Genomic DNA, 72,089 nt, shown 5'->3' with positions numbered 1-72,089 from the left:
GGAGCATCCTCCCGTGTCCTGCTGCCAGAGATGGCCCGGGGGCAGCCCAAAGACATCCCAGAGGAAATCCTTGAGGAGCCCGTGGAATTACTTAGAGGGGTCTGAGGGAAGAAGACCGAAGGCTGGACGAGGCTGCCGGAGGTTCTCCGCTGCAAGGCCAGCTCCCGGCAGCGCCACCTTCAAAGCTCATCTCAGGTTCGGATAGCCTTTTCAGCTGGATAGCCGCGGCAAGACCAAGGGAACGCCTTCTTGAGGAGCACTGCAGAGCTCGCCGTCCTCATCCCCTGCGCAGCCAGGGGCAGCAGCCGTAAGAAACGGAATGCAGAGATGTTGCAAGGGGTCCCAGTGCTTCGGAGCAGCCACTGGTGTCCTACCAGGCACGGGAAGGATTCTTGCCCCCAAGGCCCATCCGGCCGGGGCATATCGCCCCTCTCGCAAGCCCCTGAGGTGGCTCCAGGTTGAGGGAGAATAGGGCTTGGGCATCTCCTGGGAGGCGTGACCAGCCTGTGGGAGGAGGAAGCGGGTCTTGCTCACATGCTCAGGGAGTAGCCGATCGCCAGCGCTGGGGTCAGGAAGGAATTTTCCCCCGGGGCAGATTGGCACGGGTCCCCGGGGGTTTTTTGCCTTCCTCTGCAGCATTGAGCATGACCACTTGTCAGGGCTCCTCTGCTCCCTTTTGGCTAGGTTACTGCCTGCTGCTCATGCACCACGAAGATGGCCTCTCGTGCCCTGCAGCTGGGGGGAGCAAGGCTTTTTTTCCCCCACGGTGGGCTAGCAAGTGTCCCCGGGGGGTTTTTGCCTGCCTCTGTGGCACTGAGCACGGCCCCTTGCCAGGGCTCCTTTGGGCCATCTGGGCTAGGTGCCTGCTGCTCGTGCTCCACGAAGATGGCCCTCGTGCCCCGCATCCGGGGGGAGGAAGCTTTCTAGACTCCCGGGGTGGGCCCCCACGGTGGCCCCCGCGGGTTGCTTCTTGTCCTCCGTAGCATTGAGCACAGCCCCTTGCCAGGGCTCCTCCGGGCCCTTTCGGCTCGCTTCTTGCCCGCTGCTCTTGCACCTCCAAGGCACCGCTCGTGCCCTGGCTCTCTCGGGCTCTCTTGCGCGTTGCAAGTTTGGAGCGGGAGCGAGCTCTGCTCTTCCCTTGGCTCCATTTCCCCAGGGCTTCTCGCTTGTGCAAAACAGCCTGCGCTTGGAAGGGCTGCAGGCTTGCTGCACCGTCCGGAGCTGCCTCTTTGCAGCTCTCCCTGCATGCAGTAAAAGCGCTGGGCAGGCACGAAAGCGCTTTTCGTGCATCACCGGCCAAGAAGCGCAGCGACGCAGCAAGTTTTTGGAAGGCAAGAAGTGTGCTTGTCATCGACCTGTGTCCTACTTTGGAAAATAGCCCACGGTACCACACACCTCTTCTTCTTCTTCTTCTTCTTTTGTGTGTGGTCGGTGCAGATCCTCATTCTTCGAGTTGTCACCCTTGAGGAAACAGGGACTGCTCGTCCTGTATTCCTGCTGCTACTTTCTGTGGCTCTGTGGCTTTCCTTTGCCACACTGCAAGGGAATTTTTTTCAAGCTAAACTGAAGAATGCATCCGCCTGCTCCTGGCTACACATGTGCATTGTGTTCATGCTTGTGAGCATCGGCTCTGAAACAGATTCAGAAAAATCAAATCAAATCAAATAATATAAAATAACATAAAATAATATAAAATAAAGTAAAAGGAAATAATAGAAAACAAAACTAAACAAAACAAAATAAAATAAAATGAAAAGCTATAAAACAAAACTAAACAAAAGAAAAGAGAAAAGAAAAGAAAAGAAAAGAAAAGAAAAGAAAAGAAAAGAAAAGAAAAGAAAAGAAAAGAAAAGAAAAGAAAAGAAAAGAAAAGAAAAGAAAAGAAAAGAAAAGAAAAGAAAAGAAAAGAAAAAAGAAAAGAAATCAAAATAAAATAAAATTAATAAAATAAAATAAAATAGTATAAAATAAAATAAAATAAATAAAATCCTGTTTCCACATATAACCTTTGTGATTTGTGTTCTTGAAAGTAGTTTTGGATCTGAAGAACCCCTGGCTTTTCAGGTAAATAACTGTCTCATGGTTATTTGACTCATGGTGAGCACAGGGAACAGAATAGAATAGAATAGAACAGAACGGAATGGAATGGAATGAATGGAATGGAATGGAATGGAATGGAATGGAATGGAATGGAATGGAATGGAGGAGTTGAGTTGGAAGGGACCTACAATGACCATCTAGTCCAACTGCCTGACCACTGCAGGGCTGACCAAAAGTTAAAGCATGACCAAACGCCTCTTAAACACTGACAGGCATGGGGCATCAACCACGCCCTGTTCCAGGGTTTGACCGCCTTCTCGGTAAAGAAATGTCTCCTCATGTCAAGTCCGACCTCCCCCGACGGACGCAGCTTTGAGCCATTCCCACGCGTCCTGGCACTGGGTACCGGGGAGAAGAGATCAGCACCTCCCTCTCCACTTGCCCTCCTCAGGAAGCTGCGGAGAGCAGTGAGGTCGCCCCGCAGCCTCCTGCTCTCCAAACTAGTCAAACCCAGCGTCCTCAGCCGCGCCTCAGAGGACACGCCTTCCAGCCCCTTCCCCACCTTTGTGGCACTCCTCTGCACGCATGCGAGTCCCTTAACATCCTTCTTAAATGGTGAGGCCCAGAACTGCACACAGTGCCCCAGGTGAGGCCACACCAACGCTGCGTACAGCGAGACAATCACCTGTTTTGACCGGCTGGTTATGCTGTGTTTGATGCACCCCAGGATGCGGTTTGCCCCTTTGGCTGCCAGGGCACACTGCTGACTCCTCTTGAGCCTCCTGTCAACCAGCAGCCCCAGACCCCTTCCTGCAGGGCTGCTCACCAGCCACTCTTCCCTGCAATTTATACTTGTGTCCGGTATTACTCCACCCCAGGTGCAGAATCTGGTATTTGTTCTCGTTCAATTTCATGTCATTGATGATTGCCCCATGCTGCAATATATCCAGATCCCTCTGCAAGGCCTTTTGTCCCTCAAGAGAGTCAGCAGCACCTCCCAGTTTAGTATCATCACCGAAATTCCTAAGGGTGCATTTAACAACTCCTGCATCCAGGTCACAGATTGAACAGAAGTGGTCCTAGAATTGAGCCCTGAGGAATAGCACTGGTGACCGGTCACCAGCCAAATGTAGCCCTGTTCACTGCGACCCTTTGAGCCCTGCCCTTCAGCCAGGTCTTCACCCAGCGCGCCGTGTACCTGTTCATCTCACAGTTGGGAAACTTGTCCAGAAGGATGCTGTGAGGGACAGTACCAAAAGCCTTAGTACACCCGCGAGAAACTACATCCACCACCATCCCTTCACCCACTAGGGGGGTGACCTTATTGTAGAAGGGTATCAAATTAGTTAGACAGGACTCTCCCTTTGTGTTTTGCAGACTGAAAGACAACCTTGTTTATGGTTCTCATTATTTTTATTTTGAGTATCAGCTAACCTGCTGCTAATGAAGCATAACTATAAGCTTCGTTGATGCTTAGTGAAAGATGCATTCTTTTTTTTTTTGGTTTCTGCAGTGGTTAGGTATTTTGTGATGGTGTATATAGAGGTAGCTGTTCACACACACAACACGTATATTGAAGCAAATTGATGTGGCCCCATCACCGTGTGACTACTGCATGAAGTTCTTTAAGTAGTGACATCCAGTGCATCTGACTGAGCTTTTAAAGGAGCATGCAGAGGCTGTAGTGAGGCTTGGCCAGTTCCTCGGTTGGGATGTCGTCCTCTAGGGTAATATCAGATTAGGTCCATGATGCCTGATTCCTGGATATTAGCACAGAACAAGCTCAAAACGTAGCTTCTCAACACACAGGAAAACAAGAAAATAACTGAGTATTTTCGTATATTAGTTTCGGTCTAAATCTTTTCAATCCTATATTGTTTTAAATAACAAAACCTAAAAAGCTTCTTTTTTTAAAAAAAATCTTTGCACAGTAGAGGGAGATGAAATTTAAAAAAATATATTCAGTGTGCTGTTTCCTGTAAAGATGAGAAATGTACGTGGAATAATGCATGAGGTTTGAACATTGCAGTTCAGGAAGATGGTGGACATTTATTCCTAGCTATTAAGTGAAATGAGTCAGAGGGTTTTAAGTCAGTGGTGTTAATGGTCTTACCTGGGAGCACCACCATGCAGAATGTAAGGCAGCAGAATAGAGGCAACATGCTGCTCAACCATATGCTTTGCAGCTGATTTTATTAAACTACAGCTTACCTTGATGCTGTTTATGTTCAGAAATACTCATTTAATGGAACAATTTAAACAAGATATATATCTATAAGCAAAAATTTTCAGTTACTGTTTTATGCTTCGAGAATTAAATAATCTTTCCAGATTCTTTAAGTGTTGGGTTTTTTTTCTTCATCTGTGTGTTTTAGCTGCTGTCAGACTGGTTTCAGTCGAGCCTGAGATTCAGTCCATTGGAGCTGCCAGTATAAAAGCCCCTGAGCCTGTTTCTGTGAAAACGATCCAGGTTAACCACTCATTCTTCCACCTCCATAGGATTAAACTATTTATGCTAAGCCAATTTTGATAAAACCGGGCAAAGGAGAGGCTGCATGGCCTGGTAGATCTGGAAGAAAATATAAACCAGTCCTATCTCTTGCCTTCCTAGAGCTACCTATGCTACCATACCAGAGGCACCATGCACACTCTAATGAAAAGTCCCTCGATCGGTTTTTATTTCCAACACACGTGGGAATGATCAGGAAACCCTCCAAAGAACAAAACGCCCTGTTTTCTTCGCTGTCCTTTGGCTGTGTTAAAAAAATGACCTACCTGGCAGCAGCCCTACCTGATCCTGCCGTTTCGGAGGCATCTCTGAACATGTGCAGAGGAGCACGGGGTGGCTTCTCTTCTCTGCTGAGGGCAGAACTTCTTTCGAGCAATTCGGCTGGGGCCCAGCTGTTTTCCTAATTGCAGAGAGGGGCCAGCTTAACCTGCCGCCTTTCGGGGCATGTCTGCTGCGTGGCCTCCCCTGGGTGGGAGCAACAGAGCAGGGCAGAGGAGGAGAGGAGACCTCCTCACGCAGCTTGGGCACATCATGATACCACGTCTGACCAAAGCCACGGTGACCTCCGTGGCTGTGAGTCTTTGTGGCTCTTACAGTTGGGGGGGCTCGTTTTCCTTCATATCCTTTATTTGTTTGGGGATTAGAGAGGTCTAGGGGTAATGTAAGCATACAAAGGTGTCGGCAAAAGGCAGAGGAGGGGAGGGCTTTGAAGGACCTTGTAAATGAAGACAAGAAGTTTGAAAAAAGAACAAATTTAAGCAGTAGCATTTTCTTCATGTGATGAGGTGGTGGGAGCACGTGAACTGATGGCAAAAGGGGTTATTGTGAATTGAATCAATAGGGGATGTGATAGACAGAAGGAGAGCTCTAGCTGCATGGAGAGTCACACCTCAGGCAGGGGGAGAGGAAGGCACAAAAAAGATCAGCACTTTGATTTGTGAGCTTAAAGATGAGCTTAAATTTGTGAGCAGTGTTCTGGAAACAGAAATTGCCACTTTTACATCAGATCTATGCTGTTGCTACGTGTATTATTAAAAGAGATGGCTTTATAATCTATTATTTAATCATCGTAAATCACTCCTTCTTCTGCTGTTTCTTTGCAGGCGACTGCAAGAGTGACAGTTTAGGCTGTTACCACAGGGTGTCTCTCACTGGTAGAGTTTGGCATCCTATCTGTTATGACCCACATCATCTCCGGGACAATAATTACTTTCTCTTATTTGGTCAAGATAATTCACTTCAAAGGATTTCTTTGATTAAGCAAATCCACTAATATGATCTCTAGATAATATTAATGCTTCTTTGCTTGAGTCTTCTCAGTTACTGTTTGGACAGGACATTTTTCTATAGTCCAATAAGGAAGATCAGCACCTTTTGAAGTTTACTTTAATGTAAGCTCTTCTATCAATTAATTAATATTTGCTAGGTTCCAGAATGAATTAATTAAGAAAAGTAAATCTATATGATATTATTGCAGGAAACATCTGTGCCCGTCTCTTACACAGACCAATCTAATGTAAATCCATGGAAGTGTTCACCTGAGGAACAGTCTCACGCTCGGGCTTTCTGAGCCCATCCCACAAACTGTCACAATGCTACCCAAAATGCTGATTTCTTACTCAGCAAAACAGACAAATGAAAGAAATGTTGTTCAGGAAGTTATGATCTTTTTGATCTTTTTATTTATTTCTTCCAGGAAAGGAAAAATGTTACAAGTAATCTGTAAAAGGAAATTTATTCCTTTAAGAGATGGAATTGCTGTTTCAACCCATGAAAACAGCTTTCCTCACAAGCGCAATTGTCGACATGTATTTTATTCAGAATTAGAATAGCAATGTTCTGAAGAGCAGTCAAAAAATAAACAGAGATTGTTCCGATAGAGGAACAGTTGGGGCACATGTGCAGAAGACAGAGCAAGTGAAAAATATTTGGAGGTAATACTGTCTTTTAAAAGTAGTTCCCTAATTTATGGTGTGCACAGGTGTATGTTTTTGGTTAAATATTTATGCTTTTTTTTTTTTTCACCCCAACATGCACTTTAGGCACTTTTGGGGAAGTATAATTATATTTTTGTTCCGGGTTATTTTGTTTGGGGTTGATTTTGAAACTCCCATTTATTTGAACCTCTGATGGATGATTGAGGCAAACGACACACTTGCAACACCAGTGGAAAAAAACCTCCTTGCGCGCGTTCAACACGGCTTGACTTCACTACGAACTTTAAATCTTGGTTTGGGTTTTTGGCCGGGGGAGATTTCATATTATCTGATACCTCTCGCTTCCCCTAGTGCAGCACTGTACTTTTTACACTGAGCTTTGCTTCAAGTATTCCTGTACCCTTGCCAACATCAAGCAGTAAATTCCACCTGAAATCATTGAGCTGCAGCTAATTAATCAACCGGTTGATATAGTAGGTGGAGAGGGTGAGCGTGCGTGCGTGCCGGTGGTACACCACCTGCTGTGCCTGTCATCCACTTACTCACATCCTTCCTCTGATTTAGAAATCTCAGGAGACAATGGTAAAGATAGCTCGCCTTTGGAGTATTTTACATCTGTGTCTACCAACAAAATAGCTGCCTATCTCAGTTAATCTAAGTTATTTAAAGTATTCATGCTCATCTATATTAGTTGTTCACTTCCTTTCCGTGGAACAATTCAATGTCTGGTAAATTTAACTTGTTATGGGGACTATTGCTATCTCATTTTGTCGTTTCTGATCTTTTCTGAGTTGAAAACAAAAAGAAACAATGGTAAAAAGAGATCCCATGTAAGATTGCATGAGATGCAGAAACATTGTACTTCTAGAGTTAAAAACAGTGAGAGATTTTTACAGCAAATCAATTAAATATGAAGGGCTAGATGTTCTGTTAAAGGTTATTATGAAGAATAAAACCTTCATAAACAGTGAACATTTGAAAAGAGAACCTTCTTTCCTTTCTTCTGAATTTTATACTTTTATTTGAGGATAGATATTATTTCATGTTAACTAATCCATAATAACACACTTTACTTTTCTTAATAATAGCTGGAATTTCCTTAAAATGTAGGTTAATTCTCAGTGAATCAGAGATTGAGTACAGCCGTTTCGGCAGCATACGCTGTTGTTTGATGTAGAGTGAAGACAGCAAGCACTACTAAGATAAATCTTCAACTCACTGTTCCCACCCATGTCCTGTTCTTATTTTTGTGCTGCTCCAGATGTTTGAGACACGTCATTTTCTCAAATGAAAGTTAGGGTCACTTGGCACACTGAGCTACTCTCTGTCGTTTGGGGTCAGCAGAACCCAAGCAGATGCCGTCTTTTCTGTAAGTGCAATAAACTCTCTTAAACCTTTAGTTGATGCACTCATAAATGCAAACAGTAGTTTCATTGCTATGTGAGGAAAATAATTGGTCTCCTTTACTGAAGTTGTTTGGAGGGAATCCCAAGGCTTACGAAAGTATGTGCTCAAAGGGTGAAAAAACCCTCGTGAATGGATACATTTGAGATCCCTGGAAAGATCTATGACAGTGATGGAAAACACAAGCAATGATGTCTCTGACACATCATCTTTCTTTCCTCCCTTCCCCTTTTTCAATGGCAGTGATGATCAGTGATATGCTTTAGGCACACTGCCAACGAATTTTCTCCGAATTTCCCATTAAGAAGCAAAAGTATTTACTGTGCATGGCTTCTCAATCAGGGGAAAGGGAGGCAGTACTTGTAAAGCGAATGTATGACACTGGGGAAGCTCTATGGGTCTTGTCCTCGAGTAATGGAAGCTGCAGCTCTGCACCATTGCACCGCAAGGGAAACTGGACAAGTAAAACACCATGAGGCAACTTTTGTGCCTGGGTTCACCTTTCATGCAATTTGTAGCAAATGCTGTGAGATGTCTCTGTGGAAAGAGTTGTAAGTGATCTGTACATGAACTGTGGTTGCCTTGGGGCTGTAAAGATGGCAAGATTAAAATAGGATGATTTGTTAAGATAGAAATCTAACGGTGTGAATGTAATAGCAAGTTGAACACAGCCTTAATGAAACCATGTTTTTTTTTAATTTTCTATTTTATTTTAGAAGGAGAACTAGAGTAGGAATTAGGACTGGAGAAAATTAGAAATGTTACATATTGCACTCATTTTGTGCCTCCAAATAACCTTTTATTTACTGTGACAGTATTTTCCATTTTACATAGTGCTGCATTTTTCCATGGAATGGAAATTTATGGAATTTCCCACCTAAGAAGTGTCCTAGGATCTGTCTTGCTCAGCCCTAAAGCCAGCCCTTCATGCGCCTAAGAAGGACAATTAGTCTGTTTTCATGCTAAGGAGATGCTGGCTGGTTCATAATTGCACTGATCAGAGTCCACGTGTGGAGTCAGAAATCCTGGGCTCAGACTGAACTTGAATAGACTTTGCTGCTTTCTGTTGCAGGTAGGTTTATGTTGGTACCGTGTGCTGCTTCACCAATCTCTGCAGAGTCAGCTGAATATCAAGGGTTATAAAATGATCCTTGAATATTCCCTCAGATGACTGCAAGAGTATTGATGACCCAATCCTGTAAGATTTCAGACTTCAGTTCTGTAAGATTTTATATCAAGAGAAATTGTAACAGCATTGTTATTTCTAAAAAGAAAAATATGTATGTGTGTGTTTCCATCTCTCTTCTTGTACCTTTCTCCCTGATTTTCCAAGCTGAGTTATTTCTCAGAGACACAACCATGTATGGAGACAGTCTACATATTCCCTTGCTGGCATTTCCCAAGCTGCTCAGCCAGCCTGTCATGAAAAAATAAATGCATTTTCTCAGTAAAAATTCAGGGCCTCTAGAACATAACTGACAGTGAAGTGTTTAAAACCCCATAAATTAATTTCGGCTTTATTTAGTCTAGAAGGAATAGAGCGTTGATCGCGTTTTGCTAATGTTTACATTAAAAATGAAGGCATGATTTGTTTCCCATGCCTGAGCCAAATTACAAAGACTTTCTGTTATGCTAAAGCTTCTGCCTGATGTGCAAAAAGAAGAATAGCCGTGCGCAACAGGAAGAGAAGATCACGACATGCATGACATGCAGTCACCAGCAGCCTTGGGGTGCTCCTTTTGATAAGAGGAAAACAGCTGGGAATCAGTGAGACATCTCAGCTCTTACAGATTCGTGCTCACGTCCCTTATCAAGTTTTCCATCCTGGAAACTAGTATAGGAGCAAAGTAATTGCATGTTCTGGTTCCTTCAAAGAAAGACCACATGTCGTGCCAGTGGAAAGGCTGTCATGTCATAGCTGGGTATGCAAAATAAAATGGTCTTAGAGATGCTGAACACTCACAGCTCGGCACCTCTGAAAGCGAGCGCAGTTTGAAACATGTACACACTGCTTAGATGCTTTGCTCTGAACACGGGAACCCTGCTGAAATCACAGAGCACATTCACATGTGGCTTAAAAATGCAGTTTTAGAAGAAATAGAAGTATTTATATAATAGAAATATAGAAAATATTTGTCCATGTCTGCGCTTATGTAAAAAAATGAAGATCTTTACATACAAAAATGTCCTTTTTTTCTCCCCCTTCAGTTCAGGTAATATAGGCATAAAGAGTTTCAGCTCATCAAATTTGACTAACTTAAAATCAATTTGGCTTTTATGTGCAGTCAATATACCACAGTGTGGCCTTTGAGGCACAGGAAGAAGTCATTTTTTTAACTATGTTTTTTTTAGCATGTTTGTACATTTCCTATATTGATGGTAAAAAGACAAGAGAAAAGATTTGTGTGGAATTGCGCAAGCAGAATATAAAGGAGGAAATTAGTTTAATGACCTGCAGATGCCTTTTAGTATTTTAAACTTCTGGAGCAGGAAAGGCATGCTCCTAGAAGCACTGAATGGGAAAGGTGACCTACTTTCGTTTAAAACCACAGATTAACAGAACCTACTTTTTCAAACCTCACTCCAGCATGCAATCCCATTAAAACGTGGTCTTAAAATCTTAATGTATCTTTCATACAAAATTGCTGCGCTAGGAAGAGGAGAAGAAAACTTTCCATCCAACACTGGGAAAGGTCTCTCCACGCAGGCAAGTGGCTGCTCTATCCGGGCTGATACTTGAGGCAACAAGGAAAGGCAATGTTACTTCCCATAGTGTAATGTCTTCAGCTTCTTTTTTTCTATTTCATTACTTTTTAAAATTTTTTTTTAGTTTCTGTTGGGTGAATTTAACCTCTGGAGCAGGAGAGTGTATCACCTTATCCCGCACTGCCCTGAACACTCTAGTGCTCATGATAAGAGACTCAAGATGGCTTGACTCCTTCCATCTTTTCTCATCTCAGACTCCTTGGGAACTTTCCATACTGAAACAACTACCTACCTGTCCGTTGCTATCATTATTTTTTAGTCAGTGGCTTATTAGCAGATTTAAGTATTTTAAAACAACACCTGAAGTAATGTGATTGCAGGACCGTCTGCAGGGGACTTGAAAAGGGGTTCGTGTGACCTCTGGAGGTTGCATGTTTGGAAATTACAACAGACTATGGTTTTGAGCTTATCGTTACAGCACGTTGTCAGGGTTGGAATTCAGAGCTCTGCACAGCAAAGGGAATTTATAGCATTTCTTATCTGAAGGTGAATTGGATTTCTACTGCTGGTGTAGAGGCATGATGCTACTAAGGCAGATGTGCAGTATAAAAAGGTTTGCAGCCTTTCTGAAGTAAATTTGTTGGCATTACTGCAATGGAGGGGGAGAGACAGCCTTAAGGAAAACCTTCAAACAGCCCAAGTTGCCTCTTGCTGATGGTTCTAACGCTAGGAGAGTTTTGTTCAGATACACCTGTGAATCAGACTTATTCATTTTAGATCACGTTGCTGAAGATATGACGTAGCATAGTTGGCTTGTGATTCAATGCAGCACTCTAAATTAGTGCATTTGCCTATAAACTTTAGCTATTGTTCTACCTCAAAGATACTATTTGCACCTTCATACTATCTGCTGCAAGCATAAAATGGGAAGTGCTTGCTGAATCTTGCTAGTTGAAAGCAGTAATGTTCACTTATAAAATTTGCCAGTTTCTTGTCTGAAACAGCTCAAGAAAACAAATACAAAAGATGGAAAGGAAAATTAGCAGCATTATTTCCATACCCTATGTGACAAAAATGTTGCCTGTGTACTGTGTATTGTATAATATGTTGTATGTTTTTTAATGTGTAATATTGCATAGAAAGCACGATATGTCCTAACCCTCCTGAAGATCAGTCCAAATTCTTGAAAATACTACTTGTTACTTCAGATATTGCCAGTAACAGATTTTATGAGGGAAATCAAGATCTTACTGTCAGGAAGGATGTTACAGCAAGTCTGCAGCGTACGCACCTTCACGCTTGTCACTTCACTGTAGTTCCTTCTGGCAGGGGCAGCTTGCAAATGCTCCTTGCAAAGCAGAAGTGGCAGCCCCTCTGCTGAAGAATGATCTCCCTGAGCTATGGTTTATTTATGGTTTATGGTATTTTACAAGATTTGCTTTCAGCTAAAATGAAAAAGTGGCACACAAACGATAGGAGGTTCATTATAACTGACACACTTAAATGTCTGCAGAGCTATTTCAACACCATGGATTCCCAGCCTTCTCTGTGGTTTCCCAAGTTTTACATTTCCTTCAGCCTAGATAACAGCATAAATCAGACAGAGTTTGTGTATTGAGTAGTTTGCTTTTGGAGGCATGTGCAATGGGTAGTTCTGCTGCTGCATTGGGGTCCCACTCTCCAGAAGTGAAAGCACTGGGCTATGCAAGTATACAAAGTCAATGGGAACAACATGACTGATACATGTAAGTACCCTATGTTCTTGTGTATGGCATGAAAATCTTTTTGAAATTTAAAGTTTTATGGTACATTTGACCTTGAACAATGGCAGTGATTTAATGTTCTACTGAAAGGCAGTTACTGAGGTGGCATGTCCATATACCTAGAAACACAGTCTGGCTCTTTATTACTGAGCAGTACAATTATTTTTAGCTAAGAAAAGGCTTATTTAGCAGCTTCTCAGTCTAATGTTTCTTGCTGAAGATGCTGATTTCCTAGAGAGAGAGCTCCAGGAACACAGCCTTTAAATATTGATGAAAATGAGGAGCCGTACCATTCTCTGAACAGAGCCACGCAGAGATGAAATGGCAACATAAAAATACATTAAGCATTTTCTTAGAGCTCCTGGCTGCTCTGCTCTGGCGCTCTGTGGGGTTAGGCTAGCTCACTGCCCATGTTCAGCTGTAAATATTAAGCGTGCTAACATGTCGGTGCCATGCAAGCCAAACTGAAAGGGCTGCAGGTGGGCTAGCACAGGTGGCCCTCCAGCCCCTCATGCCTTCACCCCCACTGCCACGATGTTGTGGCAGGATGGGAGAGGCTGCTCTGGCTCCGGGGGCAGGGGGTGAGGGGTCTCCCAACCCCTCGGAGACTTGGGACCAGAATCTTCCCCATGGCGGGGAGGGTCCTTACCCCCGAACACCCACCCGGCCCCGTGGGTTTGGAGAGGCATCCCTCTTGCTGTGGCTGCTGGAGGACCTGGAGGCATGGCTGCCCTTGAATGCACACACATGCACACTCCCGCGCACACACATGCACGCTCACATGCACATACGCGCGCACTCGCACACATGCACACGCAAGCACTCAGAGGCACGCGCACACACGCACACTCGCCCCCACGCACAAATGCACACTGCCTGTGCCTACCCCCCCGCCCCTCCGCGGCAGCCGCCCCCTGCTGCAGCCCCCCCGCCGCCCGCCCCCGCTCGCCCCGCCCGGCCGCGGGGGCCGCCCCCCCGGCGCTCCGAGCACCCGGGGGCGGGGGAGCTGCTCCGCTCCCCCCCGCCCCCGCCGCTGCCGCCGCCGCTGCCGCCCGGGGCTGGACGCCGAGGCATGAAGAGGAGCCTCCCCGGCGGGGGGGCTGAGGCGGGCCCGGGACCCTGCGTGGCTGCGGACCGGCCGCCCCATGCGGGCTCCGTCCCCCGCGGCCCCTCGCTGCCGCCCGCGCCGGGATGGAGGCGCCCGGCTGCCGCCGGCGGCAGCTCCCCGTCCTGCTCCTGTGGGGTAAGTGGCGGGGGGCTGGGCGGGGGCGTCCCGGCAGCGTGGGGGGCTCGCCGCTGCCTTCCCGGGGACGCCGGCGGCTGCATCCTCGGGACCGGCCGAGCATCCTCGCGGCGTGTGCGCGGCCCCCACGGGCAGCGGTTTCTGCCGGGGCGTGGGGGTGAAGTTCGGGAGAGGCGTGAGCTCCCCCCCTCCCTTTGCAAGAGCATCCCTTGGGGAGGGGGATTTCCTCCGGGGGTCCCTCGCGGGGGCCGCCTGGAGAGCAGGCAGGCAGGGCCTTGCGCGGGTCTGCCGGGGGGCTGCTTTCCCTCCGGAGCTCTCCCTCCCGAGCAGAGCGGCGGCTTCGCGGCGGGAGCGTCTCGGCGGGGCGGGCTGCGGGGCCAGGCGCGGCATCTGCCCGCCGGTCCCGTCCGGCATCCCGCCCCAGCGAGCCACCGGCGGGAGGGAGCCCCGAAACACGGCACAGGGCGCGCCGGCAAAAACGATCTCACCAACTTCTGGTGTTCGTCAGGTTTTCCGACTGGGGTCCCAGCTCTGGGGATTCGGGCAGGCGGGTTGGGCCGTTGGGAATGGCTTTTGCTGCAGGCGGGGAGTTGATTCCCGTTGGAGTGGTTGAGTTACAAACAGGCAGTTGTAAAAGGGCAGATATCCGTCAGATCTTTCACTTAATATAAGTAACTCTACTGGTAGAAAAACTATGATTTTTTCCTTGTCAGGTAGCTTGTTTTAGGACTCCCAGATTTAATACGTTGCAGTCAGGTCAAAAGTTGCTGAGAGAAGTCAGTTCTGATCTTCACTCAACAGTAAATGCAGAGATGTAATTAATTCCCCACGAGTCACAGATAGGGGAGAAGGAAATCAGGCCTCGTACGTTTAGAAGGTTTATCTGAGCACTTTATAGCTTTGTTTGCTAACTTTATGCCCCTTCCAAAGTACAAAGTTGCTAAACACTGGACATCTTCCTATGAAAAGACCCACAAATAGGTGGATAGTTGTATTGACAGTGTTCAGTAGCATTGTCTCGATCTAGTCTGTCAAAAGAATGACATGTTAGATGCATACATTTTCTGATTCTCTGTGGCTTGAGGACTGCTAAAATCTTACCTTGATCACTCAAATTTTTTTGTTATTTCCCAGGTGAAAAGGAATAAAAAAATAGCCAACACCTCTCTTGACACGTGAAGGATTTATGCAGTCTTGAACTTAGCGAACCAGATAGTAATCTTTTTGTATGGGGAGGCATCCTGATGTTACTGTGACTTTTACAAAGCAAAATTGCTCACTGGAGATTTATTTTCAGAGAGTGAGTGGAGTGAGGGACAATGTCCCTGAGGCTCAGAAAGCTACAGAAAGACATTTTTCACCAGAGAGACACAGGTAAATCGATTGTGCTAGACATTTTTGACTGTGCTAGTTGCTTTCTTAATAGAGTAACACCAAAAAATGATTTTAAGGTTATCTGTTCATGATAATGCATTACTTTTTCTTGGAATTGGAAAGGATAGATATAATCAAGAACTAATGAAATCAGACTAATTTCCTAGTAGAAAAACCCTGAAAGTTTTATGATGTGAAATTGAGGTTTTTGATAAGGAAAGTGGTAGAAAGTGGTAGAAAACTAAAGTTGTTCTTCGAGTAATACAAGTAACTTTTAATATCAGTTATTTCGGAAGGATTTTTACTTGAATTGAATGTGCTGTCCTCCCTCTGATTAACCAGAGACCTGTGACCTCTTTCATGAAGGTAAAACTCTTGCCAGGATTCCTCCGTGTTAGCTCTCACTGAATTCAGTGTGAAGCCTGTCTGACTGGGGACTGGGACCATACTTCTGTAACCTCAGACCATTGCTTTCTGCATATCTTTCTGCACAGGGCTCTTGAAACTTTATCACTATATAGAACCATCTGCTGTATTGTCCCTCCTTAGCAAGGATGGCAAAAAAGGCAGTGTGTTCACTTGCTGGAAGCTGAGTGATTATAGGAGAAGTTGGATTTGCTGTTGGATTTGTGTGTGTGTGTGCGGTGTGTGTATCGGGGAGAAGGAATGTGTGAACTGAGGTACCTGGTACACAGGCACATCATCGGTACTGTTTCCCCTGTGAAGTGCTGATAACATCCAGAAAGGGGTGAGATGGAGAGCTAGAAACGCCAGCTGTCAGGTGAAATCCTCTGTACTTTGCTTAGCAGAGCTGTAGATCCTTAGAAGGTACGTACTTACTGCAGGATCTAAGCGCCTCAGAAATAATGATGTATTTACCATAATACCAGATTCTTTTATTCCACTTCTGTGTACGGAAGTTGAGGCAAGGAGAAACTTATGGGCTAGACCAAGACTTTTAACAAACTAAGTAGGTTTTTTACACAAGTCATTGTTTCGGCATCCCTGTCCAAACATTTGCTCCTTCATCCTTTACATAACGCCTGCATTTCAGTGGTGCTATTTGTGTATGAGCTGAAAGATGCTAGAGTAAAGCTGGATTTTTTTTTAAATTCTAGAGGAATCTTTCTCAGTATATGTATGTATACCCATATAGAGAGAGATGGTGTGATTCTTATCTGGAGCAGTTTTCCCACGCAGATTTCAAAGACTGTCTATAGTTGTTCGCATTTCATAATTCTGTTTCACAGTGGTTAGCCAAGCTTAGCATTTTGACCAGAGGTGAACCACCGGACAGTTGGAAAGCTGGGAACAGAGCCTGGATCCAGGCTCCCGTTCTTACTTTCTATTTTAAAGACCATACCTCATCCTGCGAACAATAATGAAAAAGTTGTGTATTGAAGTCCAAATTCTGTAAGGTCCTGATCTCCCATGACGCGGAACACGGTGTCCGTAACTCCTGCGGAGTTTGGACTCTAATGAGGAAAAAAAACAAACGGGAAACAATTTTATTGGGTTAAAGTTTGAAAACCAACTGAAGTTTTTTTCCATTATTTTCTTATGAATATACCATGCTGTTCTGCAGCTGCAAAGGGTGGAACGAAGAAAGGGAAAACCGTTGTGGGAGTCCTGAATTCAATAGACCCAGGCGGGCGTGCATGTAAAACAAATAAACCTTTGCAAAGCAGAACATCTGATTTTGAGACAGACCAAAGAGTTTTGACAAAAACACTTCTCTACAAAAACGATGCTTCATTTTCTAAAGACACGATTTTCAACACCAGGCAGAGGAAGACAGTCAGCAGACCCCATCAACATCCGTCCTGAAAGCAAAGCGTTGAGCGTAAATACCACCTTTGTTCCAACTTGCTGCTGGATCCAGACATCCTTCCCACCATCCTTCACCCTTTTTGTGTCTTCTGATTCCTTTCTCGGGAAGGTGTTGCCCTTTTCCTGAGGTCTGCACGGACAACAGGGGACAGGTTCATACTACATGCACTTGACAGGGCGAACGGCAGTGTTTTCTGCGGAGTTCAGTCGTCTGTGGTGACTGCGAGTGGGCTGCAGGTGGTAGCACAGAGCGTGGAATGCCGACTCCAGCTGCTGGCTTGGTCCCGGCAGCCGGGAGGAATGGCACTCCCGGTTTGAAGGTAACTCCAGATTGAAGGCGAGAAGGAAGAAAAATGGGCTTTCTGAACCTGATTCACACCAATGAGATCCGATCCTGGAAACCATTTAGCTAGTAAAGTCTTGCTCTTACGTTAGTAAGATTTTCCTATCTACATAGGAGTTAGGTTTTTAAATACCTTTGAGGTCTGAGGCCTTAGCTTTTAGGTTTGTTTTAGCCAAACCTGCGAGGCAAACTGTCAGAGGCTGCGAACTGAAGCTAGAAATACATACTGAGATAGACAGGTACTGCTATGGGTACAGATACCCGCAAACCATGGGATTTTAAGGAAAGGGCCTTGAGCATGAGTGGGTGGGCTTGGGGGGAACTCTGGGAGGTTTTGCCCATTAAGTTGTATTTAAACATTGCAGCACCAGCAGTTTTTGCACGGTTTGTTTTTTCAGTTTCTGCCACCTCTCTACTGATAACAGAGATGATTCATGGCTTGGATTGGAAGCAAACGAATGAAATTCCAGTTTCTCCTACCAAGAAAAGAAATACAGTGAGGGGGTCCTTTACAAAACAACATTTGCTACCATCTGTGTCTTTGCTATTGAAATTAGTGCTTGAGAGAGAGGTATGAAGAAAGCAAACTGTGTTCTCATTTAGGGCTCGTAAAGAGATTAATTTTCACAAACATAATGAAGCCTGGTTTCATTCACACCTTTTTGTTTTAGTGAAAGCTGTCGCATGAACCGTCTTATTTCAGAATAGAAGTGTAGAAGTGTATTATTTTGTGTTTTATGAAAACAGCCTGTGCTTTTTTCTAAAATAAGAGTCTCTTCACAGCCAGGCTTGCATTGAGATAAACTGGAAAATATAAATGAAAAAAATGACATTATTTTAATTTGACAGTACATGTAGAACAACCTAAAAAGCTGCCTGAAGAACTTTTGGGTCATTTGGGAGGAAGATGTGTGGGTATGAAAAAAGAAAGGAGTAGGAAAGCGGAGTAGGAGAAAGCCTTCTTTTGCACAAGCTTTTAGGCTTGAGCTCCATTCATATGCTGGCTTCCCTGAGACCAGTCTGAAAAGAGGAGGCAGCTTCGTTCCTCTCTAAAGACTTTAACAGAAAGTGTGTTGGTGCTGTTAGAAATGGTCTGAAAGCTAGAGAGGGTCCCAGCCTTCATCTTGAGAGCAGCTTGCCATGACCTACCATATTGGCTTGAACAAGGGGCATGTCTGCATGACAGCTGGTGGCCTCAGTTTATCCCATGGAATACAGAATTTGGTCTGTGTGAAGCCAGATTTATGGCCTTCTGCAGATGGGATGTCACTTGCTCCACCTATGCTCCAAGCCAGGGAGACTCTGATCTGAAGAGGACAATGTGATAGGCGCTGCTGGGGCCCTCGCACAGCACCGGGCTGAAGAAAGCACATCTTGTTCGCATCTAACCAGATTAAGCTGAGTAAGCAAAGGACTATGCAGAAGCACCGCACCCTACAATAAAGCATCTGTCTTATTACTTTCACACCCTAATAAATGTGACTAATTTGCTCTTACTTTGGAGAGCATCATCTGGGGAAAAATTCTGCGGGTGGTGTGAGAGGAAATACTGTAATTCACGTTGGCCAGTAATGACTGTCACTTCTTATTGGAATTCAGAGTTTTGTTTCCAAATGTTGGAAGTGACAGATTTCTTTTACATCCCTTTGTGTGCAGAGAGATTGATGTTAAAGACTCTAATGTTTAGAAAATATTCTTGCATTTTTGTTGTCTCAAAATATATAGTTCAGGATTTGACAGAGTGTGCTGCTCTTGGTCTGCATGGCCCTCCGGCCTTCAGTAGAAAGGAGAAGAGAGTTCACAGCCATAGGGTATTGTGAGGAGACTGGGAGATACTGGGACAGAAATAGCATCTTGTAGAAGTCATTCAAGTGCTCATCGATAGGACACAAAGTCCAGGTTTCTTCCGAGACTTAAGCTCTTGGACTGTAGTGTTGGTCTGTAGTCCTCTCTCTTGCTCACCCTCTGCACACAGAAGAATATCTTCAAGGCTGTGAGGAAGATCTCCTCCTGATGTGGTCGTGCAAAGTTCACGTGAGTGCTTGCAGTCAGTCTCATTGTCTGAAGAGACGTGGCTGTCTCTGGGGTACCCGGACACATTCTGCAGCTTTGGAGTGGAGGGGGCCTTTGCTCGAAGCGTATCTCAGCCTTGGCATCAGAGCTTTGCTGCCTGGTAGCCCCATGGGACTGTGGAACAGATTTTCTCTTCATGTTTGTTTTTGGCGAGTCGCTGCAAGTGTTACGCTATCCTTTCACACCCCTTGAGTTCATGAGCTATTCCAGCTTTACTCCTCAAGGATCTCCATGTATCAAGAACATAACTTGTCCAATTTAATATTAGAAGAGATTTCTTTAAATGTATTTAGCAACGTGTGATATACACTTACTATGATACAGCATTAAGCTTACATGTTGAAGTGAAATAGGAAAAATAAATTTGTTTTGGCTTTCAGTTTGGAGACGCTCAAAGCTAATATTTCCATAGAAATATAGTCATACGGTATGTGTGAAATCTCCTCTATTCCCGTTTTATTTTTAGAAAAGCAAATCAATGTATAGTTTTGTTATAAGCTAAATACGTACTTCAGATTAACTCAAAGTTAGAACTTACTGCATCATATTAAAAAATCATGGAAATCTCCTTCCTTATTTTTGACCAGTGGACCTAGGCTGGATTTACATTCAGGCAAGCCAACTTTTGCCATTAGTTAATGTTGCTGCTGAACATATTTCCAGGGATACGGTTGAGGTGGGAAGTGTTCTGCCATAAAATTCTTAGTGATGCACAATGAAGTAGAGGTAGTGTTGCTGGAATAACCATTGGTCCAGTTTCTCTTTAACTAGCTCTAGTATAAACCAGAAACACCAAGAAAGTCAGAGCAATGTGAAGGAAAGGTCAAAGGCAAATTAAGCTTCTGAAAATATTTGCGTTTTCATGTCTTTCTGCATTTTAACATTTTGCAAAGAAATGTTAATGCTCTTTTCTTGCATTTAATGAAATATTTTTAATAATGGGGGGAAAATCTCCCTCTGTGTAGTAACGTAACATTTTAAGCCTGGTATTTTCAGTATTTTAATTAAAAATCTTTTTCTTACGTTTCTGATGGGGCAGTACAGAACATGTAGAATATGCATTACAACACCTTAAGGATGTTTGGTCCTATGCTGATCTGCTGAAGATTTTGGCTGTTGCATGCTGAGTATGCCTTAGACGTATTTGGGTTTTCTTTTCCTCCCAGCTACTTCATACTTTATCATGCAATGAATTATAAAAAACCTTGTCAAAGAAATAAAAAGTGTTGGCAGAAATAATCGAAAATAAATGCCTCCTGTAGGAAGTGGGGGATTCTCCATCACTTGCAATCTCAAAATCTACACTGGAAATATTTATGAAGAATATCTTGTCATTTGAGTAGACGTTATTGGTTTGTGCAGAAATTATTGGAAGACTTTCTTTACCTTGTATTACAAAAGGAGTAGATCTGGATGAGCTGAGGGGTTCCTTCAGGCCTTGGAGTGTATCACTCCACAGGGTTTTAAAATAAAGATGTTTGTAAGTTTATGAAGAAAAGAATTGTTGACACATTTGCAAAATGGGAGGGAGGGAAGTCGTCATTCTTCCCTACTCCCCTTTCTGCTGATTTCTTGCATGACTCAAAAATCTTGAGGAGGATTTTCCTCAGACTTCAGGGTGAAAAACAGTTCACCCCAGTATGGGAGCAAAACCATGGAAAATTTCAGCCCAAGAAGAACATCTCCGAGATTGTGAAAGCAGTCAGGTTTAGATAAACTGCTTTGAGCTTCACTGCTGTTTGAGTTAAACAAACCCTTATGTTCTGTAGATCAATAGAGAATAACCAATATTGGTCTATTTTGCATTTTAGTTCCTGTTTTTCAGGTTTAAAGATCTGAATACGCAATGAAGTGGCTGGAGGTGTATCGAATGCTCTTTTCTTTAAGCCAGGGTGAGTTAAAGCACATCACTTACTGCTCAGGGCATCAGTAAAGAGTTATAAAAAGGCTCCCATAGCAAATGCAGGGAGGTTGGTTTTGTGCAAAACTAAGCAGCCAGCCCTAATGCCACTAATTAAAGTCCTGGTTACAAAAGAGAAGTGTTAGCTGAGGAGACAGTCGCACAATAATACAGTTAGCTCTGATGCTTTGTTTGAATAGCGTGACATAAATTTTTTTGCAGCTGCCTTTATGCAGATGTTTATTTGTGTAACCCCCAAAAGGAGCTTTCGCTTTATTCTCAAGCTATGGAGGGCATTCTTATTATTTACAGGGTGCAAGCTTGAGAAAAAGCTCCTGCGAAGAAGATTTGGATAGTGACCACAGTAGGGTGGCTGTGCAGCAGGGGACTTGGGGCTACGCATCAACCATCCCAGAGTTCAGAAATGTGCGGATCTGAAGATCTTCTTAGGAGGCCCCTCTTCGGGGTTGGTCGTGTTCTCTGTTTCAACCTGGCTCCACAAATAGTGATGAATGATTTCTTCTGCACTCCCTAGCAATTCTCTTAGCTCAAGAAGAAATACGATTTAACATTTTTCTGTGTAGTATTTACTTTTTTTGGTTTTCCATACTTGTTAACTGGCATATTCCTAGCACAGTCTTCATTTTCCCATGTAAATGTAAGCACTGCTGATCTGCTGTTGCTGAAACGTCTTTTGGTCTTGGACTGGTTGAGAAAACAAGGTCAGACATACTACCCTCTTTTTAAATTTTCTTAATAAAATACTGACATGAAAGAAAAACAGGACAGAGGTTATTAATGGCTGTAAAGAAAACTTTAAAGTTTAATTTAATTTTACTGTTTTGTTACTCTATATATACCTTTGTTACTGTAAGTTTTTTTTATGGGACACTTACTAGTAAATGCTTTGTTTCTGTTACTCAGGACTAATTGTAATCAACTTTCAGTACAGTGTTAATGTATGAAGATTGTGGATGGTGGAAAGAAGGAAGAGAAGTTTAAACCTTTCACTGTCATATCCTCTTACTCATTTAGTGGCACATGGTATTTGAAAAACAAAGCAAAAGAACTGTCTTAAGAAACGTGAAATGAAAGAAAAAACAGAAAGTGCATACTGAGAAGCACTGGGTTCTGCATAAGCAGCGAGACGTGCCCTGCCTTGCTGGCTAGGTAGTGTGCCTTGAGAGGTGATACCTGGGAATTTGTGCTCCTCTGGGGTGCAGTTCTGCTCCTCAGTCCACTGAGAGTAATGATTTACTCCAGGATTGGCCTAAGGAATTTCCTATGCCAGTCTGCTGCTGTGCAGTTTCCTATGTGGATATCCATCCAGGGAAAATTGCGATGTGCAGGGATCGTGCTGCCATGCCGGGCTAGCAAGGATCTGTTTTCAGTGTTTATTCCTTGGAGCAAGCATGCTATTGTGAAGAGACATGCACACCTACTATGAGCAGGTACATATATAGCAGTATAAGTAGACATGTGAAGCTCTGATATTTTGTTAGTCTTTTATCGCTCTTGTGAGTTCTTCATGGCAATATGTCATTTAAAATATTCTGTGATCATGAAGTTGAGTATCTAGAGCTCTGGAGTACTGGTAGGTGAGCTGGGCTACTGAAGAAAAACAGCGCACGTTTGAACGGTCAGTCCAATTTATTAGTTCATGGTAGACGTAGAGTTCACTGAAAGTATGACTCCACTGAAATTATGTTGGTGTAATGGCTCGATGTGGTATGTAACAGCATTAGGAGTCTGCGAGAGGAGTACATGTAGCATCAAGAGAAGGTGGATGTACAGGGTGGGGATTTTTGTTGTCTGGTCAGAAAAGGAAAAAACCATTTTCCCAGGCCTTCTATGATGGCAGTATCTTGATTTAAATGTTCTGCCTGTCAAGGGAAGAAGAAACTTTTAATGTCTTCAAGTATCCCATGGTTTTAAACACTTCCTCAGGAGGGAGTGTGCCGTGACCCTCGTCTGTGAAACCTTCACGGGTCATTTCCTCTTCCCAAGGTTATTTTAAAAAAAAAAAAAAAAAAAAAAAAAAGTTGCTTGGCTTCTCTTTCAGGCTATTCCACAGGAGCAGATTAGAGTCCTTATTTGCCTTGAGGGCCTGGTTTTTTACACCTATTTACAGTTGGATAGGTATAGAGTAAAGTAAGTTTTGTACTGACCTTATGTTTCCTTATTACAGGGAAACCTTATGTCACATCACATTTTCTTTTGTATTTTCCTGCCTTTTTGACTACTGACAGGCAGCTGGGTTACAATAACGAGCACCCATTAGATCAAATATGTGTTTCCAGGTGATGAGGTGGTACGGTGTCAGACTGAGGTCCTGAATGTGGATGACCAACTTCGGTGGCTATCACAGTTCACATGTGGAGTGGGGGTATGTGTCTCTCCACAGTAATTGCAAGCTGTCTGGCCTTTTGCGGGGAATAAATCTGAACTGTGCTGCCTCATTTGTTGATGTACCTTTCCCATGACTTACACAGCAGATACATTTCACAATTATCTTTTAGGCAGAGAGAGATCGTCATGTTCTTCAGTTGCTTTGGTAACACTTTCTGAGAGAAGGAGGTAGTGCTGAGACAGAGGTCCTGGCACAGGACCACTACTGGGGTCACACTGTACTCAGCATGATGCTGGTTCCTGCTTGTGACCTTAGATAAATTTCTTACTAGTTCTGTCATTATTTCTGTAGTTGATGTAAAATGGGGACTGCAGTAGTGGTACATCACTAGGCTATAATGGACCTGAAGAAGTGCAGATGTTTAGGGGGCGAAAAAAAGGTGTTCACCTCCTCTTGCTTGAAACATATTTATCTGTAATCATAAATTATTAAGAGCTATGATCTGTTTGGTTTAGAGATTATACATCTGTGTGACAACCACTGTATCCCAAGACCCTGAAGACCAGATCCTACAGGCGGAAGTTAGATGACAACGAGGAGCGCGAAGCCTTTGGAAGGCCTGTAGATACATCCCGAAGAAAATCTTTTCCTAACATCATGGGGAACGCATACACAAGTGAATTGAGCCAGAGATAGTTTGGGTTTGTTAGGAAGGCTGTTCTGCTCGTCTCTGCTGGTTGTAGGCTGTAGAACCTCCTGAGGAGCATAGTCCTCTGGAACTCTCTTCCAGCCACTTAAAATCAGATTGTGGCCCCTGCGTTGTTGTTGAGTGTCATCTTTAAACAGTTGCTAATGCCACAGATTTCTTTCTACTCTAGAAACAAAGGTACTCCTCTTATTCTTCTTCAGTTTTACTCTCTGGAAGGATCTCGAGTTGGGATTTCCATCAAGGAGCACATTTGTCTATACCACTCTCCTAAAAGAGTGTGAAGAGAGTTTACTTCAAGCAATTGATTCTACTGTTGGAATATTTAGTTCATCCACTGTCTGACAGTCAGTGGCTGTAAGAAATACCATTTTATATTATAGTGACATAGTGCTTCATAAAAAACATAATGGGGCAGAAAAGAGGTGAAGAAAACATTATGTGATGTTTCAGGTTGAGTCACGCAACCTCTATTACAATACAGATCTTACCGTTCGGTTGATTGATAAGTAATCCCCTCCCTAAGTATGTTGTTGATCTCGTATGGTTAATTTAAATATTTATTTAATAAATAAATAATGAACATATAATAAATAAATAAACAGAACATACTGGTTATATATTTATTTAAATAAAACATACAAAACATACTTTGTTTCAAACAAAGTAGCAGAAAACCCATCCAGCACCTCTGGAAGTAGACAGAGGCTGTTCAGAAATTGTGAAGTATTATTTATACGGTGCCAGCAGTGATTTAAGAACTTCTAAAAGGAATGTAAAGGACAATCATTTGTATTCCTGCTCTGAAAAATTCCCAATTGAAATATGAGTTCAAAATAATTGTCACATTTTTTTTGCAGTCACTGGAAAGCTGGAGGACTCTGAACCAACTGAGACTGAACAGTTGATGCCCTCAGTAATGCTCCCTGTTTTGCACTGATGAAATGAAAAAGCTTAAATTGCTTCCTTTCATGCTTTTTTTGCTCTGCAGGAAGAAGACTCTAATGTCCAGAATTGTTAACTGTCTGAAATTACCTTACCAATTCAAACGTAATAATGTAATGCCTCAAACTGTGATAAAAGTACAGCACTGAACGGTGCTTTTAGTTTTGAATATTACATTTCCATGGCTAATATACATCTTCCATATAGTTGACACAAGAAAAAAAGAAGTATTAAAAAGGATTCAGCATCAAAGCAGGGGATAATGCAAAGCTGACTTCTGTGTTACGCTAGCTCTCTAGATAACTTCTTGGACATAGGGACAGATCAATCCAACCTGCCAACTGGTTTACCTTGCTCCTGCCTCCCCATGTGCTGAGGCATGTTTTTTCTGGGCCAATTTTGAATGCAAGTGTAACACTTCTTTTAAGTACTATATTTATTGCAAGCTTCTGTTTATTCCCGGCATCCTTCCTTTGTGTTGGGTTCCTGTCATTGCCGGCTCCGTGAACTTCGGTTGCCTCATTTCCTCAGCTGCTTTCACCCTATGTGATGACGTTCTTGCGTCCTGTCCCTGTCCCCCCCTCCCGTCCCACTCCTCTTATAAAGAAAAGTGTCGAAGGGCCAGTTATTAGCTGAGAACAAAAGATGACCTTCTGAGCCATATAAATTGTAGCGAGGGTTATTTAAAGACAGGCAGGTGGGGCTTCAGTTTTTGTACCAATAGCGTTATTTTTCCTTTCTGTACTTTTGCAATAGCCTCTAGACTTGAAACAATACGGTCATTCATGTTAGCTTTCTTTCTGAGGGTGGGCCACCTGAGAAGGTATGTTTCATTTTCCCCGTAAATATATGCATGCATTTAACTGTGTAGCAGGTAGAGGTATTCAGCTGGACCAGTTTTTGAATCATGTTCATTAAGCCCGGGTGGAAGGCTGCACTTTGCTGGCCGCTTGCTGTCAGGACCCTCAGTGTATTAACAGTGCCCTGAACAGCCCACTGGGTCCCCCCTCACCCCCGTGTGTGGGCCTGGGTCCCCCATCGTGCCCTGAGCTACACCATAACTGGTCCTGGCTTACTGGCTGATCTCCTGCATGTGCTCTGGACCTACGTACTGGGTTGCCTTGTCTCCCATCCTGTCTCTGGCCCTATCTGCTGCTGCTGCTGTCTGCACTCCCTGGTTTATCCCCTGCCACATCGGAGCCGTCGATGGAGCCTGTTTCCCACCTGTGGTTCTGCCTGCTGGGGAGAATGGTGCAGGGGTCACCCCAGCTCATCAGCAGTCATCACCAATTTTTTTTTTCCTGTCTGTGTTTCAGACTTTTTCATAGCAGAAGTATATGCTTTGCCCATCTATATAGCAATTCCATGCTAAATTACCACTTTGTTATCTCTGTTGAGGGTTTAACATCCTGGTGTAATTAGCTGGAATAAGAATTGGGCTCAGAGAAGCAATTTATCATTTAAAAAATGCAGTTTGTGCGGGTACGAAGTAGGCCTGTAAGGGCAGTAAGGATAAAGGCTTAGATCCTTAAGCACAGGCTGCAGCTGGGGGAGGACCAGCCAGCTCCCTACGGCACTTGAGCAAGGTGTCTTGTGTGGCTGTTGAGGAATACATTGCTTCAAGCTTCCACAGCCCCGTAGGAAGCTATCCCTGTTAAGACTCTTCTCTCTGAGTTGCAGGCAGTGGCACTGCAGGTGTTAAGCCAAATCTGTTTCAGTAACTCTGTTATCATGTCTGGTACGTCAACCTGTGTCAGTCAGCTCCTCAAGATGACTGAGGACTGAGATGGTCAAAACTCAGTGAGTGCTCTTTTACACTGGCTCAGGATCAGCCCCTTTTCTCCCAACAGCTGGCGTAGCAAACCTTGGCTTTCAACTGAAAGGACAGAAATGGTAAGTGGCTACCAAAACCTGGCCACGCAAACCCAATACCTTCCACCCCTCATTCTATTACTTTATCCTATTTTGCTTATCTTTTCTTCTTCTTTCCAAAGGCTCTTCAAACCTGTTTTTCCCCATCTTTCATTCGATGGTGCTTTCCTTCACCTCTTGCTCCGGCTCCAAGCTGGTTGGTCCCTTCGCATCTGATTCCACTAACGTTAGGGGCGATCATACGTGCTGCTACAGTGTATGGAGAAAATAAAAGTTAAAGGCCATTGCTGTGATCCATTATTAACATGATTTAACCAGCAGGCAACTGGTACAGTTAAACTGAACCTCCTTTTCCCTCCCTTAAATGTTGGCTCAGGTAGGAGTGTAAGGCAACTGTTTTGGGATCACGGCAACATCTTCCAACACTGTGACCCACTTTGCTTCCTCTGTGCATCTTCTAATGAGATGTGATGGCATCAGCCTTTCAAGGAATAAGCTGAACTTGCCCCTTCTTAAAAGAGCTGCTGAAAGTGTCATACTTTTTGTGTAAACTATCACGGCCAACAAGCTGTAGTCTCCTGATTAAATCTTTGTTACGAGTTGAATATCTGGGAGCAAAGAAAACAAAGAGGGGTGGGCATGATAGCACATGGTGGTCTGCATTGTTGTTTTACCCTTCTCTGAAGGTATCTGGACTCTTTTGGTTGAGGCCATGTGCAAAACATCCTGCGTTACTTTGTTATGAGCAGATCAGAAAATGCAAAAAGCATGTTTTCCTGTGAGCAGGGGGATTTGTGAGCACAAACCTGTGAGCCTTTATTCGGTACTTAGTTTATCGCAGCTTCCCTGCCTGACACTGGGGTAGTCACTCAACCTTTTGTCTGTAAAACATGGACGCGTTGTTTTCTCTTACCACTTCTCTCGCGTTGTAAATCCTGTTTTATTTGCCTCACCGTGGTCTCCTGAGGATTACTGCAGCAATAACTATGAAGGATCTAGAGATTGGTGTAGGAATTGATAGAACAAGAATTGGAGGTGCAGTCTGTGGTCCTCAAAGGGAGCATCTAGGGCACCTATGTGCATCTAGACTGTTTCCGCAGAATGGATGGGTTTGCATTCCTCATAAAGTGTGTGCTTTTAATTTGATCTTCAGTTTTCTGCAGTTGATAAGGCACATTTTCAAGTGAGGATTAAAGAAAAACCTGCCCAGGGACTCTAGTATAATAGCTAATAGCCTGGACAGAGAAGTGGTCTATTTGTGAAAGAGAGACAACCATCAGAGTGTATAATGGATTTCAGCTCTGTGAGTTTGGATGCACCAGAATTTTCTGATACATGGATTCTTGCTCTTTACAGTTTCAGTACATTCTGGCTCATTAGTAACTAAGACAGAGATTCATGCTTGTCTGGCAGAAAAATATATTCCTTAGAAGTATCTAAATTCTTCTCAGATGTATGTATGCAACAATTGGCAATTAACTCAGTTGAGAGCTTGGCATATCTCAGTGAACGCACAGTCCAGATCAATATGATTGGGACTGATACTCTGCTACGTGTATCTTGATTCATTTTACTGGAGTGATGCGTAGGGAGCAGGAGGTACCCATCTGTGTGAAATTACTCATTTCATTTCTGATGCAAGGTTAACACTATGAAGATTTGTCAGCAATTTTTTTTTCAGTGGGACATCAAAAATATTTGAAGCCACATCCTTCTTAGCTATATTTGCAAAATCCTAAGTGTGGCTGGAACTGTGCAAACACAGTGGGCTTCTGTTAATTTAATCCATCTGGATATATGGCAAATCACTGATCAGAAGACTCCTTCTGTTGGCATAGTCTGTGTCTCCATTTGGATGCTCTTCTGACATACCTGTGTTAGTGTAACGTCCGTGTGAGAAGCTTATGGGTTTTGAACGTAATGTTTTTCAAAATGTATGACTTCGCTGTGCAAAAGGTGGAGACCATGAAGCACAGCATTACATTTCTAAATGAGTAGAGTACACACTTATTTATGATCTGTGCTTGCTTAATTTTAATAGCAAAAGGATTTTTTTTTTTTTTTTGCTCTACACATTAGAATGTGCAGTTCACCTATATTTTGAGCGAATATGTTATCTTCTCCAACTTTTTCAGCCTTGAGAAGCTTAAAGTAAAAATTTCCCTGTCCCTAATCCTTAACGTTGGAAGCTATAGGAAAGAGTGGTGTGGACAGACCCATAACATGTCTGCATGACTCAGCCACTTAAAGGATAGATAAAAAGGAATTTAAAAACATCATGTTCTCTAAATGTTCATTTTTCCATTCAGACACACTCTTTAATAAAACTGAAACTAATGTTTGAATGAACATTTTGAGTGTTCTGTTGAAACCTAATTTATGCTCAAGTTTGCTTATATCTGCACTAATTCTTTTATATAATAGTATGGAGGTATCTAACTCATCTCTCTCTTTTTTTTTCCCGCCCTAGTTAATGGTCTAATGACGCTTGGATTTGCAGGTGAGCTTTACTTCTAAAATTCAAACTTCTGTTTCTGTTTTGTTAATGGCAGCCATTTGAGAAGCGCTTCCATCCTATCTCATTTCAATTAGTCAACTGACATGCATTTTTTACAACTGGTCTTGTCCATCGGCTGTATGAACAGAGAGTGTTGCAGTGTTTTGTAAAGGTCAGTCTCAATAGTGATGGTAAAATTGTAGAATTATTGATAATTTTGAACCCCTTTGGCCAGGGATTTAGTTAGAAACTCTTGTGTCATCTTCCTGTCAAATGACTCTATCAAAGCTTTTTCTACAACCCTGTAAAATATTGAAGTTCTAAAGAGAGCCAACCAAAAACACCAAGGCCATGGAAAATCCATTTAAACACCCTGCTGGGAAGGGGCTGGAGTAAATTGTCAGTGCACATGATGTAATGGAGGAGAAACTTGTATTCTGTTGGATTTACAGGGTTATAAATCAAGTGATAGCTGGCTGTTTAGAATACCCTGCCAGGGAAGGCAGCTTTGCCTAACTTTTGTCAAAGCATCAATGCAGGATTTAAGTTGCCAGCTATGCAGTTTTCATATCTGGTTTTGAATTCTGCTCAGCTTTAGTGTCCATCTGCAGATCTAGCTGTGGAAAGTATAACTTATAACTGCTGCAGCTGCCAGATGAATTGGCGGGAACGCTTAAATAGGCAGGGTCCATGCTATCATGTTAACTTCCCAAGGACAAAACTACGCTGCCCCTTTTCGTAACTTTCCTCATTTCTATCACTGGTGATTAATTGTAGTTCTGATTTTTTTCTGTTATGGGCCTGCTGCTCTTGGAAAGTACGTGAAAGCGAAGTATTTCTTTGGTCAGATGTGATGGCTGTCCCTTGTTTGGCACATGGCATCGCTGACTTCCCCAGCTAAGGAGTCGGCTGCGATAGCTGGAGTTAAATTGCAAGGCGCTCCTGCCCGGGCTCTGAAGGAGCCATCTCCTTTGCGGGGGAGACACTTAATGTGCACTCGAGCCTGTTTTACAATCACACGCCCCATTTTGAATGGAGATGTTCAAGTTTCTGATTGCCATGATGTGAATCCTGAAAGCAGTCATCTTGCCTTGGGTTTTTTTGGACTAAATAGTAAGGAACAGTGCCCTGTTGAGAGTGAGGGCTGCGCCTGACTTCTCATCAAGCGAAGGCTTGCATGCCTTTGACCTCACTCCACTTGGCAGCCTGTTTGGCTGTCACCACACAAAATTAGAACCACCGTCTCTTTTCAGCAATGATGAGATCCTGCTCTCAAAGTAAGTAATAGAAGGAAAAGAAATACCTCCTCTCCCTGGTGTAAATAGGTTCTTAGTGAAAAGGTAGGTTCGGAAGAAAAAGGTGCAAGACCTGATTCTACTTACTTTCTTTTTCTATCATTAAAAAAGGACGAAGTGGTCTGTTCTTCTTGGCTTTATTCTTAAAAAAAGCTGTTCCTCCAGAGTTCTCAGGAGGGTTGCCTGACATACAGGTTTGTTAGGGATGCAGTTTTGTTCAGGAAAATCCTTTTCTCAGATCTGTGCTGCTGTAAAGAGAAGAAATCACACTGTTTTTTTTCTGACAAATCTCATTTAGGCATTTGTATTAAATATGTTGACATACATATACTTACAGGTAATTTTTAATGTTCTACAAAATGTATGCATTTTGTATATAGAAGAACAATCAAAACAGTGGCAATTATGAAGGTAAAGCAAGACGTATTTAACTACTTAATCAAAACAATGTTTCAGCCTTATCAAAATCAAATGCTTTAGTTAGTCTGAATAGAATTTTTTCAGAATTTTAATTTTATAAGAAATATCAAAATGCTACCTTTGTATTCCAATGCAGGCATGGGCTGGATGAGAAAAACCTTCGACTTTGACTCTAAATATTGTGGAGTTGCCATTACAGCTTGCAAAAGATACAGGCTTGCTCAAGTCAAGGTTAACTCTTTCTTTGCCAGTAGCTGTATGCTGTAACATCAACATCTGATAATGGTAGATAATTCCTTTAGTGGATATACTAAAGAAAAAGCTTAATTGTGACTGTGGGAATTCAAGCCCTTTTAAGAACACAAATGTTTCTGATGTTGAAGTCCATTTACAGTCATACAGTTGGTTGAACGGGATACATCTGTGTAAGCTTGAGAAGTGCTTTCTACACTGAAGTGTATGATCAGTAACTCCAGTTAGCTTTTAACTAAAAATGCAAATGGGCAGTGGTAAACTAGTATGAGTAGAAGCTAAGATGAGAAAAGTGACTAGGTAGGTTCCTCTATGCTAGGTGATACTATCTATGGTAACCTATAGTATTTTATACTAAGTTACATTTTTAATAAATTTACGTAAAGGTGTATTTTATCTATTTTCTAAAATTGTTCAGAAAGTTGAGTGTTAGGTTTACAACAATGTAAGTGGCAAGCAGAATTATGTGAAGCAGTTTGTGAGTGATGTGTTCGTGCTTCTTCTATTTCAATGTTTGAGATTTAATGTGCTTTCTGATTTTACCTAGGTGCACGTCAACAGACTAATCTCTGCAATGAATCTCTCATGTTAGAAAAGTTGCCTGCCTGTGGAAAATCCTTTGAAGAGATGATGAAGAAAGTGGACTCTAAAAAATGGTGCAACCTGACAGAATTTATCATGTAAGAGTTAGTTTTGGTTTTGATAGTTCTCACCTTATAATGGCGTTTGTCCTTTAAAAAAAGGATTACCTCAAATACCGAGAACACTGTAATGCCTGCATCCCTAATATATCCCTAATGCATGTAAAATGTTTGTGTTCCAGATAAATTGAAATCCTCCTGTATTTGGTTGCCAGTTGCAGAGGGCTAAGCTGTAGCTCTTAAGTCTCTGCAGTATGGCCACATGCGCACAGAGACCCAGCTCTTAACGCAAAGAGTGCACAAAATAGGGCACTTTAATAAAAACTAACCAGTGGGCTAATCAATACTAGCTGCTCTTGCTTTTACCTCAGACAGTTGTGTTTATGTTTAATCTATATTTCTGTGCATTTTAGGCAAATGTTACTTAAATCAATTTTTTTTTTTGTGAAACCACTAAAGCAATGTGCTTTCAGAATCATGCTATTCTGTTTTCTTTGTTGGTAGCAATGCAGTTCCCTCCTCTGATTTCTTTTTTTCAGTAAGATGACAGGAACATTTCCTCAGACACAGTTTCAGAAATCCACCCCTTGTGTGAAATTGTCTTGTCCAAATGTAAAGTGATTCGTCCTATTGAAAGTGCTGCGGCTTGTTTCTTTGCCTGCCAGATAGCATGGAGAGAGTGAGCAGCACTCATTTTGTTTGGATGACTGAAATACTGCAAGACTGACAGTAGTGAGGGTGGCATTTTTATTTTCTTATCTCTATTCCTGTTCTGTAGTTGCTGGAGGTATTTAAACATCTCTCCATAAAGCTGCACACTTCAAACTCTGCTCTGAAGAAAACTCACAGGGCTTGTGTAATTGGTGGCATTTTTGGCTTTGTGGAGCATGTGCTTCTTCAGAGCATGTCTGCTCATGCATAATGTGTGGTTTTCGGAAGCGCTGAGTACCCTCTACACCAACTGAAATCAGAGGAAACTGCAGGTGTTCAGCACTTCAGAAAACGAGACTGAAGTGAATTAGCTCTGGAGTGGTGTGAGCCAGCCCGAAGCAGAACATCCTCCTGGATTTGAAACTGTGCTGGTGCTGTTTCGGGGGCTGGCAGGGTAGCCACAAGCTAGCTGTCACAACATCTATTACAGTGTCATTTAGCCCCAGATATGTTCCTGTCTCACGTGATCTTTGGTCTTTTATCTTGTATTTAGTATCACTTCATGTGGTGCAAGATTTTGCAATCACCTTACGCAAGATTTTAACCAACAGACACGATAGATAATGAAATGTTGGCCTGCTGTGCTATGTTGCAGCAGTTCCCCATGTTTCTCTTAACGCTGACACCCGTGTTGAGATGTCCCACCTGTTGATAACGTTTCATAATCTGACAGCATATTGACAACTTAGATGCTATTGCTTCCTAGCACTTTTATTTGCACACCCTAGATAACTTTACAACCTTTCAACCTTTTAAAAGGTAGATTCTTAAAATCATGTCACTGGAGTGAAAGATGCATTCATACAGCTCTCTCCAACCTTGGGGAAGACCAAGAGGAGGTAAGCCCTTCTCATCCAGCTGGCAGAAATTGCATTCAAATCTAACAAAGAAATGTGCATATACAAAGGAAAAGAAAATTCTTGTAATGCAGGTACTGCTAAATTTATTTAACAAATTTATTTAACGTTATGGGGCAATAATTTTAATTTTGCAACTCATCTAGGTACAAGTTGTTTTACTTATTTTGAAGGAAGCACTGTAATTTTGCTCCATTTGATCTTTGTTACAGTTGTATTATAATCACAAAACTGAGTTCTTTGCTAATATCTTGTTCATATTGATAAGTGCCCTCAACTAGTGGGACTACTTGCAGTAGAGAAAGGTACCTACAGGAGTCAGAATATGAGATTCCGCCTTTGTTAATGCAGGTGAAGAAGCAGGCAGCTTTTTGCAAGCCTTGGGCTAAGATTTCTTCAAGAGTTTAAATATTTTGGTGCAAGGTTTTTCCAAGGTTTGGAGGTGACTGAAGTCTCTGAGTTCTCCTGACTTTCAGCTAGAGTTAAGAATCCACCTTGCTTTTATCCTTTCCAATTGCGCTTCCCCTTTGGTGTCACTTTCATTCCCTGTACAAGGAAATTCCTGCCTGTCTATTGAGATTGTTTTGTCTGAAGAAATCGGTCAGTCTGAGGCTTTGCTCATTTTTCCCCATATACCAGAAGAAGAATCCCAGCCTCTTCCAATGAAAAATCTTTTACATTTTTACATAATATACAGTTTTATAAAACTTCTTTCTATTACTTATATTTCAAGTTCCAGCTTAGGAGACAGTAGAGGGAGGAATTTGTTTTGGAATTTATTTCCTGAATCAAGTATTAATTAAGCATTATCTGTCTGATTACAAAGTTATCTTAAGGGTTCATTACAGTGAAGAAATAGCACATTTACATCTGCCTTTAAGAATTTTACTCTTTGGAGAACATATAAGAAGTATATAGACTGATTTCTTCCAGCTCATTGGAGGAACCCTGACGGATGGGACTGAAACACTTCTTTATTTGGAGTATTCTGACAAATTAGTGAAAAAATGGTATTTCTAGCCATTGTCACTTAAAATTCAGATATTTAAATCTGGTAGTATTCATTTACCCTGATTTTACATCTAGCCTTCAGCGGTAAAAATTAGTCAACCTGGATCAGATGGTGGGTTAAAACTATGAGTTTTGTATGAAGGAAACTGTAATTTCTGCACGGTGCTTTTCACTTACAGAGATCTTGCAAAATTTGGCTTTGTATCTTATATCAAAATGTAATCATTTATGGAAATCTGCTTCTTTTCTAAACTCTTTGTTTATGGAGGAGTTTTAGCTCTTCACAGTAAATGGCTCTCCTTGGTTATGGGATTGTAAATAGCAATTATCTGCATTGTTTCACTGTTTGGCCAAACAGTCATGAAAGAGATTTCAGTGACTTCAATTTGCTGTAACTTAATTATACTGTAAGATTTTCTGACAGCTCCGTTACTTATTTCTTAGCTTTGTTCTTAACAAATTCGTGTTCTTTCAAAAGCAGTCTTTTGACTGATTTTAAACAGATGAGGCTCTCATATGTGGCAGCTGTTACTGGAAACCAATGTAAGAGTTTTAGCTTCCACGGCCAATCTTGATCTTGCTGGAAATGTATAACGATCACATATAAACCGTAAAATTTCAGGTGAAGTTTTACAGAAGCACTATCAGGAGAAAGTTTCCCTATTAGTTTTCACTTTTTTCTGTGAGGATTCGTACAGAAATTAGGATACAAATAGTCTGGGTCAGATTGTCCAAAGGTATCTGAAAGCTTCAGTATGTTGAGGGATCCAAGTGGGATTTTAAAATATTTAAAGTAATTTAGACACCATGGGTTTCAGTAGTTCATGCTTGGACACCGGAGTGTGAAGGACAACCAGAAAGGTAAAACCTTCAAAAAACAGCTGGAGACATTCATTGACATAAGAGGAGGGGATCAGCTGTTCACAGTTTTGCTGATGCTTTTAGGCTATTCACAGGGAGCCCTGAAGATGAAAATGCGACTGAGTGGTTTAAATGACAGGAAATTATGGTACATGGCAAGTGAAGTGTGGGTGAAAGCTATGTGGGGAGTTAACAAAAGCAAATAGACTTTTCGTTCGCCAGAAGACTGGAAATTGCAGAAAGCTTTTTATTCTTAATATGTAATATTTCTGTTATTTTTTTATATATACACACTAACATATATATTATATATTTTGTACATATAATATGTATAACAATATATATAAAAATAGATATAATAACATATATTTCTGTATTATATTCTTAATATTTAGCAACAGCAGCTAAATATGTAAAATCTACTACTGTCAACAAACCTAAGCTCCTTATTAACGGTCAGATTTTTTTCACCGTGCTCTATGTGATAAATCTTGGTCTGGTTACAATGGGACTGTAGTCAAGGGGCCAGGTATGACTAATTTCTTAATTACCTTAATTCTTTCTTACATGAACCTGAAAAAATGTTACTTATTGTAGTTGCGTAGATTACTTTCTATTCTTAGCTAATGAAAGGGTTTTCTAAATACCTCTAACTAGATCCTGGAAGCAATTTAGCTAGAACAGTCAGTCTCTAAACAAATCTCTGTGTCTCTCCCAGCCCTAACCCCTATGGAAATATGGGACTGAAATGTGCTCATGCTCGTTCTCAGTGGCTCGTTAAGCTTTTGGCCAGCTCCCAAGCACTGGTATCTCCTCTCCCTTCTGCGTCCCCATTTCCAAATGTTTCTGAGTGTACTTACTAACATTTCAGTACTTCTGAGGCCAGAGAGATGGCTATGGCCATCTGGTCTGCACTGTAGAATAATATAGGCTGCGCCATCTGCCCAGTAGTCATTGTTTTAAACTCTGTGAGAGTGAGTGAGTATCTTATGGGAAGGCATCCACTCTTCATTTAAAAGATATCGAATGAGTATTAATCTATTACTTCTATAGGCACCTAAGCGATTCTATGATTCTATATTTCCCTGATACAGTAAAATTCCTTCTGTTGTCAGAAATCCTTTTTTCCCAATTAAATACAAGCAAGTCACTTTTAAGTCACCTCTCAATCACTTTTTTTTTTTTTTTTGTAAATTAAGATCAAATTTTAAAGCCTGTCATGATAATGCATGTATTTCAGATTTCTTGAACCCTTGGCAAGTTTTGGCAGCTTTTCTTTTGGAGAGTGGATTGCAGTCTAGAACTGAACATTTCACCCAGCAGTAGTTTGCATAGTATTATGTACAGAGTCCCTATTTTTTCCCTCTAATCCTACTGGGTATCCAGCATTTTTCTTCTGCCAAAATATTTATGTATTGCATTTAACACTCCTAGCTACCTAGGAATTCTAGGAGGACATGCTCTAAAATCTGTACATGATTTTAAGTCCCTTTCAGAGTGACTTGTAAGCATGATGTACATTATTTATTTCTGGATCTATCATCTTGCATTCACAGTGTTAAAATGCATATGATTTAGATAAGTCCACATTTGTAAGTGATCCAAATCAGTCTGTGTAACTACACCAACATCTTCTAGTCCTTCTTCACCGTTTACTGTATTATTTGCATACTTAAGCAAAAATTATTTGTTTGCTTCACTTCGTTGATTAAGATATCGGGCCAAAACTTTTGCAGCTGCCCTCCATGAATGGCAATTACTTGTTTGTCATTAGTTTTTCAGTTGCATTTATTATTAATTCAAGGGCTACCATGATTTTTCATGTTTTTTTTTTCATCAGAATGTTTTAAACAAAGTTTGGTAAAACGTTCAGTCTTTAAACATGAATGAATGAAATACAGTGATTATAAGGAAGCATGTGGCATCTGCTCACAGATGCCCCAAAAGATTAATTTGAAAAATCCATAAGAAAATGTTTTGGACTCCATGTATGCATTTCTGGTTGATTTGCTGCTGTGAGAACAAACACTGTAAGGTAAGAAATACAGATCTATATGGTATATCAATGCAAAAAGCTTTAGTACCAATGTATACCAGAAAAGAGACATATATAAAGAGCTTTGATTAATTAGAAACTTCTACTTAGTATATGATATCAAGTCTTGTTAGATTAACTTTAATCTTTGCTGTTGGTTAATCCTTATAGACTCCTTATAAGAGAGTTATACTACTTTTTTTCACAAGGGCCTCCAGTAACTCCATTCAAAGACAGCAGTTAAAAAAAGCCTCTCCAAATTGAACTATACTTTAGCACAATCCAGTCAGCTTTCCTGATTTTATTATATCATATCTAGAAATAAAGTATTTTCAGTGGTAGCAACAGGGCTAACGGCATTGCTCTCTGACATTCACATACTCTTTTTGTTGACATACCACCAAGCACCTCCTCTGTTTAGAAGTATGTGATCTCCTTATCATTGATTTGGGCTTGTTTAAGTTCTTCTGCAATAAAATTTCTTAGGTAAGAATGCAGAGAAATAATCAAGGGGTCACTACTGGAAGAGCGAAGTTGACCATGATGTAGATATTTAGTCATAGGCCATCTCCCTTCTTTGATTGAAATGTTAAGAGTTGATGCTTAATTTACTTGGCTGCCAGAAAGATTCTGTTTTAGGCAGAAGATGCACATTGTGTGTCCGGGGCACCGGGCAGCAGATGCCACTAAAGAATGCGACCCTATCGCCATCACTCAGGCAAGTGTATCAGGAAATCAAAACGAGGGCAGGATACTGCATGATTCTGGACAGGGAAAGATATAGTGCGGAGAGCATCCTTACGTCTCTGAGTAGAGCCGATCAGTCTCTCTCTGATGTCGTTAGGGATAGTGATGGAAAATGAGCCCAGAAAGTGATCTTCCTTCAAAGGCATTCCTTTCACCAAAGAGAAATGGATGCCTACATGTTTTATACAAGTCTTTTGCTGCGCACTTACTCAGTTGTATCCTTACACATCTTGTCACTCCAATAGTTCTCTCTTAAACTGAGTCTCCACATGGGCATGCCAGCTTGGAGTTGTCTAAGGAGCACATCTCCAAACTAATTTCTCATGGATCCAAAGCAAACTACAGAGTGTAGTAGCTGAATCAATAAATGAAATAACAGTTGATAATCTAATATCCAAAAGGTAGTGCTGATACGTAATTTCCAGGGTTTGAGTCCATTAAACATTTCCTGAGGGGACTGACCGGCCTCAGTAACATTTATTTGCTATTGGACTGAAATTGAGAAATGTAGGATTTGATTGTTATCGTTGATCTAGTCGGGTGTCATCTATTTCAGTGTAAGGCATTCTGTTATTTCAAGCTAATATTACTGTTGCAACAGTCATCTCACAAGTGTATAAAGTTACATACCTGCTACCCTGGGAGCTCCCAGCCAGTCATTCTGTGTTTGCCAGCCAAGGAATAGCTGTAGATCGAGAGGCCGAGGGTGAAATAGCAATTTGTGTTTCGGAAGAGGGTTCTAGCAGAGTAGTGCATGTAACGAGATGATGTGGCTTCTCTGTTTCAGCAAAAGAATTGGTTGTAACAGACTTCTTCCTGCAGTCCCTACATTTCTTTTTACCTCATCAAGCCTGTCTTCACGTCCCAGAGAGCCCCTAATTTGCCTGAGGCAGTGGCTGTCTGGTACTGCTCTATGGCACCTGGAGGATGTTACAATTCTGATTTTTCCAAAGTTTTAATTTGAGTTCTTAGCAGAATAGGAGAGGGCAAAATAATTTGTCTTTAACTCTATGTCTGAAACTGATTCATTGCATGTATGTGTGTACCTGGTGGAATTTCCTGCTTTGCTGTGAGCATGGTCCAAGGTCTGTCCCCACGCTGAACAACCATTTTATTTTCTGTACAGCCTCAGTGTAGTTTTCCCAGAACTCTTTACATCAAAAATGAATGCTATAAACAGAAGCAATAGGCTTCAGTCCCATTGAAAATGACGAAGGAGGTCCACCCATGTTCTGTACAGATGTTGAAGATTTGAAAAAGGAATTAAAGAAAAAAGATGTGCATGACTAGAGCCAAATTTGATCTAATCTTCTGGAAAAATAATCCTAAAGCTGTTGCTCAATTTTAAAGTCAATGGGAGTTTTGCCTATTAAAATTTGGCCCAACTAAACTAAACTAAACTGATCATAAAAGTGCCTAGTTTTCAAAGAAACATAGTAAAATATTAAAGAAAAGAAAGCCAGATGACATTAAGATCAATGGGGAAACAAACTGTGGAAGAAACATGTGCAATCCAAGATGAAATGATATGCCCCCAGTTCTTAAAGCTTGGACCTAATAACTTCTGCTGGCTGAGTGTGTATGTGAGAGCCCTCCAAACTGAGTCATTTTCTTGGTCGGTTGTATAAGTTTTTTTCATCTTCCCCATTGACTGCTGCAGGAAGTCTGATCTAGATGCTGCTCGGTGATTGCATCCAGCTGCTAATGTCAAAACATCTGTAAAAGAGGAATGTACTGTGAAAATCTCGGACAAACCATTGGGTTTGTTTTACAGCTAAGGTGAGGCACTGATTCATGTGAGCTAATTCGTTCCCACAGTAACATGTCTCACAGTTAGAAAGCGGAGACACTTTGGCTCATTTTTTTCAACATTGTCAGAAAAGCCTCTATTCTGGATTTTTGCATGTGATTTTCTCACATGAAAGACAAACTGGGGCTGCCTGGAGCTGAACCTTTGAGTGGCCAGCACACATGTGATTTTAGATCCAGAACAGTACTGATTGAAGTCCCGCTCTTCCTCAGCTGTGCCATGGAGGGGTGTGTGTGTCTGTATTTGTGTTGGGATTTATATCCCGGTAAACAGACTAGTACATTGGTTATGCTTTCTCTTGGACAAAGTCATGGTAAAATGCTGCAAATCACGAATGTGCTTGCACAAGAAAAGCTCACTGTATTGTTGCCTGCTCTCCAGTTTATCTTCTGCAATGTTTTTGAGTAATGTTCTGTATGTGTCTGAAGGGTAATTATCTTTTTTCCCCAAAGATTTACTGGGGAAGGGAACCAAAATTCCATATTTAGCCTGGTGTAACCCCTCCCAGTTTTGTCAGCCCAGATATTGTAGAAGAAAATATTCTTTGTCAGCTTAGCGTCTCTGTGAAGGAAGGTTGAAGAAACCTGCACTTTACGTGGCCTTATGTCAGTGTAATTTATTTACCATTAAGTGTTTGATGCAGTATAGAAAAACAGGGACTGCTGTGGTAGATGCTAGCATTTTCTACTTCTTTGATAGGGTGGTCTTCCTTTGGACTTTCCGTACAGATACAGTTGCTGCTTTTTTTTAAGCTCTCAGTGAAATGCAAATAATGCTGATATTTCACCCTTTCTACCTGTGTATTTCTTTCACCTCTTCAAATATCAAAACTTACAGTAATTTTGTATTAAAAAATCCTTCTAAAAACTCCTAGAGGTCATGGCAGCAGTGCCAAAACCACACTGGTACTAATTACCCCCAAGAACCTATTATTTTCCTTCTGTGACTCATGCCTTTCTTTTCAAAAGCAAAGAATAGCAGCTTATAAATCAGTTAGGTGCGAGCAAGTAAAGCAATGGAAAAGAATGTCATGTTTGAGCAGTTGTGTTGCCATCATGCTGGTAGCTGACAATAGCAATTTTTCATTGCAGAAATAATAATGTTTGCCATCTATTATTTAAAAAATTGGAAAGAAAAGAACCCTACAGTTTATAAAATCTCACCAGATTGCCAGATGCAGGGCCATGCTGAAAATACGTTCATTCACATGCTGTTTGGGATCAGCCGTTCTAGCCACAAAGTTGCTGTGAAGTTAATACAACGGCACAGCTTTTCCCTGAATGAGGCTATAATGTCTTTAAGAGGAACTGCATTTCAGGTGAATCTCCATTACTTTCATATGAAATTTATTAGCTTTGTTTTATATCGTGTAGATAAGAGTATGTCCTGATGAATGTGAATAAAGGGGTTAGTTTGAATTCAGAGACCAGGATTCCACATCAGGCAAAAATCCTCCATTAACGCATAATTGCTTTCCTTCTGATAGATGCAGAGGCTGAAATATGGTTACTTAATGCAGTTACAATTTTTCTCCTTTACTACATAGGAGAGGGAAGGACATTTTATACAATTCATGGCTGTGAAAATGAAATCTATGTTTGATAATTCCAGATGAGGGACTAAATAGGCTTATGGCTTTGGACACTCGTTTCTAATATTTTTTCTCTCTTTAGTGCAAAGTTATGGCAATCACTCCTAAATCTGTGTCTGCTGTGGTCACCTTACATGACGCAGAAAGGTAGTGAAAAACATTCATGAACATCAAATTTTTAATGAATTATTCTAAGTATGACTTCTGAATTTTAATGATGTATTGAGGACACTGACATTTATGAGTTCTGCAAAGACCTGCAGACCATTTTGCTTATAAATGCAAAGCCATCACTTTGTTCTGCAGCATATTGTAGAAATAGCTATGCTACAAATTAGCAAAGCCTTATCAGCTTTTCGTCTGATGAGATTTCTTGGGTTTTCATTTTAGACACTGGAAAATCTTGCTTTTTACAAAGAAAAACTTGCTTTGAAGAGCTTCCTTGAAACCAGTAAACAGGATAAGGAGAAATTGGCCAATCTTTTGGGAGGCTGTTGAATTAAATACACAAACTTCCAAGAGCTCAGATTTGGTGAAGTAAAACAATGTTATTTGTTGTTTATACCACAACAGATGTAGTGACTTCAGTCTACAAAAGCCTCATCTCAGGGGTACCATTGCTAAGGAATGGGGAGAAGAGAAGATCATTGGAGTTTGTTCTTCGTCAAGGATAACTGTTTCTTTCTTGTCAAACCACTGGAGACTCTGGGTTTGCCATTGAGAAAATGGTGATGACTGTATCATGCCAAGATCGTGTGCTTTTGCAGCCCATTCTCCATCTCTTCAAGGTTTTTAAGAGCTCAGACCTTCCTGTTCTTTAGTTTACAGAGAATTTGCAAATCTTTATGAAAGTTCTTACCAGTGTGAGAAAAGAGAGGGATCTTCTGAGCCTGCTACTAAGTAGGAAAAAAAATGACCTTTTCATTACCAATAGCTGAAAACTCTTCAATTTTTAATATCAGATTTCAGTTTTTCAAGTGCTTTTTCCAACAAGTTTTGACATCTGTTACATTTATTTGTCATGAGTCATTGTTTTCAAAAGGAGAGTGAAATCTGGCATTTGGCAAAAGGTCACCAATGTAAATATCGATAATTGCTTCTTAAAGTTCTGAAAGAGTTTTCAACACTGGTGAAGTTAAGGTCACCAGAAGACACCAGTTACAATATTTTAGCAAGGGTGCTGTGAGTCAAATTGATGTGTACTGCAGTAGATACATCAGACTAATGGCTGGTAGCTTGCACCCACAAGGTGGGATTGGTATGTTAGTACTTACTTTACCAAGTCAAACAACAAATAGTTCAAGATATAAGAATATAATAATGAGTAAAGTCACTTGCAAAAAATAATGTAAGCAATTTAGAGGTGATGTTAGAAAGCACTCTGCTGTTAAATCTCATGCCTGTCAGCTGATATGCCCTTTCAGCACCTTTCACGCCCTCTCTGAATTTTACTGCAAGATCAATAATAGAAAACAATCTTCATGGAGCTTATTATTAAAGATTGTATTTCAAAATAAGCAATACATAAGATTTCTGTCTGAAGTTACTTAGTGGTAAAGTAATATGACATAACTGATAGACTGTATCAATTATGCAATGTAAATATCATGGACAGTATATTTTTAGAGGCAGTGAAAATGCAAACGAAGATAAATGTGTTATGAAAATGAATACTTAATAAAAATTTTCGTGGTTCTTCTGTTTGGTTTGCAAGACAGATTCTACATTCTTGTTTTCTAAACGGATCAACCATGAACATATAATAACCCAGATTAACTCAGCAGAGGCAAAAAAATAGATTTTCTTGCTTCAAGCTACATGTGGTATTAGTCATGTGGTTAACTGTTGACAGCACGACGAGGTATGAATTAATACTACTCATTTGTTCTGTATTCAGGGTCTTGTTTCAATTACAGAAGTTTATTATGTAACGATACTTTTTTTAAAGTATTTTACATGGTTAATTGACAAGGCTCTGGCATTTCTATTTACCCTTGCAAAACAGTATATAATTCAATGTTGGAAAGTATATCCAAGACAACAAATGCAGTGTTCTGCACTCTTAAAGACATTAGTCATCATCTTCAGCCTATTGTATAATTTGCAAAGGGCAGACATATATGTTGCTAGCTGCATTGATAAACTTGATGGCGATGTATGAAATGACTACAGTACTTATGAAAAATAATAGAGACACAGCAGCTTTGTAAAATTAAAGATTTTTTCTATGAGAGCTGAATGTGTAAGGGGTGGAAAGAACAAAGGTTGCCACAGCATAGTGCATAGGTGAACCATTAAGAGCACCATTCTTGTCAGCTTTCATGAAACTGATGTTGTACATTTCTCCTGGATATACAAATGTCCTTCACGCCTTTCAGTGACTGCTAAAATGTACCAGTATCAGTTCATAACATAGAAGGGTTTTGGTAAGGGAAATGGTAAAATGAACATTCTGGCATCTAGAGCTGGGTTCTGTGTCTGCCTCCATTATGGAGCTTGTGGGACTAGGAGTTATCACTGAGGCCCTGAGTCTGATTTTTATCTGCCAGAAGGTAGCTTAAAAAGCAGAATGATCTTAAGATGGTCTATGTTATGTATAATTATCACATTGCACTGTAATCTGTCATGGATTTTTGCATCATATTACTGGGGAGTATATATAGCTACTACATCTCTAGGCTGACATGTAGTATACATGGTGTAAGGTATTAGTGTTACTACTTATGAAAAAATGGGTTCAAAACTGTAAGATTGTTTCTGCTTTTGACTATTGCTGTGCATGGAAAAAAATAGGTTTTTTACCATCAGTGCGAAAATAAGGCAGTGTTTTCATCATCCAAAGAGGAATTAGATAAAGGCTCAAAAAGTAAAACCACTACTTGGCTAGTCACAGTGCTTAAAAATTAACAGACCCCATAATAGCTTTCTTATGGCAAGGGCTTGTAATCTTTCACAGGTGATGTGCCATGTTACACTCTTCTTTCTCAAATTAAGGTAGAGCTTACTTAGCAGGACCCAAGAAGAAGTTGCGTAAACTCAGCAGAGCCAGAAGCTGAGAACCAGCTGCCTCTCTCAGGTGACACCCTCAAGGTGCTGGGTCCCCCTGCTTCTGATCTGCAGCCAGTCTTGCTGAATGTCATCCAAAATCTCCTGCCATAGTACTTCTTGCACTTGCTTAGGAGGCTGCTGACTTGTCCCTAAGCAACTCCAGGGAGCGTTGCAACACTCAAATCTTCCATAAACAGTTGTGGAGAAGGAGTAAGGCCCCTGGGGTCCACCATTTGCTTCTGTTGTCTGTATGAGATGTCAGGACAGACTCGGGAAGCCACAACGCACAAGAAGTTGTTACTTAAGGAGAGGGCATATTTCTTTACCTCTACGAGTAAGAGGGGAAGATGTAAGAAAGGAAAAAATTCACATTCAGTTGTGTACAGGCTGTACCATCAAAGTCATGTTAAAACATAATCATGTACTTGAATAATAGTTAAGCAGGACTTTTCCATACATGGTGCTTCCCCTATCACATCTCTATGCTATACCTTAAATTCTTTTCTAACGTTGTTACTGTTCCTCTGGTTCTGTGGTTAATTTTTCATCAATTTTGGTCTCGTTTGTGAAATGTCCATGGACAGATTGCAATTTTAAAGAATATGTTTATTATTCAAAACTGCAAAAATCAGTGGTTCGTTAACTAGTAGTTGACATGATCTGAAGTTTAAGATCTGTAATTAGTCACCTGATTTTTGACTCCCACTGTTTGTGTTCTGCTTGGAACAGAAAACAACTGCCACTCCCCTCGCAAAGCAAATGGATTTTGTAATTACAGGAATTTTATCAGTGTATATAAACCCCATTTTCCATAGATAATCAGAAAAAAATCTACATTCTTGGCGTGCTCATAAAAATTAAGTAAGGAGGGGTACGGAAATTATGATGGAAAGTTCAACTTAGAAGCAGATGATTTGGTTTTTTATTTTATTTATTTTTCACTCTGTGTACATGGTGCAGTGGGTGTTTCTCAAAGTACAAGCCTGGGTGACCCGTGATTTCTATTTCACAGCTGGATATCATCAGAGATTTTTCTTCCCTGTTTCCACTTTAAGAAATGATGCTGTGGTGTTATAAAAGGCTTGTGCTAGGCTGGACTAAGTGGAATCTAATAACAGCTTCCACTCAGCAGATGACACTTTAATATCCTCTTAAAAATGGAATCCGAAGCAGTTGTTTGTAGATGTAAGCTGGAATGAATGAGGAGGACTTTTCTGTTACTTCTTCCCCTGTGAGTTTTTGACTGCTGGTCAGAAAAATGAGTATGTTCACAGGTGCCTGTTTTGAATAGCTGTCTGGAGGCCCAGCTGTGTAGTACCGATCTGGATTAGAGCCACATTTTCTCTGCTTGCGTGTCAGCTTGGTTCATCTAGATGGAAAGAAAAGCCTTGAGCTGCTGAGATGATACAGAGAGTGTGCTGCGAACGACTAGCTCAGAGCCGCTCTGGGCTGGGCTCTTCCCTCCTGACTCTGGCTCCTCCCCACGTGTTGGAGGATTGGGCCGAAGCCGGGTGAGCATTTCATTTTGGAAGCAGTGGTGGAATAATGGTTTTAGCATGGAGTTGGAACATTTTGAGAAAAGTGGTGTCAAATAAGCCGTTATTCATAGCAAACTTTACAAGGTGAATGAACAAAGCAACTGATGTGTTTGGGAGAAAGCAGAATTGCCTCAACAGATGACTGACATCTCTTTCCTCTACTGTCCTGCTGCAGAATAGGCTGCCTCTTCTGATTCTTCCTCTCTCCCCCTCTTAGGAGGAGCTGCTTCTCCTCTTGCTAACCGAGTTGACCTCTGCTTCCACTGTTTCTTCTTGAGTACAGGAACAACTATTATAGTTGAGGGTTAGGTCTCTGTTTTAGTCTCAATACCCATTTGTGTGGCCTCAGAGCAGAAGACCTTCTTGCCTCTTTGAGTGCACTGGACAGCAGCTCAACAGACACAGCTTTAGAAGTCGCTGTGTTACATGGAAAGTGTTGCCAAGCTTGCACCAGACAACAGGAACATAAGACACTAAGAGTAGTGGACAAGACGTTTGATGAGCGCTGGAAACACAGGCCTTAATTCTTGACAGAGTTGTTTGGAAACTCTGTCCAAAGTGCAGATGTTAAAGCGCAGGATTAAGGGACTAGACACACTGATGTAGCCACTCGGCATTTCATGGGTCTTGGAAAGCCAACTAGAAAGGGGAAGATAAACAGCCATATTAAAACATCTATGTGGTTCTGTAAAGATTCTGTTACTTATTTTTATATTATTTGCATGTCAGCATTGCAGGTGTGCATGTGAGGGTCTGAAATACAGTGTTATCTTGAGGGTCTATTCAACTTTGAAAGAAAAAGAACCTAAAATGGATGCAACGCCTCAGCTTTTGAGGAGATGTAAATACTTAGGAGGCTGCTGAAACAGGCAGTAGCTTGAGTGCCTTTCTAAAGCAACTCTTGATTTACTCTGTTTTCTCTGAAGAGAGGATTGCATCCCTTGCTTTTTGCTTAACAAAGAGTGTTGCCCCTGCTGCCATCTCTGTAGCTGCTCTGATTGTACCACTGCTCACAAGGCCTTTGGAAGCAGACTGGGAAATGTTCATTTAGAAGTCAAGATTGGTGGCAGCCTGGTCTGCAGTGATCATGCCCTGGTGGAATTCACAATCTTGAGGGATATGGGCCAGATGAAGTGTAGAGTCAGGACCCTGAATTTTAGGAGAACAAACTTTCAGTTGTTTAGGGAATTAGTGGATGGGAGCCCCTGGGAAACTGCCCTCAGGGATAAAGGAGCTGAACAGAGCTGGCAGCTCTCTAAGGACGTTTTTTTCAGAGCGCAAGAGCTCTCGATTCCTACGTGTAAGAAATCAGGCAAGGAAGGCAGGAGACCAGCATGGCTAAGTGAGGACCTCCTGGTCAAACAAAAGTGTAAGAAGGAAATGCACAGGCAGTGGAACCAGGGACGTGTATTCTGGGAAGAACATAGGGATGCTGCCCACATATGTAGGGATGCGATCAGGAAAGCTAAGGCATAGCTGGAGCTGAATTTGGCAAGGGATGTGAAGAATAATAAGGGCTACAGGTATGCTGGTGAGAAAAGGAAGATTAAAGAAAATGTACCCCCCCTGATAAATAAGACAGGAGAGCTGATGGCAACTGACATGGACCTATTTTGTCTTTTTAATTTTTAGGGGGACATTAATCATCACTGGAAGCAGTCTTTTATCCCCATACAAACTAGAAGCAGGTCATGTAGATCATGTGATCAAAAAAGCTGTTTTCTAGCAGCAATCCCTTCAGTTCTCTGAAGGAGGTTTGGTTTGCTGGCGGAAGAGCTTTTCTTTTAGGTCTTGCCAAGCAGAAATGTGTCACCTGCTTCGCATGAAAAGTATTCAGTGGTTGGAGACTGTTAAGTGAAAGAACAGGCTTCTGTAGCAATTCTGTTCCCCGTAACTTGTTCTATGTATTGGCTGTTCCCCTTCATTAGAGATGTGTCTAACAAAATTGCAGATGTGATACCTCGAATAAAATAACAATTCTATGTAATGTCCTTGCTGCTAAACTGAAAATTTATTGCTTGCATGCACTGAAGATATTTTCTACTGATAAAATTTTCCCATTCTAGAGACAGCAAAATACAGCTAGAACACTTTTTTTTTTTGAGACAGCTGTCCTTATGAAATATTTCTTTTCCTCAAAAACCACGTTATGTCACACAGGTTTGGAAGTACTTCGTGCTTTTATGAAATTTAGCATTCAGACCCATTCTGCTTCAAAGTAATACTCTAATATGAATTAATTAGGCTGATTTTGGGGGGGAAGTGTGTTTTTGTTTGTTTTTCTTAAAGAAGAATCACTGCTGAACAGTATTGAATTGTTCAGTATAATGCCCTTGTATCAAGATAACTGTCCTCACTTAGGATGTTTGATGCAATTAAGTTCTCTGAGCCACTGAGCTATCTTGTGCTTTTGTACAATTTCTCCTTTTTGCATGCTGTTAAGTTGTATTTTTTTTCTCTACTGAATGTTTGCAAGCACATACCTGTTTGTGCATGGAAAGTCCACAGCCACCTGTTACGACATTTCATCTGGGAGATAAAGAGCAATGCTGAGTAGGAAATAAGTGACAAATGTAAGAGTTCATTTGTGATTGGGGTGGTGGTATTTGAGGGTGCAGTGTCACCAGCCGATTTGTAAACTTGACACAACTGAGGTTTTCTATACACAGATAGTGCTTTGTGCAGTCAGAATACTCCAGGAAGGAAAACAACTATTTTGTAACAATAAGAACTCAAAATTTAACCTTCATGGACATTGTTCAGGGTCCTTTAATTTTGTTAGCTCTGGCTCTGCTTACATGAAGATATCAAGGAACACGTCAAGCCCCCTTTCCCTCGGTTGTTAGATTCATTTACATTCAGCTTTGTTTTTCTTGAAAGGAGCTGGAGGGGCTATAGAAATCTTGGAACAACGAAGCTCAGTAATCATGTACAAATGTTGCTATGGCATTCCTTAGACTTCCAGTGATATTGCTTTGAATATAAATGGATTAGGACTTGATCAACAAGTGCACTTACCATTTGTCTAGATGATGTGGGTCTTGCTATTCTTCGTTTCCAAGTAGTGCTGAAAACATGACTCATTTTGCAGAAACATAAAAATATGTTCACTAATAAATTGTAATGTTCACCATTGGCTATAGTTCTGCAAATCAGGTCCCCATTCTTCAAATGAGAGCAAACAAGTTTTCTTCTCATTCATATGAATTACTACTTTTGGAGTTGAGTAGGGACCTGTGTCCCCTGTTGAGTTTCAGAAGAAAAGGAGTCTTGCGGTGGACGTGTCCACGCAAAAGCTCCAGCACCAGCTGCAATGTAATGTCAGCTCAACTGCCTTCCTTTAAAACCAGGTAGATTGGGAACGATACCAGTCCACTCCGTAGGAGAATGGAGCTGAGCAAAGCTGTCTGCAAAAATGAGATACATGAGCTTGTTCTGAGGTGTAGGTAAGGCAAAACTGTTTCTAATATTCAGGCCGGCTAATTGAAAGTTGCCATGGTATAATTGTATTGCACTGTGTTGGTTTAGTGGTTTACTGATATACAGATTGAAAAAGCATCTTTTTATTTGAGATTCATTTACCATAGCAATAAAGGTTATGGACTAATGTTTTATAATTATAATTACAGGGAAAGTTGCTGTGTTAGAGTTATCTAAGTTCTTTCCAGGGAATGATTAGTGAGAAATGATTATCTTGCTGCTTGGCCAGATTAATACAGTTCAGTCCCTTGCCACTTTATGGTATTGAATGTAGGAGTTTTTTGTCAACATTATGTAGGCTGTTTACAGGGAGGCTTTTTTACTGCTGTTCCCACTAGAACACCACCTCCTTTATCTGGGTCTGGAAGTGATAATTTAAATAGCAATAAAACATTACTGTTGAGGAATTCCATTCTAGGTCTGTGGTTTAGTTGTAATTTTGTTTTTCCTGTTGCTGAATTTGAGGGTTAGGATTTTTCAGTGTGTTCAGTGATTTTGCTGGAGGAGGAACTCTGTTCCTATGGGAACACTACGTTTCATTAGTCCTAAGTTTAGCAGAACATTGCTGCAGCTTAGCAGTGACCGCTCCCACATTGGTTTGCCAGTAAAGCAGTTAATGTCCATGGTCATCTAGATTTTCATCTACATTTTGAAATAGATTAATAATAGTAGGATTAATATGTTTGGTTCAATAGTAGGATTAATTCTTAAAGGATTAGGGGCTAGTTCATTGCTGCAGAGTTTGGAAAGGAGCACATCTTTTTTTTTTGCAAAACGGCAGGAGTTTTGCTGGGGACTGCAATGTTAGGGAAGGTGTCTTTGTGATTTTCTATGCATTTGTTTTGCTGTTGAGAGTTATTCAAGAGAGTTGACTCTAACCAGGCCCCAAGACAAACTGCAAACTCTTCTGCTGCTCATGCAGGTTTCTGTCTTGTAAGCTGCTCCCATGCATCATTTTGCTTACTTTAAAGCTAGCAGCACAGTATGTCTTTCCAAAAGCAAAACTTGCGTCTGCATTGTGGGAAAAAAAAAAGCCAATAGCACTTGGAGAGAGTAGAAGACAGTATCAGTTGGTAACACCCACTACAACAGTACTTCATATAATCTTAAGACAAACAGGCTTGCAGAACAGATCTTGTGAGAAGTCTGACACGTTTTGAAAGTACAGAAGAATCTACCTACCCATAAGCAAGTACAAAACCTGCTTTTTGTCTGTCAAGGACTATGTTCCCTTTTTGCAGTACCTGGAGAGGTGATGAGTGGTCACAGATGAGTTGATGGTGACAAGATTCCATAGGTCACAGCAAGCCTGGTGCACCAGTGTTGCCAGGAGCAAAAATTTGCCTCTCACTAGGGAGTAAACTATTATCGGGTGTCCATGCATTTCTCTGTATTTAAGACTGGAATCAGTGCCCTGAGCTTATTCTGAAAGATCAGCTTCTTTGGGGCACATAAATGCTATTGGTCTCTTAAGAACATTTCCCATTCCATGTATATAAGGAACACTGAGATTTCTTTTTGTGTGACTGAGCTGAACTCAAACGTCTGGTCTATTGTTAAATGGAATTATTTGTTTCCTGACTTACTCTGTTCTGCTATGAAATGTGCATTTTCCTAGACAACAAAGATCTTTGACAAGGTCATCATTTTAGTGAGAAACTGTGGAAGGGAGAAACCGTACGTGTGAAAAACAAGTTTAAAGTAGTCACAGAAGTATTGTGAATTCTTTAACCTGTTTTACCTCCTCACCTTTATGGACTTACTTGCAGCATGTCTGAAAAGTATGATTTCAAGTTGTCAGGATATGTAAGTCTATGTAACATAAATTTCTTTTAGTGAGCTTTGCAGGATCTGTGCAGAATTAAATTTGGCAAGCCATTTGTTGGATGTAGACCGGGGTTTGATCTTCAGGTGAAAAATACAAACTTCATGCATTTGCAGGGGAATGAAACAAGGGAGATGAAAGCAAGATGTAATGAGTCCCACCTGCGTTTTGTGTCTGATTTCTGGTATTGTGGTGTGGTTCATTTGCTGTGCAATGCTCCGGAAGCTTTCTCTTCTGATAGCCTGTTATTGGGGCTCTGTTGAAGCATGTCAGGAGTCTCATCTGGCCTGTGTGCTGGGGTTTGCTTTTTGTGGGAACAAAGGGAGAGAGGAGGTGTATAACTATGCAGAATTAGTTTGTAACTGAGTTCCCCTTACCCTGGGAACTGTGTTGCAGTCTTCAGTAACATAAATTAAACTGGAATTTATATCAAAGCTTGCATGAACTCTCTGGGAGCAGAGCCTCTTGCATGTGCTCAGGACTGAGGTACAGGGTGTCTTTTATACTTTGAATTAAAGGTGGTCGTTCATATTCCTTATTCCTTATTGGCAAATGAGCAGCTCAGGTCTCAGTCACTCATAGATCTCCTTCAGACTGTTGCAATTTTGTGTATATTCTGAGATAATTGCTCAGGTGTAACTTTGTGCTTTGTTTTCGGTCCCTGAGTTCAGTGTGGACAGCATTTTCCTTTACTGTGTCAGTCAGGTGCAGAGGAAGGAGCAGAAGGAAGCTCAGGGCATCCTTCCGTTCCCCTCTGTCAGGTTCTGGCAGACCTGGTGCTCTGTTGTCCAAGTAATCCCCGAAGACTGAGCTTTTCTGGAGCTCCACTTTCTCTGAAGAAAACAGGCCACTTTCTGGCCTGGTTTCCTAAGGAATTAAATCATATGTAGTCATGCTCCGTCTCTCTGTGTGTGTGTAGCTCAAACAGTGGAGATTTCACAAGGAGAGCGCGGTTTTCAGTACCCAGCTGCAGGATAAGAATCAGAGTCCTCGTAAGCAGTGTGGGTTGTATCTAGAGCCTGGTCCTGGTCCTGGAGACCCACGCGCTCTTCCTAGTTCTGCCGTGAACTACTCTGCTGCGGGCAAATTGTGATTCCGTATTATGGTTCAGTTTTCTCATCTAGAAAACAATGAGGACGTTTGCTTCCTTTGCAGATTAATGAATGAAAGGTATTAGATGACGCGTAGGCATTATTAGCAATATTTTTTTTTGCCTGTATCCATTAGTAAAAGATACAAACCACTAAAATGTTTGCTAATAGAAGTCAGTGTCTGAAATAGCAGTCTTGCACACTTTTTTTGTGTTACCATCCCTTGTTTAGAAATTATTGTTTTATTTTAGCTAGCATTTCGTAACTGCTCTCTGTCTTTGAAACCAAAACTATACAGTTATCCATGCTGGTTTTATTTGTTTATTCATTTTTCAGTGGGATCTGGTCTCTCACTGTGACTGCAGGGATACTTACTTGTCCGAGTTTTTGAGTACAGATGTTGTGAAGTGATACGGAAAATATGCCACATTTGTCTGGCTCTTTTATAGCAGAAGTTGTAAAGGGAAGGCTTTCTTTGCTTTGTTTAACCTGCTACCTACAGTTTGAGCAGCACAGCAAACAGGATTGAGAATGAGAAACAGGTACAGCTACTGTGGGCTTCATTTTAACACTTACAAGGCAATCAATCAAATAATACAGGGATTATTGTTATATACTTGGGAAGTTCTTGGACATCTAAGCTGTGTGCCAGCTGTTTGTGTATGACACATATGGTCCCTATTAAGGTAGTCATCAGAGACCATATTGTCTTTTATTACAGTGGTTTTTTGAGGTGGAACAGAGATGTCTAACTGATGAACACATGCAGACAGGGTTGGCAACACCTCTTCTTCATGAGCATCTGCATGACAAACCGCCACAGTTCCTTGTGGTGCTCCAGCGTCGTGCTCCAGCATGATGGTTCAGAAACCAATTTGTGAAGAGTGCATATCGTGGTGCTGGAGGAGGAGGAGTACAGCAGAGTGTAGAAACCTCGTCATCTGTGCCAAGTTAAACCGCCCTTGCTTTTTGGTTATATGATCTGAATCCCCAAATACTTTTGGAATGATTGTAGCTGAAATTACAAATAACACACGTGATTTCAAGGGCTTTTAGTGACTGTCTTTAGGGATTTCACTAGTTTTAAAAATCTGTCTCTAAACAATTGCTGTAGATCTCATAAGGGCTCGTGTCCCACCAGACCCACACTACACACTTAAGCTCTGCTCATAAAATAAAATTAAGCACAAAATATTAAACAAACAAATATGTCCCCAACAATCCTTCACACAAGACAGAAAAAAGAGGAAAAGTGAGAAAATACATCGGAATTACTGTTATCTTCATTAGCTGTAATATCATAGTTTTCTAAAATGAAAGGAACAATACAGTAAAAAGGTACATTTTTAATTAATCCTCTTTCTCCTCCACATGCAATCTCATTCTCTTTCCAAATACCATTTTGTGGTTAAGCGTTCTTCTCAAGGTTTGGGAATTGGAGGTGTCTTTTTTAGCTCACAGCACTGAAGTCTGTTTTAAAAATTACTCTGCTTTCTTTCAGCTTTCAGTGAATAACAAATGGCCCTTCTTTCCCCCTTGCCATTCTCTCTGTTTTCCATCAAATGTCAGTGTTACTACAATAGCTGCTGGTGTTGGACCAGGGCAGAGAGCAGGCATCAGACTTCCTAAAATAGTACCGAATCCTCAGTCCTGTTTGCACTGTTACATGTTAAGCTCATTCTGAATTGAGATAGCGGGGTTGCTGCTGCAAACCTGGGGACATCTGTTTTACCAAGGAACTTGTTAACAAGCAACGTTGCTATGTCTCAGGAGCTTAGGCAGAATTGAGCTGCGGTTGTAATTGTGGAATCTATCAGCTGCTCTATCATCAAAGTTGTAATTCAAGTCAACTTTAGAAACTGAGCAGTGATGATTTAAAAGCAGTGAGTCACAGGTGACCCTATTTTTACAATAAAGAAATGTACAATTTTAAGCCAGAAATGCAAAGTGTCCGATGTGTGTGTTCGCAGCTTAATATCTGTTGTGTCAAACTGGTGACACAACTTGGCAACCTCCAGGAGAATTCATGTTCACCACTAAAATAGCACGTATTTCTTCACTGCTACTCTGAAAGCCAGCTCAAGAAGGATTTCTTTGGAGAAGTTCAGCCTTCTTCATTTTAGTCTTTGTCCCTGATGAGTTCATGATTAAGTAATGTATTCTGACATAATTCGTTGTTCATGCAATAGCATAGTAAATAATGGTTTAGACAACCTATATTAAAGCCACAGCTCTTGAGCCAGATCACTGCATAGATCTCTGCATAGAGCAGAGTGACACTGCAATGCTGTAATCATCTCTACGGAGCAAAATAAACTCTTATCTGGAAGATACAGTACATGAATGAACCTTTGCAAGCCAGACATTTGCAGAGCGTTTCAGCGTTTGGATTGCAGGATGCAGTTCCACGTGCTGCTCTTGCATCCTGCATTTTCCTGTGCCCTCCGCAGTGCATTCCCTGTATCGCTGTTTCTCTCTCGGCTGGAGAGGTGGGAATTCATGAGGTAACTGACAGCATCTGAGACCCAGTGCAGACTCTTCAGTATATTAAGTACATCTTGTTCCACACATCATCACTGATGGCAATGGCTACTTAGGAGATGCGGTGCATATAAGAAGTTGGATACATATGCTTAAGTTTTTGTGAGATTAGGATTTGCCTAAACCTTTGCTTACTCTTTTGATTTTTGTCTAATTCAAGGGAGTTGTGGGACTGGCTTCTATAAACATGGCGTAGTGATGGCTTCAGAGAATGCTTCCCCTCTGAACAGGTGTTCCCCCAAAATGAGCTGAGTTTACAAGTAAGTAAGCAGTAAAATACAGCTCAGGAGTGGTGGAAGGCAAAGCGCACTTGCTAGTAGAAGCTTCTGGCTTGGTAAAATTCCAATGCTACTAAATTTTTCATCTTTATAACTAGTACCTGGTGTCAGGCTACCTTTCCCTCCTTGTTCTACATTTGCTTAATGTAGTTTCTGTTGCTCATTGGAGATGGATATTAGATATATAAACTACTGCTTACATCTATGGTTGCTCTTTATATTTACATTTTCTTGCTGTATCTTTAGGAAATTAACAACAATTTAGGAATAGTTGTGCATTTTCGGGTTTTCAGTTAGGTTTATTGAACCATTTTTCATTTTCCAGACAGCTGTTGATGTGAAGCCAAGGGTGGAGATCTGTAATTATTTCAAAGGACACCAGAATGTATTTATTATTTTCAATCCAAGTGAGTAACTCTGTCACAATGCCCATTATTTAGTGGCATAAGAGTAAACTATACTTTATTACGTTGTCATTAAACTAGCAAGGTTTTTTTTGCCTTTTTTTTCTCCCCACATTCATTTCCTTCTTTATGTTTTGTAGTGCATTATTTTCTTCTGGATGAATTCTATACTGGAGATGCACAACAGCAGATCTGATCTGATTAGGGAGGTAGAAGTGTGTCTGTGAGAATACTCCTCTTGGCAGAAGATACATGATTAAAGGAATGGTGAGATACAGCCACAAATCTGTTTGGAGAGATGTTGAATGAAAAAAGCTCGGAAATATTCCATCGTATTTGTAGGCTCATAGCTGATTATAAAACTAAAGCTTTCCTTTTAACGTGATGGTGAAACCTCAGGAGATAATCATCTTAAGGTTTGGATCCTTATTTGAAGTTCATCCAGACTGTTACACCCTTAAATTCTATAAAATCTGGCTGCATATCACACAAGAATAGGCTTTTTTTTTGTGAGGTTGTTTGGTACTTCCTGCCTACACTTCATCTGGAAATGCTGTAAGAAGAGCCTTTCTCATTATATGATATTTATAATTATTATTTCAGTATTTCTCATTCCAGACTGGGTGGAGGTTACAAGGATGATCATTCACTTTGAACTCTGATTTAATATATGACTATGTATAAAGAAATTTCTTGGTTGAACCATCTGGGGAAAAAAAAAGAGTTTTAAAACATCTTTATTAAAATACACCACATAACTTGTACTATCCTGGAACAGTGCCTCTAGGTTCCTGTCCAGGACTGTAGAGTAGCAGAAGGAGTGAGTGTCCCTGGAGTATCTATTACCTATTTACATCAAAACTAGTTTATGCTAGAGAGAATTTTCCCCATGTTTTCTGAATACTTAGTGGACTCAAAATAACAAAAATTAACTCATAATGTACATACCTTGCTGTACCCTTCCATAATTATATCACTAATCGTGAAGCTGATTTATGTAACGTGGGATAGTGAAAGTGAGGTGATCATTTTGTTTTTTAATTCCTGACCCATCTCATTAAGCAATGGCAAAACATCCCTGACTGCATGTGTGCAGAGTGTCTCTGGGGTGGTCTATCCATGAATGCTGGAGAGGTCGCAAAATTCTCTTACTGGAACTGCCGGTGGGTCTACTGGCTGCAGCCAGCGAATGCCTTCAAAAGCTTGTCTTCAGTAACATGATATATGGTACTCTGCTTTTTGAGAATTGTTTGGGATTTTTTGAAAGAACAATTATTCTTTGGAAAGTGCTTATTTGTTGAAACTCCTAATGAAACAATCTATTTGTTTTCTTGGTCTCATGAAAATTTGGAGGAGGGAGTTGTATTTTTTGTGTGTTTGTAAACCAATCATCTCTGCAGTTTTTCTGTGTAGGGATGTTGAGGAAGAAAGAGCAAGAATTTACCACATTCCTCCGTGGGGATGTGGGAAACTGTGGATGAGATTCAAGCCCCCACTTAGACTGAGCAGTGCCCTTATGGTACGCAACTGGGTACCCTGAGATGAGTGAGATATAATACATCCAGCTGTCTATTTAAATAGTTTGAGTGGGCACTCCGTGAAACACTGTCCCATTAAGGCAAATGTGTGCGCTAGCATTCCTGATAATAACTGTCCAGGTTCTTGGTTATAGGTAAATATCTATAAATAGGTTTTCTCACGGGTAAAATAATTCACAAAATAAAATTTTCCACCATTATTACAAAAACTAACCACATGATTGTTATTATCTGTTTTAGTGGGCACATAAAGTACAGGAGAAAAAGTGTTTGTGCTCTGAAAATGAAGTATTGTTCTAGAATATTGAAAATTGTCTTTCAAGGCAAATGCATTACAGCTCAGAGATTGCTCCAAAGAGGAATTAAGTATTTTTCATGTTCTCTGAAAGTATTTTCAGTAACAGGCAGTATGACCAAGTAGTTGGTTCCTCAATAAAACTTAAAATGATTCTCCTGAGCATATCGGGGGAAAGCACATCTTTATATGAATTTTGGTGCTCAGACCATGCTTAGTTTTTGGTTTTTGGTACTGGCCTACTGAACTGAGTTGAAACTCACAGTTACGTTAATTTTTCAGCCCACTGATCACAAAGCTTGTGACCTGGCTCCCAGTAAAAATACCTTTTCTGGGTGTTAAATAACTAGGGTCCTTGTAGCTAGCCTGAAAGAGATGAAAATGTGACTCAGCACAGAGAATAATAACCTTCCCACACCTCCTTATAATCTGAGAGGTGAAGAAGCTTGTGCTACTGTACTGCTCTCCAATTACCTGTTCTGGGAATAAGTAGAAAATGTCATTTCTTGTTCTTTCCTTTCACAAAGTGTGCAATTTTTATGCATTTGTGTTGAAGTACCTCCAGTCAGAGGCCAGTGCGTCTTTGTGATAGGCATTTTATTATACAGAATGAAAAGGTTTCCTACTCTATCCTTTACCATTTGAATAAAGAGAATTACATAAGGCATAAGAGAATTAAGCATAGGAGAATCAAATTGGAATTAAATATCTATTATCCCCTACTTTCCTCTTAAAAAAGCCCAACAACTTTAAAACCAATTGATCAACGACAAAACGCCCATGCTGTAGTAATGAGGATTCAGTTGCTCTCATCTGAGGCAGCTGTTAGACAGTACCATGCAGAGGATTTTTTTTTAACGTGAACTTTCTGTTGCACTGAATAAGCTCTAAATTACTAAATTACATAAATATTTAAGTGAATTGAGCTTTACTGGCAGACATGTCATTCTCAAATAGTTGAGATTTTTTCTTATCTACATTCTCACAATTGTGTGAAAAAACAGTTATAGTGCAGGTAGCTTTTTTTTTTGAGAGAGAGAGGGCATTAAGGGAGAATTGTAAGGAATTCAAACTATTAAGATAACATTTTTATTCTATTTTGCCTCTTAGGGATTCAGTCTTTCAAATACAATATAACTCCCTAATTATTTTTAGCTGGCCTTTTGGCAACATTTAACCGGATTTTTCTAGCTGTGTTGTACTTGAAATGCAAAATCAGTGGAAAATGTTTTTGTTTACACCATCTAACATTTATGAAAAAAATCTACAGAATTCTTGGAAGAACAGTAAACATTCTATAGGATTTTACACCTAGAAAAAAAAGAAGAAAGTAAGTTTTTTTATCATTAAATCTTTATGTTTAGGGTACTTTTATATGAAGTCTGCTCAGGTCAGCAGGATTTGTCATTGGTTTTGTTATTCTGCATGAACAGATGGGCAAACTGAGGTGGCTGTGGCAACAGGGAGCTGAAGCAGCCATGGTTGGGATAGGCTTGCTCACCAGAGCATGGCCCAGAGCAGGGCTGGAGCAGAGCCCGACGCTCTCTGGAGCCCTGCCTGATGTCTGTGCTAGACAGAGCACTGACCTGTCCAGGCAACTGAAAGCTAGCTCCGCTGTCTCTGCATTGCAGTCTGTCGAACCTTGTAGGCATGCCTTTAGATGTATTATTCTTCAGGTCCTCCGGGACTGTCTCTCCCATATTCAGCTAGATGTCTTCAGCTTCTAATTTAGTCCAAGGACATAAGTAATGGATGCTACCGGGTCGCATGACACTACCGGAAGAATGACACTCTTAAAAAACCGAACAGCTAATATTTGTATTTTATTTTTAGCTTATTTCCTGTTGTTTCCCTGTGGCTCCTGACATTGTCACAAAAGCTTCCTTTCTAGTTGCTTTGCTTAAAATATACGTACATTGTGCATATATGCATCTGCGTGCCAGAACATTTGGGTGTGGATTTGTCAGATCATCCAGTGTATTTGCTTATGAATAAAGTGGCATCAGCTCAAACTCCCTGAGAACGAGAACTGTGAGGAGGTTGCAGAAGGACCTTTCTGTGAGGCTGCTTCTTCTTCTGTGAACACAGCCCTGAGAACGTAGTTGCTCTGCAGCCTGTATTCTCAACCTATGTGCTTGTAGCATGGCCAGGCAGACATTTCCGCTGACAGACAGGCAATAGACAGTGGACTTCAGTCTTGACCCAAACACTGAATGTCTCTCCACTACTTCACAGCAAAGGACTGAGTCAGCATTAGTCCCCTGTGGTACTTAATGTCAGAACGAGTCATTCATCAGGAGTTACTGTATTTATATGTACTGAAAGGGAGGGTAGGGCCTTCAGATAATAGTGCAGGATGCTATCCCTTGAGGTGTCGTGTGGTTTCTTGCTCTCTCCTTTCTATTTTTAACTTCCCTTTGAAGTGAGTTTATTGAGTCACGCAGGACTGAAAGAAATATTTTAAAAGGCAACAGACAATAACTCAGCTTCCTTATTTCTTGCCCTATTCATGTACTGACCAGACGCTCTTCGTCTTCTTAATTTCCGATCTCCGTCCCCAAACTCCATTTGCTTCCTGAATTTCTTTGGCTTATGATAACACCTCAAAACCCATCCGATTACTCATTTAGGCTTATTGTTTCCTTTTTTTTCCTGAGGGGTAGCCAATTCTCATAAGTTATCCCTGGACAGGTAAATTTCAGCACATGCTGTGTCAAAATCAAGTGTTAGGCATTATGAGGGGTTCCCAATCTTTCATGAGCATTGCGAACATGTGTAATTAGGAATGATTTTTTTTTTTTTCCCCCGATGGGCATTTGCTGGAGTTGGGAAAAAGGTAAAGGTTGTCAAAAGCTAACTTTCTTTGTGTTTATTTTCCCATTATCTTCTTACTTCCTGAGGGTACAACAGAACTGAAATTGTTACACAGTACTGCATGTTGTGGCTTGGTCCTAGCATCACATCATCATTTTCACCACAACATCATGTCCAATGACAGATGAGGCATGAATTATCCATATTTTGCTCAAAATGTCCTGTTCTTGGCAGATTTGTGTGTATGTTTTTTAAAGATGCTGTGGATGTCTGTAGTGAGGGGGTTCTGATTCTACTTAAGTGTCATTCGGAGGCCCTGGCTGTAGTAACAGCACCCAAATAACAGGGTTTTGATCACTGTCCGTCCAGGATCTTAGGATTTCACATGAAATCTCGTTGTATGAGTACGTGTGAGTCAGTTCTCCTTCTGGCTCACTGTGTAGTACTTGGTACCTACAGCTTCCATTAAAGGTCCTTCAGCAGAGTATCTACATGATAGACCCACTCTTACAGATTGATATGGCACCCTATGTAGCTTTCTCTAAGTGTCATATGCATATGTGTTCTATTTAAACTTCTCTTCATTTTCTTCTTCTCCTAGGTATTATGACAACTTTACCCAGTGCACAGAACGTGAAGCCAACAACGCGAGTTGCTTTTGGCCAAACCCCCTCGCAGAGGGTTTTATCACTGGAATTCATAAACAATTCTTTTCAAACTGTACTTCAGAAAAGGTTCACTGGGAAGATCCACCAGATGAAATTCTCACAACTCTGATCTTGATCCCAGTCATGTTGACATGTGCCATGATAACACTGGTAGTATGGTGCAGCAAGAGAAGTGATATCCTGGTGTAAGTTGTTCCTCTGGGCTTTCTTTTTCTCCATTTCCCTTTTCCAAAAACACTAAGAGAGGAGGATGAAGAGAGAAACTCGACATAAAGATTTCAGATCTGCTGAAATGGAACCTGTGAGATACTGAGACAGAGACAATGCTCCTTGAACAAAGAGCTGCCTGCTGCTGCCGCCGCCAAAAGTCACTGCTTCTGAGCTTGGACATTGGTGTTGCTGGTGCAAAGCTCTCTACTTCCATTGGGCCTCATCATCATGGAATTCACAGGCAGCTCCCAGAAACAGGAGAGTCCCCAGGGAAATGGACCCCTTAACTGCAAAAGGGGTGAAGTTACTTTCCCATGGGTAGAGCTGGTTGGTAAACTAAGTTTTGCAAAACTGTATGTAAGTATATGTACGCAGGGTGTAACATTGACTGCGGGGGAGATTATATGTCTTCAGTTTTTGTGCAGGACACTTAGGTTTTCATCTGCAAACCTTGTGACTTGGATAGAAGATCACTGGCAAAGGAACTGAGCGTGGATGTAACCAAGTGGGAGCTTTTCCTGGAAGCTAGTCAAAAACATCGTTATCAAGAAGTGGAAGTCCTGGCAAAGGAACAATTTATGTGTCCAGTGACTATCCCCACAGGGAAATTATCATGCCACGTTATAAAATAGTTTATAAAATGCCTTTAAGCATGGCTACTTGGAATTATATGGCTAACAAACAAACTCTGGGAAGATATACAGGTCTTATTTTACAGAGCTGGAAAATGCGAGAGGAAATTGGTTGATTATAAATATACTAAGGAGTAATGAAGAAACTTTCATATGCCAGACTCTTTACTTTTCCTCTTTTATAATTATTATTCTTGACGACTTGTGTTCACTGTATACTCCCTGCTCTCACTTCAATTTGTGCAAGTGATATCCTACAATAAATGTAAAGGTGTCATGTTGATTGAGGTGCCTTTCAGAGTATAATTTTGTACATAAATAATTCTTCATCCCGTGAAGAGTGAGGGAACTAAAGTATGAACATCAAAGCTTGGAACAGACATAGGAGGAAAGAGAAAAAATTCTGCTCAGAAATCTTATTCTATAAAGCTATTCCTGTGTAACAGTTTAAATAAAGATCATATGCCCAAAATAAAACAACTTCCATGTTTCTGTTGTAAATCTTTCTTTTCTGTCATTTCACAAAATGCCTTTCAGTTGAATGCTCTTCTATTATAAGTGAGAAATACCTGTTACAAGTGACTCTTCATTTTTCCATACCTTATACACACAAATAAAATACAGGTTGAATGGCCAAGTAATGGTGTTTCATATCTCTGCTAGTTAGATTTTCTCCTTTAAGATTCCGGCCCAGTGTTTGAGTTTTAGGTCTCTGTGTATGAGAAGCGTTTCCAGGCTTGAATCAAATTACAGTGCCCCCTTTGCTAGAGTTGTTTATATGTAGATAGATAAAGACGACCTATAGCTGTACCGGTTTGTTTTCACATCCTTTCACAAGCGTTGAAGGCATCGGCTTGTTTTTTCATTACCCTAGTGTTAGAATGATTAATTTTCTGAGGTGTTTCCTGTGTGTTTTTCCAAAGATACTTTTTCATTCTCTAGATGCTAGCAGAAAATTGCTCTTTGTAAAAGAAGAATGACATATGTACTAAAGATTTTGGCTTAGTTTTCTTCTTAACTATTATTTTCTGCCTTAAAATATTTTGGTCCACCAAAACTAGTAGTGAAGTAAAAAAACCAACCTATTCATTTGATCCAAAAGATTGATTGGTTAAGCATTTTGTGTGGCCAAAACCAAATAATTTTATTTTCTGCATGGAGTTTCATTTTAATCCTCATTTTATTTTATATTTCAGCAAGCTACAAAGCAAGTTTCAAAACTTTAGTTTGGAAACCACATAGGAAAAATTTTGACTTTTTAAAAAACGTGTTCATTTCAATCTGATTGCCATGTTTTTGGTGCAAATTCTTAACCAGTTCTGGCTCATTTGAAACTGTTCACTTGATCAACAGGTCATCTGAGATATATGAGCCAGGTTAACTCAATATAAAACAGATTGGCCTGGGTACTAAATGGAGAAGAAACTGTCACCCTGATGACATCATACTACTATATGTGTACTGTGCTCTTTAAACAAATGCCGTGTTTAAACGTATTCTGTTTAATTTGAAAATAAAATCTAGTGTGAACTTTTCAAAGAGTCTAAGAAATGTAAGGTTCAAAGAATAAAAGATAATGGATTTTCCTTTATGTGCTGTGGGGGAGGGGGAAGGATTCTGTCACTGCTCTGTGCTTTGGATGTAAAAATTTAATCTTTTTTGAGTGTCTTCCCCATCCAAAGTGTGACCTTCCACTATTTTTTTAATATACTTGATAGAAGGGCAAGAGAAGTTGAAACAGTGTGTGGGAAATGACACTGCTAATTTAATGCAGTCTCGGTGATTAAATCTGGAGAAACGTTTAAAGTGTTCTGAGGAAAAAAAGCAACCATACTGTCCAGTTCTTTGCTGTGTACATTAATAGGGAACCAGAATGGTAGCTGTTGGATCTTTTGACATAACCTGTCCTACGTGTTAGTGAGAGTTAGTAGTTATTTTCTACTGCATGGAGCTTGCTACCTTTCCCCCGAAGCCTGTTTCGATTGCCATGAAAATCACATCTGGGACCAAGAATCTGCTCGTTTTGTAAATGCGCATTAATTCTATGTTACAACAGAATCCCAGGGGAAAATAGGCAGAGATGCAAACAGAAAGAAAATAACTGGTTCAATATCCTTCTTAGAATTGGAACAGTGGTTGATCGAAGCAATGCTTAGGCCAGCAGGGAAGTGACAGGCTTGCTAAGCAGCTAGCAGGAAATGCTTTAATCCTTATGAGCTGTGGGATTTTTTGCATACAGGAACAACTGGGAAAGGGTGTATTTCCATGGGGTATAAGAGATTGAGCAAAGAGTTGACAGAAGATGACAGTGACTAGCAGGAGCAAGACAAAGGCTGTGAGGGCTGCCATCAGTTTCAAGAAAGGATGAAGGCCAAAGGAGGAAAAGAGCTACTGAAGCACGAGGAAAAAAGTGGTCAAGCACACAAAACCATTCAGGACTTCTTTCCAAGAGGACGACCTCACCATAAGCAGGGAAGTAGCAAATGTCCCTTGGCGGATTGGTAAGGAAATCCTACATGATCTCTACATCTCTGCAAAGTTCGTGCAGAGGGAAGCAAACATCTTTCTCCCACCTCTCGCATCCCCACATCCAAAGGAATGTAAATGGTATAAATGCCCTTCTTTACATAGTCTGAACGTACAGCTTACGTTAGAGGGACACCCAGCAGCTGTGCCCAGTGCACGGCCACCAAGGGCACACAGGGACAGCCCCCTCGGCCTCCTGGGCACAGGGACTGCCTCGGGGCCAGCACCCCAAAGGCCTTCCTCCGAAGGATGCCGGGCGGAGGGGCGGCGAGGGGGGCTGTGGCGGGCGGGGCTGCGCATGGGGGGCCCCGTCACCCCCGTGTCACAGTGCCACCGCCCGGCAACGCAGCAGTCACAGTGCCCCGGGCCAGGATAAAAGGGAGCATCCTCCCGTGTCCTGCTGCCAGAGATGGCCTGGGGGCAGCCCGAAGACATCCGAGAAGAAGTCCTTGCGGAGGCAGTGGAATTACTTGGAGGGGTCTGAGGGAAGAAGAAGACCGAAGGCTGGACGAGGGGCAACGCAGCAGTCACAGTGCCCTGGGCCAGGATAAAAGGGAGCATCCTCCCATGTCCTGCTGCCAGAGATGGCCCGGGGGCAGCCCGAAGACATCCCAGAGGAAATCCTTGAGGAGCCCGTGGAATTACTTGGAGGGGTCTGAGGGAAGAAGACCGAAGGCTGGACGAGGCTGCTGGAGGTTCTCCGCTGCAAGGCCAGCTCCCGGCAGCGCCACCTTCAAAGCTCATCTCAGGTTCGGATAGCCTTTTCAGCTGGATAGCCGCGGCAAGACCAAGGGAACGCCTTCTTGAGGAGCACTGCAGAGCTCGCCGTCGTCATCCCCTGCGCAGCCAGGGGCAGCAGCCGTAAGAAATGGAATGCAGAGATGTTGCAAGGGGTCCCAGTGCTTCGGAGCAGCCACTGGTGTCCTACCAGGCACGGGAAGGATTCTTGCCCCCAAGGCCCATCCGGCCGGGGCATATCGCCCCTCTCGCAAGCCCCTGAGGTGGCTCCAGGTTGAGGGAGAATAGGGCTTGGGCATCTCCTGGGAGGGAGGCGTGACCAGCCTGTGGGAGGAGGAAGCGGGTCTTGCTCACATGCTCAGGGAGTAGCCGATCGCCAGCGCTGGGGTCAGGAAGGAATTTTCCCCCGGGGCAGATTGGCACAGGTCCCCGGGGGTTTTTTGCCTTCCTCTGCAGCATTGAGCATGACCACTTGTCAGGGCTCCTCTGCTCCCTTTTGGCTAGGTTACTGCCTGCTGCTCATGCACCACGAAGATGGCCTCTCGTGCCCTGCAGCTGGGGGGAGCAAGGCTTTTTTTCCCCCACGGTGGGCTAGCAAGTGTCCCCGGGGGGTTTTTGCCTGCCTCTGCAGCACTGAGCACGGCCCCTTGCCAGGGCTCCTTTGGGCCATTTGGGCTAGGTGCCTGCTGCTCGTGCTCCACGAAGATGGCCCTCGTGCCCCGCATCCGGGGGGAGGAAGCTTTCTAGACTCCCGGGGTGGGCCCCCACGGTGGCCCCCGCGGGTTGCTTCTTGTCCTCCGTAGCATTGAGCACAGCCCCTTGCCAGGGCTCCTCTGGGCCCTTTCGGCTCCCTTCTTGCCCGCTGCTCTTGCACCTCCAAGGCACCGCTCGTGCCCTGGCTCTCTCGGGCTCTCTTGCGAGCTCTGCTCTTCCCTTGGCTCCGTTTCCCCAGGGCTTCTCGCTTGTGCAAAACAGCCTGCGCTTGGAAGGGCTGCAGGCTTGCTGCACCGTCCCGAGCTGCCGCTTTGCAGCTCTCCCTGCCTGCAGTAGAAGCGCTGGGCAGGCACGAAAGCGCTTTTCGTGCATCACCGGCCAAGAAGCGCAGCGGCGCAGCAAGTTTTGGAAGGCAAGAAGTGTGCTTGTCATCGACCTGTGTCCTGCTTTGGAAAATAGTATGGCCCATTTTCTGGGATTGCATTCCCGTACTGTGATCCCCCATAGTATGGGAATGCAATTAGTACAGCTATAGTGAATTTTTTCAGGATGTGTTACTTCAGCATGCATTTGCCTTGTGGAGGCCTTTTCCATAGAGGAAAGGAAAGGGCAGAATAATCAGTGGGATAGTCAGAGGAATTATCATTTGGATAGTCAGTGGGATAATCACCTCTTTTGACTGCCTGCTTATGCTGTGTTTAATGCACCCTGGGATGAGATTTCCCTTCTTGGTTGCCAGGCCACACTGCTGACTCATGTTGAACCTGCTCTCAACCATCACCACCAAATCCCTTTCTACAGGGCTGCTCTCCAACCACTCCTCTCCCGGTTTATACTTGTGCCTGGCGTTACTCCATCCCAGGTGCAAAATCCTGCAATGCTTTATTGAACCCGGGATTGAATCTGCAATCCTGGTGAAGCTAAGTGGAGATTTGAAAATAGGCCTTACTTATCCTTTGGAGAGTTTTTTGAGTTGTGAAGCGTCAGGCTGGCCTGGCTTAGTAACTTCTGCAGGTCAGTTGTGGCTGAGGACCCCTTTGCCTGACAGATCGTCATTTGCTACCTTGGGGAATGAGGCCTAGGATCATCCCCTTCTTTGGCTGGGGGAGGTGGTGTCTCTGCCTATCTAAATGTCATTTGTGGATCCTGGCGGCAGGTGTCTACCTGCTCCAATACTTTGTTTGGATCTTTTGGAACCTGAAGCAAAGTGTGAATTTTGTGAGGCAGCAAGACACTGTTTAGGTAATGCTGCAATGCTGGACACTGTTTTGCTTAAACTGTAATCATCAAAGGCATGAGGGGACTTCATTCCCAGGGAGTGAAAGATCTTGACCTGAATTTGCAGTGTCTGAGCTCCAAAGGGAAAACAAAACGTTGCGGTTTTTTACCTCGTGTGTATTGGGAAGATAAGGGCAATTAATGACTACCATTGGTTCTGAATACAAGAAGAATGAAGCTCTGTCGGTGCTTGGACAGAAATACCCAAGAGCATGCAATGTTACCTTAATACTGAGAAGTACTTCTGGACATAGCACAAGCTGTTTAATTTTTGTTAAAGAATCTGAGTTTCTGCCAGTCTAACAGAACTTTGCAAGAATGAGCTGAGATCCCAAAATAGCTCTGTGAATTTGATAAGAAAAGCAGATTTTCTGCGTAATAGGAAATCTGAGGTACTGAGAGCTAGAGCGTACTAGAGGCTCTGGAGCACCGAGGCTACTACTTTGGCTTTAGGTAAACTCTCAGCAGAACTTTTGGAAAGGAGACAAATAGTAATGGTTTATAATGGGCATGTTCCGTCAACACCAACTGGGCCAAGACACTCAGGGAATGGAGGCGGGAAAATGCCATGTTTCTGGATCTCGGGTGGTCGCAGGCAGCATACAGGCATCAATCTGCTTAGAGGTCACTGTGAAAGCTAACTCTGATCTAAAGTGTCTGGAGCCACATTAATGGGGCTGTACATTAATGTGATACTGTACTTGGCTTTGAGAGATGTGCCTTGCTCTGTTGCCTTATGCAGAGCCTTACTAATGCAATGACCTGACTGCTGATGTTGAGAGTATGTGTATACAGACAAGACTGCCAGGCACGTTACAGCAGTGTAGCTGGAATTACTCCTTAAGATTTGCCATTCAGAGATATCCGAATTCTGTCTGAATCCTTCAGGGTAGGATATTTTTTTCTTTGTAAGTTTTTATATCTAGAGGGTAGGTATCTACATGAGAGCAGGCTCCCTAATCTCATTTTCGTCACACCTGTTTTTGGTCAGATTGTTGGTCAGGAACCATCAAATGGATCCTAGTGACAGTCTCACTGTAGCCTCAGCTACAAAGTAGACATCTAAATTATAGAGGGCGTTAATCATGCTCCCAAGCACCCTAGTCCTCTGTTCTTCAGTGCCCTGTCTGAAAAGGGAATAATCTCAGAAGGGTGTTACGAGGATAAAAACGTGAATGATCACAAGTTGGCAGAACTTAAATAATACTGAGTACGTAGAACATATTTACAACAATCTAACAATTCAAAACAACAGCAATTAAAAAATCAATGGGAAATACATGCAGGGAGAATTTTCAGGATTCAGTCCATTTGGCTAATTGTTTTTCTTTGTTGTTATTTTTCTTTGCTTTACAGTTATTCTTTTTAAACAATAAATGGACTAGAAGGGAGAAATAAAGAGTCTATGCCTGTTAAAGCACAGCCCTATATATTTGAAAAATGCCGTTGTATTTCCCCTCTATGATTAACATTAGCACGGGTCTTTTGTCATCTTCATTCTCCTGCTGCTCTGAGCAGCAGGAGAATGCAATTTTCTTCTGACAGTTTCAGTAGCATTAAAGATGCAGAATGACAAGAGTGGAAGCTTTTTAGCACATAGCTGCTTAAAACTGAAATATGTTGACTGGCTTGGAAGCCAATTAAACTATTCTTGGAGAGCACACCAAGGGACTGCATATGTGTATATACAGACAGTGAGTGGGAACACACAGGTAATTCCACTGGCACAACTTCACTTTAAATCCTAGGAAGTTATGATACATTTAATTGATACATTCACCTCAAACAAGCACCTCAGCTTAGTCGTTCAAAAACAACTGAAGAAAGCCTAGCTATCTCCATCATGTATGTAAGAGACTACCTTATTTCTCTCTTCCCATTAACAGGACTGTAACATAGCTGCAAGGGGATGTGCTGCTATTTTCCAGCTGGGCTAATAGTTTGTGTATACCTTATGGAGACTCCTCTCTGCAACTGTGTGCATATGATTGCGTGCGAAAGGTATATCTACACAATATTTGATGCACAAACACACTGTACAAAACAGTCAGGGTTATGTGTGTGCTTGTCACTGCAAAGAGGAAATCCCACCAGTTTATCTGCAGGATGAGCCGTTGGAGGCACGTATGCCATTTCAGCATGTTTCAGCCACTAGCAAGAACACAGAGCCAAGCATCGTTGGAACCGAAATACTGGGGGGAGACCAACTGATCCAAGTCTTGAAGCATGCCTGTGTCTGACCAGACTCCTACAACACCATTACCTACAGATCTTGTCAGATAGAGCTGGAGAGGGCTGTTAGGTGTTTTATATTTGGTCAACTGCTGTAAAAGCAAAGATACATACTTTATCAGAATTGAACAAACAAGTGGTTTTGTTAGGAACTTGAATAAGAACCAGTTTTGAAGGCAATGTCACATTAAATCATTCCTATTCCAAATGACTAGAAAGAAGCTTGGATTTGAGTGAGCTGTAGGAATTTAAATAAACTAAATATTCACTTCTAAATAAAATGATGCATGCGAAGTTACACACTGATTTTTAAGTGGATCTTCACCACTCTCATGAATTTTAACCTGAATGAAGAAAGGTGAAGAAGAAAGAGAAATAAAAATGCCAAAATATTCTATGAAGTATCAAGAATTTTATTTACTTATTTAAATAAATTATTTATTTATTATTGCTTTAGTTTACTCTGCAATGTAGACTTTTGTATAAAAGTACATTACTTTAAGGTCAAGCATGTGTACTTTTTCAAAGGCTTGAAGTTACTAACCCCATCAACTTTGGAAATGTAGGTGCCTTGCTTTCTGTTTAGTGAATTGTGAGATGACACTGTTGTTTGCTGGTTAGTCTTTTGGGACATTTCTAGATGAAGATGTTGGAGACATCTTCAGCTGACCCAGCTGTGGCAGGGTCACGGTCTCTGAGCCAGCAGAACTGAAGGAACAGCTGGGTCAAATTTTAAAGGAAATCTTATTAGTCCTAATGGGGCACTGCAATAGGAGTGCTTTGTTCAGCTTGGGGCTATCTGGAGTCAGTCTGCAGACTTAAAAGCCTCACTTGGGAAGACTCGAGTTTGCTGGGTTTTGACAAAGAGAATAATTTCTAAGGATAAATTTTAATAAGTGAGGTCACCATTTATAGAAATTTTATAGGATCAGCATCTTAGAGACCTATGTAGCTTTGCTGGGGTTTTGAATAAGTGGATTCCTGTGAGGTTGAGTCTCTAAGGAGGGATATTTGCTTAGAGTATAATATTTATGAGGTGGTTGCAATGAATTTTCCTGTCAGCAGTGAGTGAATCCGAGTTCTTTTGGACTGCCTAATTTGTCCCAGATTATTTTAAAGTGAAAAGCTCTGCCAGCAAATTTTACCCTTTTTAGGAATTCATCTGGGCATTAAAACTACTTTTTAAAACCTTTGGAGAAACACCAGTGTTTGACTATCTTGTTGGCAGAACATTTGCAGACTCCCCATTTTTTTCTGTCTTTCAGCAATTTGATTTTGCTAGCAAAACTACCATATTTTAGGAGTACTTTCTTTAGCAGAGTAGCAGAACTGGCAGTCCAAGTTTAAAAACACCTTTCTAATAACTAAACCTATAATACTTAACACAAAATACTCTGATAAATATACTGTATAAAATTTCTTTTCCTGAAATGTGTATAAGAAAGTCAAACCAATAAGCGTAATTTTAGTACTTGAACTGTGGTGATTGATCACTGGATCCTCTCCATCTGTATGTTGTATATAATCTGAAATAATTATGAAATGGGGTTGAATAATTTTGATTTAACTGCAAAAAGTGAAGGAAAATGGCTCTGGCCACATACAGTGAATTTGGCACATTATAAGACTGAAAGATACAGTGTTTGTAACATGCAGTACTGTCAATTTATGCTGTAGGGTGACAGTTTAGAAATAGAAATAAAGGACAGTAATAGGCCACAAATGTTTCTGATACTGCAAAAGTATACTAATGAAACTGGAGGGTTTTCCTGAGGAAAAAACAACATTATAATATTTGCTTAGATACATCAAGGATCCAGTATGATAGTTTGTGCCAGTTGAGGCTTTTATTAAAAACCAAACCCTGGTAAAGAGCAAGAATACAGTTAGATGAATGCTTGAAAGAGCAAAGACCTAGATCTGCATAATCTTCTGAATTTTCCTAAATATAAACTGTGTTTGATTTGAGTCTGTCAAATGTTTTTGCCATGCTGTGGATTACTATGATTACTAGTCCTGTTTCCAGAAGTTTTAAGAATGTTAAATTCAGGAGAGCAAACACAGCTAATCAAGTAAAAATTATAAAACAGAGTGCAGCTTAAGTAACGTGGATTCCAGAGACCACAATGCAGTGAATTCTGTGTTAAAAACCCCACATTGCTCATCTTGACCTTTTTTTTTCTTTTTTTCACAAATATCCCTGCTCACATTCTCCTAGTGTTATCTATTGTATTACAGTTTTAGCCTCTGGATGTCTATTGATTTGAAGTAAAATCTGAAAACCAAAGGATCTGACTTTAACCTGAGATCTGAGTCTTTAGGTCAGTAACCACCAAAATGGCAAAATTTACTTGGAAGACTGTGTAGTAAATGTGATAATACTCTGCAATTATACTGCTGCTCAGTCTGTGAAAGTGCCAGAGTTAGATACACACTGAAAAAGGATCAACATTCATCACGCCTTTCAAATCAAATTATCTGAATATATCAGCAGCTGTGGAAAGTATATGCGGGAA

General features: G+C 41.5%; 1 protein-coding gene across 12 annotated transcripts; it reads left to right on the top strand.

Annotated features, from left to right (window-relative positions):
- The first annotated feature begins 13,413 nt into the window (after positions 1–13,413).
- RAMP3 (receptor activity modifying protein 3) lies at positions 13,414–62,565 on the top strand. 12 transcript variants are annotated; one of them, XR_012672551.1, is made up of 8 exons: positions 13,462–13,602; positions 14,900–14,976; positions 29,466–29,495; positions 32,007–32,139; positions 55,407–55,506; positions 55,850–55,931; positions 56,069–56,195; positions 61,177–62,565. XR_012672551.1 is itself a non-coding variant. In XM_075142921.1 (5 exons), the coding sequence occupies exons 2-5, from the start codon at positions 14,922–14,924 to the stop codon at positions 61,430–61,432; spliced, it is 474 nt and encodes a 157-aa protein (XP_074999022.1). In that variant the 5' UTR covers positions 13,447–13,602; positions 14,900–14,921; the 3' UTR covers positions 61,433–62,565. The 12 variants fall into 12 exon arrangements, 5 of the variants coding, with proteins under 5 accessions (XP_074999024.1, XP_074999022.1, XP_074999023.1 ...); XR_012672554.1 differs by having other exon boundaries at positions 56,069–56,344; XR_012672553.1 differs by having other exon boundaries at positions 13,523–13,602; positions 14,737–14,976.
- Positions 62,566–72,089: the final 9,524 nt, after the last annotated feature.

Source organism: Calonectris borealis, chromosome 2 (assembly GCF_964195595.1).
Source record: "Calonectris borealis chromosome 2, bCalBor7.hap1.2, whole genome shotgun sequence".
Taxonomy (NCBI): domain Eukaryota; kingdom Metazoa; phylum Chordata; class Aves; order Procellariiformes; family Procellariidae; genus Calonectris; species Calonectris borealis.
The sequence above is the reverse complement of the archived record's forward strand: the minus strand, read 5'-3'. Positions and strand labels throughout refer to the sequence as shown.

Coding starts and splice junctions, on each gene's coding strand:
- RAMP3 (XM_075142921.1), top strand. CDS start 14,922: ATGTCCCTGAGGCTCAGAAAGCTACAGAAAGACATTTTTCACCAGAGA. Junction 14,977..29,465: donor TTTTCACCAGAGAGACACAG/GTAAATCGATTG, acceptor TTCCCGCCCTAG/TTAATGGTCTAATGACGCTT. Junction 29,496..32,006: donor AATGACGCTTGGATTTGCAG/GTGAGCTTTACT, acceptor GATTTTACCTAG/GTGCACGTCAACAGACTAAT.